The 63,382-nt window shown below is 29.4% G+C and overlaps 4 protein-coding genes across 4 annotated transcripts; 3 read left to right on the top strand and 1 right to left on the bottom strand.

Annotated features, from left to right (window-relative positions):
• Positions 1–10,645: 10,645 nt before the first annotated feature.
• On the top strand, positions 10,646–19,664 carry LOC111029826. The gene is made up of 6 exons (XM_022309026.1): positions 10,646–10,931; positions 13,083–13,479; positions 13,912–13,989; positions 14,083–14,225; positions 15,918–16,033; positions 18,079–19,664. The coding sequence occupies exons 2-6, from the start codon at positions 13,265–13,267 to the stop codon at positions 18,679–18,681; spliced, it is 1,155 nt and encodes a 384-aa protein (XP_022164718.1). The 5' UTR covers positions 10,646–10,931; positions 13,083–13,264; the 3' UTR covers positions 18,682–19,664.
• Positions 19,665–31,564: 11,900 nt separating this feature from the next.
• LOC111029818 lies at positions 31,565–37,595 on the top strand. Its single transcript, XM_022309012.1, has 18 exons — positions 31,565–31,917; positions 32,011–32,307; positions 32,483–32,706; positions 32,806–33,236; positions 33,315–33,349; positions 33,437–33,547; positions 33,629–33,733; positions 33,799–34,077; positions 34,171–34,439; positions 34,510–34,717; positions 34,776–34,902; positions 35,003–35,222; positions 35,287–35,412; positions 35,501–35,629; positions 35,698–35,783; positions 35,871–35,992; positions 36,086–36,162; positions 37,411–37,595. The coding sequence occupies exons 1-18, from the start codon at positions 31,602–31,604 to the stop codon at positions 37,513–37,515; spliced, it is 3,267 nt and encodes a 1,088-aa protein (XP_022164704.1). The 5' UTR covers positions 31,565–31,601; the 3' UTR covers positions 37,516–37,595.
• Positions 37,596–40,520: 2,925 nt separating this feature from the next.
• Positions 40,521–47,874, bottom strand: LOC111029827. The gene is made up of 6 exons (XM_022309027.1): positions 47,491–47,874; positions 42,214–42,326; positions 42,019–42,137; positions 41,394–41,558; positions 41,173–41,298; positions 40,521–41,103 (listed from the first exon to the last, which is right to left on the bottom strand). The coding sequence occupies exons 2-6, from the start codon at positions 42,317–42,319 to the stop codon at positions 40,945–40,947; spliced, it is 675 nt and encodes a 224-aa protein (XP_022164719.1). The 5' UTR covers positions 42,320–42,326; positions 47,491–47,874; the 3' UTR covers positions 40,521–40,944.
• A 334-nt stretch (positions 47,875–48,208) lies between these two features.
• On the top strand, positions 48,209–52,207 carry LOC111029828 (ferritin subunit). Its single transcript, XM_022309028.1, has 6 exons — positions 48,209–48,355; positions 48,706–48,861; positions 48,960–49,078; positions 49,215–49,373; positions 49,453–49,599; positions 51,372–52,207. The coding sequence occupies exons 2-6, from the start codon at positions 48,786–48,788 to the stop codon at positions 51,528–51,530; spliced, it is 660 nt and encodes a 219-aa protein (XP_022164720.1). The 5' UTR covers positions 48,209–48,355; positions 48,706–48,785; the 3' UTR covers positions 51,531–52,207.
• Positions 52,208–63,382: the final 11,175 nt, after the last annotated feature.

The following is a 63,382-nucleotide window of genomic DNA, read 5'->3' as shown; positions in this document are numbered from 1 at the left end:
GAAGCGTCCGACAGTCAAGCTATGCCTACTACCAACTGAAGCTGACTCTATGTTGGTTGAAACCTTAGGATTTCAACGGAGGGAGGATGTCTAAGCCCACGAATAATAATAGGCACTGATTACGCCACGTACCTACTGTGATAGACAGATTTCATTTCGTAATATAAATAATATAAATATTTCGTAGACATATATATGTAAAAATGTATCCGCCGTGAAAACGAACACTGCCGATGTATATGGCTTTCCACTAACAGTTTTAAGCCACAGCGGTTCTGATTGACCCCACTCAGCCCCAAGGCGAGTCAGTAGTTATAAGTCAAACAGAACCTTCACAAATCTGTGTATTTTTTGTATTAACATAGTGTTTAAATAAAGTATAGTTGTTAACCACTTCACTGCATGTTTCAATTATTTATTTGCGTAGACGAATATAACATTTTGGTGGCAGCGGTGGGATCACCTGCTGATTCCAGTACCTTAAAGTAAAAATGCGAGGTCGTCAATAACGTAAACCTATATCTTTAAACCAGAAGTGTTTAGTTAGAAAAATCATGAAAAAATCAAGAAAGAATTCAGGAGCATCAAGAGCATCAGGAAAATTATAAGAGTTATTAGAAAATCCATCGTGAGTAAATTTAATAAATTTAATTCGGAACATCGATAGTGGCATTTCCGTTGCAATAAATTGTCACCATTGTAGAGCGGGTGCCGCGTAAAAGGTGCCGCCCGAAATTTTCTCAAATCAGCGTATTTCAACACCGAGTAGACTAGTGTGGAATAGTATGAACATCATCGAGCGTCCGTGCCGCCGTGTACACAGTGCCGCCCAAAAACTGTTACAGTCGCTGTTACACGTACGCGTATGCTCAAGACGAAATACGACATAAGCGCTGCCGTGAACGTAGTGCTGCCTGAAACGGTAACAGCCGCTGCACACGTACGCCTTGAGTTAGGTGATAGTACAGCGTAAATCGAGTAGAGATAACGGTTCAAAATTTTCAAAATCTTACTGAACACCTAAGTCTTGTTCCACTCAATAGTTTGCCCTTAAAATTCGCTAATCCACATTTGTCAAACTCTGAAAAACCTTTGTTAGACCTATCATCTAATTTCTTTTGTACTCAACTAAAGGACACAGACAATCTTTTTAAAAACGTTGACCTGACTATCAAGGGTGTAGACAAAGTATTGACAAGCGCTAACATCTCCCTTATAACTAACTTACTAGATAAGACTATCATAGGAACATTCATGTCAGTAAGTGGTGAAAATGCTCAATCACCGAACGAAACTCAAATTCTCCAAGGTTATTCACTCTCACAGAGTATGAGGAATGCAGAGCCACATGACAGTCACCAGGAACCAATGGCAGCAGGAATTCAAGGAAATATATGTAATGGTGAGGCACGGTATGCCACAGTTTGTACAAAAGAACCAACTGCAACCATAGGGTTAGAGGCAGCTCCACGGTTGTTACCAAACTCATTCAACGGAGAAAAACAAGAAGACACAGAAGTTTTTTTGGAACAATGTGAGTTTGCAAGTGAAATGGCACGAGCACGAATACTACAAGGTATTATAGTGCGATTGACAGGGAAAGCACGCCAATCAGTTAAATTTCGATATTTTTCCTTGCGGCATGAACTCAGAGAAGCATTACAAAGGGCGTTAGAACTACAAAGAACAACAACCCATTTGTTCTTGGAATTGTATCATAGCCGACAAAAAATGGAGAAGACGTAATAGCTTATTCAACCCCCATCGAACAATTATATAATTTAATCTTAGAACAAGAAACAAGTGGCAAATCAATGGAAGTGTCAAAAACACTAGAGACTAGAGGCTAGGCTAAAGGCCCAGACGACCCAAGTGTTTATTGAAGGGTTGGGGGCATTAAAAGACTTCATAGAAGCCCGTAATGCCATGACTCAGGAAAAAGCTATACAAGCCACTAGAGCAGCGTTTCCCAAACTCTTGTTTGGGCTGGCCCGGAAATTTATATTTTTCACCTTCGTGACCCACCAAAATATTTTACATTTATAATTGTATAAAAAAAAGGCAAAATAAAACACATTTGAACCATCTCTCTCGTCTCTTTGATTTCATCTTCATATTTAATAGTTAAAAATATCAAACGAAAATATTATAAATAACAAATTTAATATGAGAATTTCATTAAATTCTGCGACCTGGTATTAAATTTAATTAAATTTCATTAAATTCTTCTCTAGTGACTAGAGAAGAAGAAAGAGTCAGAAGATTTTATACTGAATCAAAGAAACTCTTCACTAGAGCCTGGAGGGAAAGCACTTCCCCAATAGGCAAGTTAGCATGCTTCAAGAGTGGAAAAATTGGACATGTAGCTAAGGACTGTCGTAGTTCTAAAAATCAGAAATCTTCAAAAACACCTAACAGATCATCTGAAAGTAGTAGTAGAACAATGATAATGCGATTATTGTAAGAAACCTGGACGCAAGCTAATAGAATGTAGAAAGCTGACGCTTTTATTATGCGAAACCGAAGAAAACAGAGAATCGACCAGAGACCACCGGCGGTCAGTGGTTGACGTCCGGTTGGTGAAATTCGAATAGCACTACGCCTTAGGCTGTATTCTGTCCCAAGGACCTATTGGAAAGGATTTACCAATAGCTTTCGCATCACGAACACTAAACAAGGCTGAAGTTAATTACAATACTACGGAAAAGGAACTGACTATTATTGTATGGGGAATAAAAGTATTTAGGTCGTACCTGTTCGGACAACACTTTAACATAATAACGGACCATCGTGCATTAGTTTGATTATTCAACGTTACAGATCCGGAATCACGTTTAACTCGATAGCGTTTGAAATTAGAAGAGTACCAGTAAACTGTTCATTTCAAACCCGGAGTAAATAACACAAACGTAGATGCACTAAGCCGTATACATGTTGTTTCTACTAGGGGACATACTAAGTCATCAAACTTATCAGAAACTCAGGAACCATCAGGCTTTCCAGAAACTCAAGAACCATCAGACTTTCCCTAACCTCAAAAACCCTCCAGATCCTCAAGAAAATCAAACACATCTAGAAAAAATAGAGGCTTCAGATACCTATCCAGGATTTCTGAAAGCCGAAACAGCACAGCTAGGACCAATGCCGAAGGTCTCTGAGCTGTAAGGAGACATATTTCAAATTGAGTTAAAAACTTTGTTTGCACATTGCGTGTCAGTTGATATTAAAAAGAATGAGGAAATAGCATTGGAATTCTGTCGCAAATATTGACGACTCGACGAACTCCGACTCCAAAACCATTCAGTCACGGAGATCTCTTCCATACGGGAAGGAAACTGGTACATCTTCTTTTTGTTGACTAAAGAATTCCATTGGCAAAGACCATCGTATGAAAATCGATTTAAAAGTCTTCAGAATCTCAAGGTATGTTGCAAAGAACTACAAGTTACCTAACTCGCTTGTCCTAATTTAGGCTGCGGCTTAAATAGACGTAAGTGAGAAACGGTAAGAAAGATTATGAGATTCTTCTTCCGTGATTCTCTCCTGTATATTCAAGTATACACCAATACGAGTTAATCGAAGTCAACAAAGAGCACATCATCAAAGAGTTTCATGAGAATCCTCTTGGAGGATATCAAGGAAACACCCGTACTTACAACAGAATATCGCAACAGTACCAATGGCAATGCATGAGAGCTTAGATCATGCAGAACATCCGAAAATGTCTGACTTGCCAAATAAATAAGGCACCCAATATCAGATAACCAATGGTTATTACGACCACAGTATCAAAACTTTTTGAAAAGGTATTCATGGATATAGTTGGACCACTACTTCAATCTTATAGTGGGAATTCATATATCTTGACTCTGTTAGATGATTTCTCTAAGTTTGAGTGGACTTCACTTATGAAGGGCCATGAAGCCAACATTGTGTCACAATATTTTGTTACGCAATTCGTATGCCTGCATGGGCAACTACAATCACTAGTTACAGACTGCGGAATAGAATTCTTCAGCAAAGTTGTCAAAGAAGTTTGCAAACTTCTCAAAATCTCACAGACTTCTACTACACCATATCATCTGCAGACCAACGGAGGTTTAGAGCGTAGTCATAGAACTCTAGGTGAATATTTTAGGAACTACATTAATAAAAACCCGAAGAATTCAGACACTTATATCTCGTGTGCCATGTAGTCCAACAACTCTTGAGTACATTCATCCACGGATTTCCAGCCTCACGAAGTAGTTTACGGATACCCTCTTGATGTACCAAGTTCTCTAACAGGCTCTCCAGTACATCAGTATAATTACCAAGATTATCAATTTGAGATGAAAAGACAGATGCAGGAAACTCATCAAATGGTAACCAAACAACACATAGAATTGAAACTAAAATCCAAAAACCACTATGACCAGAAGATCACTTCTTTAATAGTTAGCGTAGGCGATAAAGTTCTCGTTCAATAGAAAGCCAATAAAGGCAAATTAGCACCTAAATGGTTAGGACCATATCCTGTAATAGATGTCCATACGGATTCTCCCAATGTCACTATTCTCTAACATAATAAGCAGACATGATTACACAAGAACTTGTTAAAATTATATAACGAGTAACACCTAGTATGTTTCAGGGTGTTAACCATAATCATAGTCGGAAAAACAGAAACCATAGACAAGCATGTACGCGTAACGTTACTAAGAAATACTACTGGTCTTTACTTTGAATCAATAAGTCCAATCCGAATTTCTTATTCAAATTGGGACTTTGTGGCATATTTCAATCTCACGAATTATGATATTAAATTTCAGAACCCTAGGAATTACTTCCAATTCATTAGCGACATATACACACCATGAAAAAGAGATTCTAAATAATGCATGTATCACATTCTTACAAAACACCTTCCTTATTGTCCATTAAATTGAATTAAATTATAATTCTGTAATGAAAATGTTAGCACCCAGTAGGAAAACTTCAGAAAATCTATCTAGACAAACTCGTGGCCTAATTGAAGCAGTAGGTAGGCTAACAAACGTCTTTTTTGGCGTTTGTTCTGATGAAGACGCTGAATTCTTCAACTCAAAAATCCAAAATATAAAAGAATTCAATCAAAAATCATTACATCTGGCACAAGAGCAATTACGTATAGTACTATCAGTTATACAAGATGTGAACTTCACACTTCCCAATTTAGTAGCAGATTCGATGAAAACGCAATCAAATATCCAAAAACTCTCATTAAAATTCATACGAATGCTAAACGCAATCGATATTTTAAACACGAAAAATCTATTCGATGAGCAAATTACTATATTAGTCATCTTGTTAAATCAGTTTGCGTGGAAAACTCAGAACCTCCAAATAATAGTTAATTTCGATTTAATGGATTTGTGCACACTAGTGTTTATCCACCCTCAGAACTATATCATGAAATAAAGGAAATTCAACATTACAAAACTTACATTACACCCAACGTTGGAACTCTCTGTAGTAGAATAACACTTAGATCTTCCTGAATTCTTTAGAGCATCTACTCTAAGTGTAGTGTATCTGTAACAGACCCTCATGTTTGTAGCAAGGATACCGTTATTGTCAAACATACCATTTAATCTCTATCATATCATCCCCTTGCCAATAACTATTTCGAACGGGAATATAGTTCTAATTAATAAAGATACACAATATTTAGCAGTGAGTTTTGATAACGAATACCATTTTATTCTTACAGAACCTCAATATTATTAATGTAAGTCACTGGTCTCATTTAAATTATATACTGAACTAGAATCAATATTTAAACGCACTAAGAAAGAAAATTTTGATGTATCTTTGTACAACAATCCAGACAGTTAGTTAGACACATGTAACCTGAGGTATTCGAGTTAAGACAACACTATATGGCATACGCTTCAGTATCAAAATTCGTGGCTGTATTTTTGTACTCATCGGGTGATAACAGTAGCATGTCGTCAAGTCCCGTATAAAATAACACTTACTGGAGTAGGTAAAATAAACATTCCGGAGTGTTGCGTGATCTATACAGACCACTCAATACTCACGCCAATCAAGAATATCAAAACAAGAAATCATAAAGATTTCTTACACGAAAGTCCAAGTCTAACCTTACCATTATCCCTTAAGAAAATAACAGAACATCATGAACCTCAGAAAATCAGTAATCATACATTTTAACCAATTAGATCGGGAATCCCAAGAGTTAACCAAACTTCAGGAATTGTACAAGAATACCACAAAAAATATTTTTGTAAAACCGGAACATCATTTGATATTATTATGTATAATTGTCATTACATCAGCTATTATAAGTTTGTACTTAGTTATTAAGTATCGATGCAGTATACCAAAATTATATTCACCGGAAATCGCAGAACCGCATGATGTATAAAAAAAAGTCTCTCGTTGCCTAGGCCTGAAGTTTTTTCTTTATGTAAAACATAGGAGAAAATGGTGACTATTTAGCCCCCCATTTCTCGTTTAAGTCGTGGGGTGTTATAAACCCATTTCATTTCGCAATATAAGTATTTGTAATATAAATATTTCGTAGACATATATATTATATTATATATGTAACCATGTATCCATCGTGGGAACGAGCATGACTAATGTATATGGCGTTCCGCTGCCTGGACAGTTTTGAGCCACAGCGGACCTGCCCGACCGTGCTCTGCGAATCAGTCGTTGTCAGTCTAACAGAACCTCCACAAATCCGTGTATTTTTGGTATTCACATAGTGTTCAAATAAAGTATACTTCTTAACCACCTCACTGCTTATTTCAATTATTTAGTTGTGTAGACGTACCTAACACTACCACTCCTCCGCCGATCAACACAGACGTTTACAAATACGTTTACAACACGTTACAAATATTATCAAGTGTTATCAATGGACTGACTTCTAATAAATTGTTTAGTGCAATGTAGTAGACATACAGGCACTGCAGCATATGTGTCACCAATGCNGATATATTACAGTCTACTGGTACGTTTCAAATTAAACCGGGTAGTATTAACCTATAACTTTCAATTATAAGATTTGTCACGGATTTCAAGTTTCAGGGAAACTCAATGAAAGTTTTTTTCATATAGCCGTTTTATAGCTCCTTGTTGATTTTTAGTGTTTACATTTTTACAAAGTCTCTAAAAAAATACATATTTTTCACTGATAAAATAATCAGTTTATACAATCAAAATGTAATTGTTCATAAAAGTAATGCTCCAAAAACACGCACTCTAATTTGAATTAGTGACATTGCTTATGTGTCTACGTCAGATGATTTTTAATGAAATATATATTGACACCGCACATCATTGATTCTGTAGATATGGCAGGGGTTGGGTGTAGCGTGTACCTAGTTACGCATGACTGATGAGCGAGTTTATATGTATTATAATATATTTACTGTTATCAATATGTTCTATTCATCAAGGAGGTTGTAATGTATTATAACAATAACTTTTGTAGCCGAATCGCATGTATTATTGTTTGTGCTGATGACAGAACTTTTAACTCAGGCTTGGCTAGTAATCATTATTAATGAGGTCTTTGGTTTTTATAATGCACTAATATGGGCCCAAGAACCTCATACCCGAGACATAATGTATGTAACGTCACACATTTTATACAATCAATATATTAAAACGCAAATAACCTTGAATTTTTATAATTATTACGATTAGCAAAAAACTGTCATTATAATAGGTATCAAATACAAATATTGAGGAAAAAAATTTTAATGAGTGTATGCATTTCGAATAATACATTATATAACCAATATAAGATTCAGATGGAAACTGAATAACAATACAAATCAAGTATAGTTTCTTCAAATGGTGTGAGTATACAGCTTCATATTATGCAATAATATTGACTGTGTGAATAATTAAATAAATGTATAATAATAGAAATAGTAGTATAATACAGTGGGTGAGCATTACATAATAATGTGGGGACTCGTGAAATTAACTTGACGCTGGACCCTGCGCCGTTGTCTCTGGACCACCCCATGTCCACACCAAACACGAAAAATCAATACTGTGGCATACATATTTTAGCCAAGTATCAAGATAAGATTTTTAAGCTCATCATAAATTCTGAAAAAAGTTGTTGCACAATTTCTTGGTTGGTGTGATGGATATACGATGTACAATTCACAACTACTCTAAATCAATACGAAGACCAAGGTGGTCCTGGTCTCGAACCGGCGTTAGCAGGTGGAAACTCACCACATTCGATTTTGTCAATATTATCTTCGTACTCAACAAAATATTACTTTTCAATAACATTACATTCATATACATTTTTATGTTTTAAAGAAAAAATAATGGTTATTGAAAATAATTATTCTAAAAGTACATAATATTTAATATTATTATCAAACATAAATACGTCATAATAAGCCCTATATGTCACCTTTGAGTCAGTAGGTATGAAAAAAGATTTAGGTGTCACGCTCAGCCCTAAGCTAAGCTTTCACCTCCACATTGAAGCAACGTGTTCTAAATTTCTAAAGACCTTGGTTTTGTGTCATGCTTAACCAAGGAATTTAAGTTTTCTGCTTCACTGAAGTCTATCTACTGTTCCCTTATTAGATTCCCGATAGAGTATGCCTCAGTACCTAATATGGGACCCCTGTTCGATAATGCAATCCTCCCTTATAGAAAGTATCAAGATAAGATTTTTAAGCTCATCATAAATTCTGAAAATTAATCATCTTCTCTACGACTTCCAACCAGTTACCTTATGTGAATTATATTAGGCTCACTGCCTGTAAATAAATAACTAAAAGAAATAATGTAGGTACCTAGAATCTGGGTACTTAAAAATTAGTTCTAGCTGTGTACAAGTGTAATACACAATATTATATAATAATATATTGGCTTCAAAATTTTCAAATTCTAAAGAAATTTAATTTTATAGTAACAATATTTTATTTTTTATCATTAGACAAGATTAAAATGAATTTTCTTCTCACAAATATAAAATACTGTTAATAACTTGTCTGCACTATTTCCACAGCTAGTCCAAATATATTGACCTATACCTATAATACTGACATATTGGCCTCCCCGCATCCATCGTGGGAACGTGCATGACTAATGTATATNTAGGTCATAGGTCATCGAGGAACAGATACGTTAGCGATTAGACAGCTAGAGTACAAAATAAAATCTTTTTACAAAAATTTTGTTCTGTAAAAACCACTTGATACTTTCCAATGAGAAAAAGGTGTACCTTTATCATCTTGTATCTGGTAATATAAGGTAGTTATAGAGTTATATATACGTTATTGCATTATCGTTGTTTGTATAAAAAGCGAGAATAATAATAATGATTAAGTATATATTATATTATGTATAGGAGTATTGAGTCTCGTTGGAGTCAGCATCCTGAATGCCAATTTCAATGTGGTGGATAACGCACTATTCCCCCGCGGCACTACTTGTTGAAATCGAATAGCGCTGTACATATAATAATATGCAATGACAGGTGCACATTGTTGTATAGATATATTACAGTCTACTGGTACGTTTCAAATTAAACCGGGTAGTATTAACCTATAACTTTCAATTATAAGATTTGTCACGGATTTCAAGTTTCAGGGAAACTCAATGAAAGTTTTTTTCATATAGCCGTTTTATAGCTCCTTGTTGATTTTTAGTGTTTACATTTTTACAAAGTCTCTAAAAAATACATATTTTTCACTGATAAAATAATCAGTTTATACAATCAAAATGTAATTGTTCATAAAAGTAATGCTCCAAAAACACGCACTCTAATTTGAATTAGTGACATTGCTTATGTGTCTACGTCAGATGATTTTTAATGAAATATATATTGACACCGCACATCATTGATTCTGTAGATATGGCAGGGGTTGGGTGTAGCGTGTACCTAGTTACGCATGACTGATGAGCGAGTTTATATGTATTATAATATATTTACTGTTATCAATATGTTCTATTCATCAAGGAGGTTGTAATGTATTATAACAATAACTTTTGTAGCCGAATCGCATGTATTATTGTTTGTGCTGATGACAGAACTTTTAACTCAGGCTTGGCTAGTAATCATTATTAATGAGGTCTTTGGTTTTTATAATGCACTAATTTGGGCCCAAGAACCTCATACCCGAGACATAATGTATGTAACGTCACACATTTTATACAATCAATATATTAAAACGCAAATAACCTTGAATTTTTATAATTATTACGATTAGCAAAAAACTGTCATTTTAATAGGTATCAAATACAAATATTGAGGAAAAAAATTTTAATGAGTGTATGCATTTCGAATAATACATTATATAACCAATATAAGATTCAGATGGAAACTGAATAACAATACAAATCATGTATAGTTTCTTCAAATGGTGTGAGTATACAGCTTCATATTATGCAATAATATTGACTGTGTGAATAATTAAATAAATGTATAATAATAGAAATAGTAGTATAATACAGTGGGTGAGCATTACATAATAATGTGGGGACTCGTGAAATTAACTTGACGCTGGACCCTGCGCCGTTGTCTCTGGACCACCCCATGTCCACACCAAACACGAAAAATCAATACTGTGGCATACATATTTTAGCCAGGGTATCAGAACTTGTATACAGCAGTTGAAAATGAAAACGGGATGTGGTGAACCTGCTCGCTCGTGACGCTTGTTGTACTACTGGTGTTATAAAATCCACTCTCGATTTCACTTTGTCAGTTGTCACCTACTGTGTTGTCGACGTTAAGCTTTTCTTTTTATTTTATTTTATTTTATATATTTTTTTTTTCGTTGCTCACCAATCTTATTTTATTTTTGGGTTGTACATGACCTACACCTGTGCCAGCTGAGATTAATGGAATTCTAATAAAAACCGATCGATAACTGAAGCGCTTGCAATATATGAAGGTAGATATTACTTACTATTATTATTACTGGTTTTATTTACTTAGGATATCGTAGCTCAATAAAATGAGCAGAACAATTCTTCATTTTAATAGTATTACTCTTTATTGAAAAATGAGTTAATTTGTATATTTAAGTTATTTTTAAATTTTTATACACATATATGATAATATATTATATAATATACGGGCTGATTAGCAGTTCATTTTTTAAAATTTTTAAAATAATTTAAGAAAATATTTTCAAATATGTACTTAAATCTTGTATACCACGTATATACAGAGAGTACTGTTATGATACACACTTTTGTATGGATATGTCATAGTTCTTAAAAATTATTTTACGAAAATTCTAAGTATTTGCAATATTTTATCTAAAGTATTCTGGTACTTATTAACCTCAAATAACTGTTACACATTATAAAACGGTCATAGATAAATATTAATCACAGTTCTAATACCTAGGTACCATAATTTTAGATTAAAATTTTTTTTTATCAAACTACTTACTTTTATTAAATAGCTACCCATATTCTTGAAATCATATTATAATACATAGTTTTATTTTAAATGTTAACATAAGAAAATATCAAAAATCGAACAAATAATTCTTATATATAAGCATTTGAAATGGGTAGATCACTCCTCGCAAATTACCAACCACCACAGTTAAATGGGGTGTCCCTTGATGCACTGCCACTTCACTCCACTAATCAGAAGTTCAAATTCAAATGATTTAATATTAATATTTCACATTTTACTAAGAATATTCTTGCTTCAGAATTTAAATTAAAATAATTTAAAAATAATAAGAAATCAATAGCTAACACAAAATGATTTTAAAGAAATTATAATAACTATATACTTTAACTTAAATATACATTATCATTATGTATGTATATTTTTTTATTTTTCAAAGCCTCAAAAATGTATAGATAAGCAACCTGAATCTTGAAGTGGATGTGTATTGTACAATGTTGTTTTTCACACACAAAACAATAAACATATTATTTTAAAATAAATTAATATTTGAAAGACTCCATGTTATACATCTATACAGAAGATATCTAACTAACAAAGTAGTTGTTTTATTATATTATACTTTTTATTATAATTATATACGTTTTATTAATGTAATTCAACAGGTGCATATGTAGCCCCTAACAACTGGAATAGGGTGTGTTTACCATTATTATCAAAATATTTTAAATCTTTTTGAATTTACAATAATTTATATATAGTCAACCTTTCTGAGTTTTTTTTCTTCTATAAATAAGTAAGGATAAAAAGTTAAGTCTCAATAGTATCAAGCTTACAAATTTAATACAATGTTCCACATTAGTTATTAATACAGAAAAAAAATAAAATTTGAGTGAAAATACAACAATTTTGTATGAACGCTTAGAGTCAAGAAAATGTTAAAATTATTTTGAAGCTTAAAGTTCATACAATTTTTTATATTCATACCTAGGATTTCAAAATGCATACAAGGTCCCATACAATTTGTACAAAACAAGGAACATTCATAAAATATTAAATTTGAATAGCTAAATGGCTTTTCAATTTAATACAAGGTTCCTCTTAAGTAGTTCTTACTGAAATCCAAAAATATAAAAATATAATAGCATATTTTTTTTTATAGACACTTGAAGTTTAAATTTCGACGAAATTGGATATTTAATAAAGAAGAACGGTTTTATTTATTTTTTTGCAAATTCAAAAACATTTGTGGGGACTTGAAACTTTTACGTAGACGCCTATATGTTTATATTTTATTACACGTAATGCTATTTTCAAATATTTAGATTAATTTTAGGATTTATAATGCACAGATATATAATATACAATATATGTACCTAGGTATGACTAATAATAAAATGAATCAATATAATATATAATAAAAATTACTTAAAAATGTAGGCTGACAAACCGTCTTCTCTCAGAACCGTTTGTCGTGTGCAATTATGTACCATTAAATTCCTTCTAATTTGACACATCCATTATATTGACCTATTTAATAACAAGGTACACTTTATACTTACTGTGCAGCAGAATGCTACTTATACTTTGCAGCTGTTTGTTTTAACTGCATTGAACAATAGTTTCGCAGTTTGCTTATATTTTTTATATTTAAAATTTAAAATTATATGTTTAGGTAGGGTTAAAGAAAACGGTGGTAAAATGAATGAACCCAAACAAAAACCATTGGACTATGAGAAAACGAATGAACCTAATCAAGAACCACTAGACCATGAGTAAACAAATGAACCTAATCAAGAACCATTGGACCATAAAATAACGAATGAACCTAATCAAGAATCATTGGACCGTGAGATAATGCATGGACCAAACCAAGAACCATTAAGCCCTGAGAAAATGAATGAACTTAATAGAGAACCAATGGACAATGATAAAAATAATGAATCTAATCAAGAACCATTCGACCAAAATAAAAAGAATGAACTTCGTAAAGAAAAATCGAACCATGATAAGAAGAATGAACCTGATCAAGAATCATTAGATCATGATAAAAGTGCAGATGAACTTGGAAGGTAATATTGAAACCATCCCTCTGATATTTTACTTCCTTCTGGAACAGAATCTACTTTTTTAATTAAAATTTAATGATTTCATAATTAAATATAATATGCTATGCATACACTTTAATTTATTTTATTTTAATAATACATTTAATAAATTTCAAAATTCCAAAATACTGGATCTACAGTATCTACAGTTTTTATAAGTTAGGTTAGGGAAGGCATAGGTTATACCTTCTAAAAACTATTCAAGAATGGTCTTGCGTAAGTCTTAAATGCTGAGCCTGGGATGTTCAATTTAGTCATAATTTTTATAGATACACTTGCAAGCATTGTTATAACTTATAACAATAATATACAACAGCTGATTAGCGTAAGAAAATATAATAAAATGTGTATGCAATAAATAATTTAAATATGTGTACTTAATATGTATTGTTTTAGCAATAAAAATTTTGTTAACAAAATGAAAAATGTTGCAAGAAACGTAGCCAAATATTTACAGTCTAATGGAAATCGAGTGTAAGTTACAATAATGACGTCATGTCAAACTACGATTATATTAATAAATATAAATAATACATTTATAGATTTTTTTTTAAACCCAATTATTAGCTTTATCTGGGGAATAGGCGTAATAGATACGGAGAATAATGCTGATGCTAATGCTGGTGCTGGTCAACATGCAACTAATGGTCCAAATGCAAAAGATGAAACGGATTTATTGACTACGATACATATTACTAAAAAACAGATAGGTAAAATCTCTTTACGACGTAACAATTATTTTATGTATATTATAATAAATTGGATCTAAACTTTTTTTTTACAGTTATTTTCTCAATGCTTGGGTCTTCCGTAGTTTATTGAGTAACATATTGGCTGGTTTAAATCATAGCTGTCAAATATTTAATTATAGTTTACAAGAGCCAATACAATTGTACAGTTTTTAAAAATAAAAACAAGTATTTGATAAAAATATTACAAATTTCTTTTTAATACTTATTATAAAATTCAAACGAATCGATCATTTTTAAAATTACAGGCTCTATTCGTTTACATTTTTTTCAATATTAAGACCCAAAATCAATAAGTTTGCATTTTTTTGCTTTGCGCAAATGATAGGAGTGGGTATTACTTCATAACGATGTTAAGAACGGAAGCACTTATCCATGTGTTCAATATTGTTTAGAATTAGTTTATTGTTTTTCATAATTTAATATGTATTATTTCAAAATTAATACTATATTGTATTATATAGTATATATATATGAGTTTTTTTTAGAAGGTTTTAATAGTTGACTCGAAATTTTTTTCAATGACTGATATAGTTTCACAATTAAATTATTTTAAATAGGTATAACATAAATCGAATAGCCTTTTATATTTTTTAGTCAATATGAAAACTATAAAGTTGTAAGGCGTATACAATTTAGTAGTTAATAACATGAATTTATTCAAAACTAATATTTTATTATTAATAATGGTAGTGATTATACAATTTTTATTTTTATTTGTTTATTTATTTATTTATATACTTATTTATGTATTTATTTATTTCCCGACTAAAATTTTTTACAACACAGATGTATAATTTAAAATAAAAGAAGTTAAGAATGTTACTTGCATGGTGTATGCAGTGATAGGGCTCTAGAGTCTAACATTACACTGAAATGTCTTCTTTCTACAAAAAAATTCTAACTTACAACCATAACTAATACGCTACAGTTAGTAGAATAATACGTACATAGACGTCGTATCATATCATCATGGCGTATCATAGCTTATTACCATGTTTATTATGGCCTGAAGAGGCTCATAGATGACCAAGTTAAATGTAGACTAAATTTGATTCTAATTCTATAGTTTATTTTAACAAAAACTGTTCAGCAAAAAAATAATGTAAATCTAGATGAACCCTTCGCCTCGCGAGTCTGAATAATTTTAGATAAAACCCTAACTGAACTAAAATCGTAGGAAAACCACTGTGTTACGTCATTATATTAGATTATTAGTAAAGTAATAGTTAAAGAAAATCTAAGAACTATTTACAAGGCTTAACCGAACTTATAGATTTTAAAATTTTTCGTCTTCCTATGGCAGTAGTTTCCAACCTCGAGTCACGGAGGTTTTTATATAGTTTCGTCATAGTGCATAATTCATGTTATTCAGCATAATTTTTGATAATATAAAAAAAATGTCCCTAATTAATCGAATGACAAAAAAATATCTAGATAAAATCGTTATGAATAATATTAGAAATAATCGTTATAGGTACCTACTCGTAATTTCTATTTTTTATTATTTAATACCATAAAGTTATGAAGCGTTGAATTTTAAATGTTATTGTCCCGCCCATAAAAGGTTGGATCCAAAGTCCAATGTGAAACTAAAACTTTGAAAAAAACTGTTTATTTTATAAACTTTATTGATATCATTTTTATTTTTAGATAAGCGACTCCAATGTACCGTTTGCTTGGACGAATATGAACTTGGCGAGGAAGCGATGAAATTGACTTGTGACCATATATTTCATGAGAGATGCATCACTCATTGGATTATAATGGTAATTGTTTTTTTTTAATATTAGGTAGTTGATATTTTGTTGTAAATAATGTGGACAGAAAGGATTTTTCATTGGCAAGATAGTACATTAGTACATTGTAGTCATTGTCCTTATAATATTTTATTAATAATAAACAAATAAAATAGTTATTCAGTAAGCTCAATTCACTTTTCATTTCAATAATGAATAACTAATAAACGATAAGTAAGTACAATCACACAAAATATATTTAGCTACAATAATCTACATTCATATATTATTCTTAACCCTAAAGTGTAACCTGTTCAATCAATTGTCTGCAGTGATCTTTTTCGACTTTTTCATATAAAATTATTTTTTATACTGTTACGGCGTGAACACCATATAAGCCTATAGTACCTGTAATGTTATCGCTATACCTACATTTAATCATCTGTAATATTATGTGATCGACGATCGACGATCGTCCTGCGGATGTTCAGTCGTCGCTGTCGTCGAGTTGTCGATGGCGCGCTCGCGATATATAAATATATAATATATATATAATAAATACAGACCACTATAAAAAATTTTGTTTTTTTTTTTGATAATATTCATTTTATAAATCAACAAATACCTGATGCTACTAATTTGCAGGTTTACAGTTTTCGGTCAAATCGAATTAATAAGGATGTAATATTAAATATAAAAATTAATTTTAAGGCACTTTCATAACTTATACGTCTCTGCAAAAGCGTTACCTCTTTGTGTAAATATATTATATTAAGAAAAAGTAAACACCTTTTCACTGCTGAATTAATTTTTTACTGATGTACTGTGGTGGGATAAAATTATATTTTTCAATATTCTTAAAGCTAATTGAAAATAGTAGATATAGCTACATATCACATTTGGGTTTTGTACAAGTATATAAATATTTAAAATACCAATAACTGAAAGTTATAATGTAAAATAACAAAAACTACATTTTTCTAATTAAAAATTGAAAAATGTCTTCGGAAAAAAACTCAGTAGTTATAAGAAAAATAAAAAATTGTTACTCAATTATTTGTACATCAACTTTGTTTACTTTTATTTTGGTTTGAATTGATTTTATAATGATTTGTGTGTTTTAAAAAAAAAAATTTTGTGTGTGGAGTCTGAAGATACTTTTTCTAGTGGAAACAATTATTTCTCTGATCATCAACTTTGAAGTAGGTTTCTGGTAACTAATTGGATCTGTAGTTTGTACTTTTAGATAATCAAAATTGAAGGTAATCAGTTGGTATTTTTTTAAATAATCTAGGGAAAAAATTACGAACATTAAATAATTAATATTATTCACTAAATAATAGTAACCTTGATTACTGTAACGAGTAGATTGTCTTAGCTCAAAACAGGTTTTCGTTGAATACAATGATTTATCTTTGAATTAACATTTAACACATCTATTACAGAGCCTACTCAATGACAAAGTACACTCAACACAGAAGGTACAGATCTACAATAAGTAGCTGCTACTGTACAGCATAGCGTTACCTACTAAACAGCTTTTTCATGCAATTTTTTATTCGAAATGTTAATTTTTTTTTCCAACCGTAATTTACATCAAATATATGATAACACATGATTGTTTGTACAACTACTTATATTTTTTATTATGAAATTTTTCACTTCATGCAAATCCGACCGTTTTTTCTCAATATTAAATACATAATTGGTCGTATTAAGTGCAAGCCAGTACCACCGCAAAAAAATAACCGAGTACGTACGCCATTCAACCTCTAGTTAATGATTTTCGCACGCAATTCGGAAACACCGATTCTATAATATTATCACTGCTTTAATAGGTATATAATATAGTTTAATGGACATTTACGTAAATACTACACCTATATGAACTGTTTATAGGTACCTAGCCACAGAACCGTGCTGAGGGGGGGGGGGGGCAAAAATGTGTGCTTAAACATTATGTATGTTTAATAGGGGGTGACCTAATGAAAATTTGCCCGGCATCGGTAGTTGTCATAAACGCAATCAGTTATAAATTATTGCTTTTGAATTTGATGATATGATTTTTGTTGCAGCACGGTACGTGCCCGGTCTGCCGCAGATACTTCTGTCCGGGCGAGCTCCATCTACCGCGGGAACGAGTCAGTCTGTTTCGGTCCATCGTACGGCGTGTGTGCCGCACAATTCGCTCACCCTTGTTCTACTTTTTTCCGAGTTTCGCCTATGCTCAAGCTGTGAACGACAGACGCCGGGCGACTCCAATGTACAGACTCATACGCGCGGAACGAGTGACGTCGCCGCAGGAACCCGCCCAGAGCGCTTCCACCGAAATGATCGACGACTACATATTTTGCCACGTCATGTTCGTCTTGCAGAACGCGAACAACGAACAGCATCCCGGCTCGCCCAACACCATAGCGGCGAACATGCGCAGGCGCTTTAGCCGCTTGCACCGCGAGGCCAACGCCAACCCTGCTGCAGGCCAGACCCCACCCCCCCAACGACCGGAATTTATTGCAGGCGAAAACCCGCCACCTCAACGACCGGAATTTCAAGCAGGCGGAAACCCGCCAGCCCAGCGACCGGAATTTCGTGAGGGCGGAAACCCGCCCCCCGAACGACCGGAATTTCATTTTCCTTCCGACGTCCTCTCGTCGGAGTACTTAGGTCATTACTAGCCCGGGAATAAACCGTAGTTAGTTCTCGCCGATCAATGGCAGAGCTTAGCGATGTAGTGAAGTGTAGTCGAAAATCCCTAGTCGTCGACGTTACAATATGACGTATGTAGTGCACGCGCAAGTGATAGAAATATTACATAGTACTATATGTATTCAGTGCATATGAGGTTAGTGATGATCAAAAATCATCTATAGTATTATATTATTATATCTATAATATTATTATAAAACACAATAAAAAGAAACATTATCACATTTCTTCCTCGGTTTTTCAGGGCAAGCGCAAAAACTAGCGGCAGGTAGATACCTATAGGTAGTAATTGGGTATCGGGCAATCGATTACACCAAAAAACCAATAACCATTAAATTAATTACATCTTTACCTATTTAAATCACTTAATCATATTCACAAATTCACAATTCTTGTATTATGTTAAATACACTTGAAGAGTATTTTAATAAACTACTAAAGTTATATTAAAATTTTTTCATTTTTATATTTTTCCAAAAGTACCTCCGTGCAATCACTATCATTAGGGCCCAGATGTTTTTTCTTTAAGTACCTACGCAAATTCCCTAAGAATGTGTACTCATGCTAATGACCTAAACAATTAAAAATGCTCATAGAACTGTTAATTTATTGGTTTTAAAATTTAAAATTACGATTTGTAAACATACGAAATAATAGCTAGTAATTGTTTTCTCAATTACTATGAAAAAAAGTGATAAATGCCTTAAAACTTCAAAAAAATACGTAAAACTAAATATCCGCAAAAAATTCAAAATTCAAAACTAAAATTAGTTATAAAGTCATCATATGTTTTGAATCATATTTTAGGCTGGGAAAGCATCGCCCATTGTGGTCCAAAAACAAAATGCAAAAATTATCAACAACTTTCCTTCTAAGTACATACATTTAAGTATAATATTATTATGCTATTCAATATTATAATCCTGAGGAAATGGCATTATTAATATTTATTTTAACATTTATGCATTTTTACTAAGTAAAATAATATTATATTCAACAAAGTTTATTTTATTGTATGTCAAGTGTATTAATTAAATACTGAAATACTAATAATTACCTTAAATATATACTTTTATATTTAAAAAAAGAGAGAAACATTTTCTAAAATGAAACTCTGTCAAAAGAGAAAATATTGAAACTATTGTCTTTTATAATTTATTATATCAATATATATCATATATATAATACCTACAGTTTTTTTTTTAAACAATACCAATTAGCACACCCATTACTAAATAAATTATTTTACTCCTGCTATTCATAAATATCTAATATTATCGAAACCGATCCTTATTATTTAGTAGGTAAATTATAGACGAGTGTATGAAAATCGGTAACTGTACACTGGATTTTAAAAACAAAGTTTATGAATAGTTATGAAGAAATAGATGAGGCTTAAGAAGATTCGATCCCATCTGTGTTTTCTACCAAAATAGTCCAATCTTTATGCCAAGTGCACCAACTCTACCCTAGTTAAAACTTTTAAAAATATATTTGAATTTGTCATAAGCTTTACTTGACTAGTGACTAGCTGTCCAGGTATTGAAACTAAACAACTAAACACTTCAAAATTATATTTTTAAATGTTGAATATTAAGAAAATTAATTTTTAAATGTAAGAACTTTTCAAATTTAAATATGTTTTCAGACATTTTAACGGATAAATAGGTTAATTACTATCAACTTATTGATACTTTCGGCAAAAAAAATAATCAAAATAATTTATATTGTGTAGTGAATTGTTACTGAAAAGTGAAGACTATGAGTATACGGTGTACGGAAGTGCTCCATAGGCTCAACTAGACCAATATTTTTGGATGTGCACAAATTGTAATGTATTCTCAGATCCCCAAACCTATACTGCATCCTACCATAAATAAAGAAAAATGTGATTACCTTGTGTTCAAAGTTATTAAGTCAATATTATATTATATTATATTATTATGATTATTGTGACACAAATTATCAAGTACCGGTGGTCACCACTCACTTGTCACCTGTTCTATAAAACATTAATAAACTAAAGATTATTTCATAATGTTATGTTATAGCTGAGAACATAATAGTGAAGTACCGATTAAATTCCTCAATATACAGTATAGGTAATAGGCATAGCAAAACAACTTTAGTATTATTTACTTCAAAATAATCAAAATATAATAGAAAGACTTTTATTTGTTGGAAGTGCACTGGCCACTTGTTGCGCCAATGAAGTGCTCCGATATTAATTAGCCTCATTCAGCATAAAATTATGATCATTGATCAATTACTAGTTACTAATAATAATTTACTATTTGCTCATTCTCTTGAACTGAGTAGATAATATTTCCCACACTGAACCCTCTAAAATCGATTGGTATCAAATCCCAATAAACAGGAATACAATGTTAAAGCCTATAGTTACATAGATTTATGAACAAAATTATTAAAATTTGAAATGTATATATGAGGATGAGTTCCAGCTGGTACAATTATTAAAGATCAATATTTAATATTTAAGGCTGTAAGAAAATCTCCTATACACAGTTTTAGGATAATTGATAATTAATGAACTATCAACGTATACAATAAGTACTATAATAGTCTGTACTTTTATAATAATTGTTAAATTAAACTAAACTGAAAAATGTAAGACCTGCACACAGTGCAATATTAAGGTGAATTATGTCAGTTTCTGTAACTGAAAAAAAATTGATTAGGTTATACATAAACAGGGCAACAATTTATTTTTTAAACGAGATGTTCCCATCGGGGAACTGTGTTAATGAAAATTAACATCTTGTGAGTATGTATGTAACTACAGACTAAAGATAATAATCAGCGATCACTTTTGAAATGACTTCACTTTTTTCACTCAGAATCACCTGTGGAATACTTGAAATGAGTGTTGCAATTGCCTCAACATTTTCATACAAATGTTTTAGTAGACTTCAAATAATAATTCAACACGAAAATAGATTTTAATTTGTTAAGTCTACTTTAAATAAACTTTCCCACATTTTAGATTTTTTGATTTTTACTTCTTCAATAACTGAATAAATTGTTTAATATTTTTTATAGAATTCTTATCACTTCACTGGATCAAATCAATCTCTCCGTTGAAATGAAAACACGTCTAAATCAATAAATTCCATCTGTAAGACTCCAATGACAGACAACATTACCGCTTCTAATCCTTTAAACATTTAAAGCTTCATTTCATTATATTAATTTTTATTTATTATTAATAGTATAGAAGCTTTCAGCGTTGATTAGATATTATAAATATCATAACAATTACAGTATAATAACAAATTACAATAACTATGTGGTACCTAGTAATAATAATGACGATATCAAGGCAAGTAAATGGCAGTAGGTCAACAATATATATTAAATAGGTGTCATGTATTATTACATATTTAGTGAATATTGTCAAATAAAAAGTAAAAACCAATCAATTATCTATTCTACAATATGGAAAATAAAAGGAGCCACAGCAATATTCAACTTTTACCTAGGCATAATTTGAATTATTGATTCGTAGAATAAATATAGCTTAAAATTAGTTAAAATGTTTTGATTATTTCAGTATGCATTAAAAATAATTAACCACATAATGGCAAAAATGTTCGACTTATTTTGAAAATAACACCTACTTAACTTAGGACCGATGAACTGTATTATAGTCATCGTTACTTATGTTCTAAAAACTATCAGCGATATAGTGGAAAAATAATATTGATATATAAAATCAAGTTAGATACCAATAAGATATTATGATATTTATATTATTGTTATAAAATAGTTAAAGAATACTTAGCTGCAAGGAACAAGGTGAGAGGCTAGCGAAAGCTAAAGTAAGAGGCAATCCAACTATCCGAGGGTAGTCGCTCCAAACGACTAAGCATTCTCCGGGAAAACATGACATACGACAAGGGGCTGAGAATAGGAGCAACTAGGAAAAGAGCTATATCTATTTGTGTATATTGGGAGATGATTGAGCGTTATGAGAAATGTAATTTATGTGTTATATGTATTTGTATGTTATATTTTGTGTTTATTTAAATTTATTCGCCAATAAACGATGACAGCAGAGGAGTAGAAATGTTAAAACAGAGCCTCCTCTACTGTCAGTTAAACAGGAAACAAAATGAAGATCTTTAACTTACAATATTGTTCCGGATCGATTTTTTCGTTGTAGAGCCAACTTCGCACACGTCTGCCGATTACCATTTACCCCTCGACATCACTACCGTGAACAGCGGAGCGCCGACCGTGACCTTGCAAACCGGTAATGCTGTTACCGCCAAGGCCGACACCGCGAGTCGCGTGTGACCCAGTTTCGCTATTACTCGAATTCTCGGGAATTGTATCAATGACCACAGCAGCAGCCGGCTCTATTTACAATGCCGAAATTTCTTTCGCACTTATCGTTCAACGCTCGTGGTTTTCTCGTTTCTATTTTTATTCACACTACTTCACAAGCTGCGGCCGATCACAAGCACGGACATGGCTCAACTAGCGCTGTACCTGAACATTGTGTGCCCTGGATGTGCCCCATGACGGATGAAACGTCATCAGTTGACACCGACAGAGCTAAAGCGCGAGTGCCTGGAGCCGGGAAAATCACATAAGAAGGAAATGAGGCAGCAACACATTTTACGGAACACCGGTTTGGTGCCTGTGAACTCACAATTTTACCACACACAGCCGTCGAACACCCCCCCCCCCCAGTTACCTGATAGTGAGCATGCTAGTCGAGTAATCGCGATTAGCAATCAAAAAGTTCGATTTGAATGAAGGCCTAACAAAATGTTTGAGTACATTTTTTGAGTCAGACATAAGTACAAAAATACAGATTAATCAAGTATGTCATTTTCTAATTTATAGTAATTAGTCAGTACAACTACAACAGTGCTATATTATACATCAATAAATAAAATAATTAAGTACAATAATCACAGCAAATTATTAATATCAATAGTTTAATACTAAAAACTATTTAAATGTTTTTATAAATATCTTATTAAAGTAAAATATTGTAATTATAGGTACTTAAATTACAAATTAACTTTCTTTGCATTATTTTATTCGAATATACTAATCTCAAGGGGAGGTTCTGTTTTTATTGGAGCTTTATTATCCATTGTGCTTGTATGAAAAAACTTAACTTCTTTAAACTTTAAACAGTTTTCGACTTCCAAACGATCAGTGGGCTCTATTAATAATTTATCGTTTTATTCGGGGTAATGAATGTAAAAGTAGTGTACTAACCATGTTTTAGTTATCTATATATGATAATTTATTATTTTAAATTACTGTATACAGAGTGATTTTTTAAGCATGCTCACGGTCATTTTTACCTTTAATAATACATTCATTCAAATTCTGCATTTTAGAATTTTTAAATATACCTAAAGAGTGGAATAAAGACCATATATTCAAATTGCTTATACTTTTGTACTACTTAAGCGATAACAAATTCTAATTTTAATATGAGACCCATCTTTTTCATAGCAATTAATTTATATTTATTTTTATATTTATTTTTTTCCCATTACATAAACATATATATAACATACCTACACACCATTATAATTTGACCTGTACGCAAAATTACACAACTCAAAAATTACTCCTTCGAATTTTGGTGTATCCAAATCGAAATTCTCAAATGAAATATCTGCTGAATTAAAAGTGAAAAAGCCTCCTTCTTCCCATTTGAAAAAAAGAAGTTAGTATTGTTACAGAATCAAACTTAAATGGTACAATACTTGTCAAATATTCGAAAATATGGTGTCCAAATGTAATTAAAAATTCCGAAAATCAGAATTTGAATATGCATAATTCAAGTATACAAATGGGGTGATGAATAATTTTTAAAAAATCCCTCTGTATAATAATATGTTTGTAGATTAAAATAATGTAAACGTTTCTGCCCGTTACTTTACGATATAAACGTACAGCGTTATTAGTTTATTACACATCGAGTATTAATACCCTATGGACTATGGACATTCTCAGGTGCAGTATAATTGTTAATAACTTTATAAATCTAAAAAAAATATGCTGATTGCGAAACCCTTATTTTACTTTTTTTATGTATACAAATTATAAATACATATAAACAATGCAATTTCATACTTATCTATTCTTATAAAATATAAGTTTGCCATTGTCCATAAGAATTTATCATTTAAGATTTTGGTTCTGTGCCAAACGAGAAAAAATGTCATGATTATTTTTATATGTGTAACAACCAAACGTCCAAACGTCATTCAGCAGACATGAAAGTATACCTTCCTATTAAATTACTCGTATATTTAATTATACATTCAAAGAAATGTATTATTAATTACTCGGTCATCAAAATTACTTATATATATTGAAAACCGTTACTGTTTTTGAACCTCCCGAAAAGTAGACAAACATTTGTGTGAAAACAATAACCGAGATAAGCTTTTTGAGTACAAAGAAACTCTAGAAATAAAAATAAATATTTGATTTGGTTGAACTGTTGTTAATTTGTGAGATCTAAAATAGATACTCGAAATTTTCATCAAATATTTTTAATTACGTTTTCTGTACATGATTACATTTGAAAGATATTTTGACTCTTTTTGAGCAATTCATATAGATATTTGAAATTTTCTATTTTTTTTTTCTTTAAATGCCGATGCAAAATTGTTCACTCAGTCAACACTTTTGAAAATGTAATACAAGGTTCCTCGAAAGTTTTTGTTAGTGAAAATTTTAAAAAAAGTTGATCGTGTAACCAATACAATATTTTATGTTTATTTTTTAACTTTGAATTTTTAAGAAAATCGTGAAAATCGTGAATATATTCAAATTATTTTCTTTCTATACTTATCTAAGATTTGAAAATATAATATAAGATTCCTCATATATTTTCTACCAATAGACAATAACAATAAAACATTACCAGAAATCCACATTAATTTTTTATGAGCGTTTGAAGTTCACATTTTTACTACTGGGATTTCAAGCGTAAATTAATGATTTCACATCAAACGATTTCCTTATTTGGTTGTAATTCAAAAACGAATAATCGTAGAATTTTTAGAAAGAGTTTATTTTATAATTTCGATGTAAAAATGACACTCAGTGTCACATTTTGACATTTTACTCCACGGTGCAAAAAAAATTGCCACCCCTCTAAATAAGAGGCCTGCTCAAGAGAAATATGGAAGATATATCAGCATGGTAAACAGGGAAATAAACTAAAGGCTAAAGAGATTAAAATGATTTTAATATTAAATTGTATATTTGAACCCACTAATTGATTGATAATACAATTCTAATACAAATTCAATTTTGATTTATATCAAGTTTTAATACATACCTGGCTAAAGGTGGCTTAAGGTTTTACTTTTACATATTTTCAACTATTTATTTTCTATATTATGTTGATCTTAATAGTGAAAAGTTAAGAGCTCTAATAAGTACATAGCCACATAGGTGGGTATGTATATTATATAACTTTAAAGTATAATTTATAATATTTTATAGTGTATATTTACTTTCAACTGTTTACGTTGATTCACGAAGCATGTCTTATATTTCTGCATTTGTAAATAACATTCGGTTGTTTTTTTGTCTTTTGACAAAGACACAAAGTTATCTTACGGTTTTTTTATCCAATTACTTTTTTTCCGGTCATAATTAAAGTAATATAAAACAAATATGCATAATGATTAATAAATAATCAACAGAGAAGTGAAAGAAATAATATCAATCACATTGGAATTATTCACAATAATGTGTACAAATTGTGCAGTGTACAAACATACTAAACCTAAGGTTAGAAACAAATCACAACAAATTTGGGGAAAGGATAAAGGAACTATAATTCGGTATATCAATAATTCTCGATCGCTGATAGCTATATACATGTTACGGGCAAAGTGGAAAATTCGGACAATGTATACAATGTCCGGGCATTGTATACAGTGACCGAGCATTGTATACAATGTACAATGTCCGAGGTATATTGGGCAATGTAAATTGTGAAGTATTTATACAAATAACCTGCATACTATTATTATACCTAATCAATGATATTATATACTAATTTAATTATACTCGTTTATATGGTTATTTATATAAGAGTATATTACAATTTTTTTTTAATTAATTAAATTTTAAATGTATTTAAAGGTAATGAAATAAAATATTATGTGCATAATGTTCAGCTATATGATATTATACATGAAGTTCATTTGTCAATTGGACATGGAGAATGGAGATAGAAATAGAATGGAACACGAGATTAATAAAAAGTACAAAAATATAACTAGAGATGTAATAATGTTATACTTAAATAATTGCGAATCGTGTAAAAATAAGGGAAGTACAGCTAAAAAAAGGTTGGTTGTAAAACCAATCATATCTTCTTAAATGAATTCTCGCTGTCAAATTGACTTAATCGATATGCAAGCACAATCAGATGGCGATTATAAGTTCATATTAGTTTATCAGGATCATCTAACAAAATATATTATGCAGATTATTTGTATAAATACTTCACAATTTACATTGCCCAGTATACCTCGGACATTGTATACAATGCCCGGGCATTGTATACGTTGTCCGAATTGTCCACTTTGCCCGTAACATGCACATTAGTTCTTTAAATTTCGGACAGCATAATACATTATGTAGTATATTATTATATTATATAATAATGTTATTGAAAAACGAGTAATTTCAATTTTAAAAGTTAAAAAAATTCAAAGTGAACAAATTTTAGAACACAAAATTTTGCCCCCCCCCCTCCCAACAAAATACTAGCACCCAGTAGCCAGTGTCCCTTCGTAAATGAGGCTTGCGGCACTATGTAAAGTTACAAGTATTTATAAAATAAAAATACATAGTTATACCTCCTTCTTATCATACGTAATATTATGCATGGTATTTAAAATTGTATTTAAATAATACTGAATGAAATGTTAATTTAAAAATACTTAAAAGTCATTGATTTGAATCTGATAATTTTAAATTCTGAGGTGAACGATGAATTTATTGATTTTACAATGATGTGTGTTTTTTATATTTGTTTGTCTGTCATCACGGTTTGGGGAAGTAAAAGTGCTTCGATTCTCTTTAACAGCAAATTTAAAATAATTTTAATTCAACTAACCGGCTACCGTAATGATAATACGTATAATAACAATATACAATATCTTAAACTGACATACCATCTCAGCTCAGAATCTTCTTTCGTATACATTGATATCATTTCATTGAATTCAAATTTAATACCATCCATCACAGCGACCTTCTAGACACCTAATGTATAGCAGAGCGACATCCACTTGCAAACTTATTTAATTTTGAATCCAATTTCAATCCACCCCGTAATATTATAAAGTGATCGAAGCAGTGAAGCACTAGTAGTTTTCATACGTTATAGACCAATAAGCGGATGGTAACTACACACTACTTCGGAATGTCCGATCTTAATTTTTAATACACGTATGAATTCTTTGAAAAAATATGTTGGCTTTTTTATGAAGTCGATTTTCTATTTTGGAGGATCTTAAAATTTAGATATTTTTTTCAAAAATCCCATGAAATAATTGCATTACCTACATTTGTTTTTATTTTTGCACATCTGTTTCCGAATATGTTTTACGTGGATTATATTATACTATTGACTATATCAACCACAAGCATAACTATTACTTAAGAAGATGAATAACGAATCACTCACTACAGTGGAATATGATTACATTGTTTTCGCCTTTTCCGACCACGTTTGAATTGATTGTCGACAACAGTTTTCCGCCGTTTGATAAATTTGCTGTCTTGACCATAATAACACACCGTGTATGTACCTGCGTGTGGCTAAAACTCGGGTCCGCTATCATCAAGTCGTAAACAAACACAGTTGTTGAAGTCATCGTCTTCGTTATAACATAGTTTAATATTTTTAATTTAATTTATCATCGTAAGCGTATCCATGGTGAGTTTTATCAAATGTTTTCTCGGTCTAATTACATTATGTTTTAACTTTAATTTTTTTATAATACGAGCGTAAATTAAAATCCAATAATTTACGCAAGCAGCATATTTGAATAAATTATTTTTTTTTAATCTTGAAGAATATGAAGAGGATTTTTAAATTGATTGTGAATATACAGTAAGTCCCTACAATATCTAAGCCTAATGATAATTTTTAATTGAGTTAAGTTAAGTTGATAGAAAGTATTTTAAAAAGTTTAAAATTAATAGGTAGTTGTTCAATTTTTTTAACTCAATTAAGTTAATAGTTATATGGAAACTTATAATTAACTTATTAATTTATGTTAAGTTATGACTATTATTTTTTTTTTTATTAAATAAATAGCTAGTTATATGGTTTAAAATAATAAAAATAAATGTTTATGGGATATTCATCATCAGTAATAATTGAATTGTACTAATTATAATTTGATTATTTATAAATGAACATAACCTTGGATTTGATCAAAGTACTTTGTTATTTATTTAAGTTTTAATCAATGAAAACTTATGAAAACTTAATTTAAAAAAGTTAGTTTAAAAGGTTAAAATTATTTTTATTTTAGCTTTTAACTAGTTTATGGCCAGGCTCGATCTTTACGTAATCTTGTAATTTAGAACTCTTTTTAATAAATTAATCAATTTACAATCAATTATACAATCTACACTATGTCCAGCGAGAGAAAAAACCAAATCTACACATCCCCATGCGACACCCTGCCATCGAGACCGGTTCCACTATGGTGGATAGTCGAGCAGGGATTCTGTAAAGTAGGTACCGACTTTCATTGAGCCACCGCATATTTTCTCGGTGTACCGAGTACCTATAAATTATAGACTATAATATTTAACACTCTATGTCTGAACTAAACCAATAACATTTTAATCAGTCTGAATATGTTTTAACTAACTAGATTATTTAATTTTTTAAAAGAATATTGGACCTAGGTTTGGCAGTTTTTAATTTTTCTGATACTAAACTTTGAATAAACTAGTTAGAATCCTGTTTTTTACTAAAAGAATGTTTGAATTTCTATTTATTTGACCAATAATTAGTAGGTACATTTCATTAATTACCCACCAGTAGGCGTAGAGGTAATATAATAATGGAATACAAGTTACAACTATAATAAAAAAAAAAATTGAGATCATGAAAAAATGAGTGCTGACCCCAGTGGCAAATTTCCGTTAGATTATCAAACACAATTGGAGTACATTTTAAAAAATTTTATTTTTTATTAGAAATAAACTATGTATATGGTTTATACATTGAAGAAATAACATTGAAGTGAAATGTTGAATAAGAAGTCACCCACTGACAACACTTAGCTTTATTAAATTTTAAAATTATAAGGTTTATACAAACATAATATAGATACCTAGTTATTTAATAGTTTGAGTACATACGTATCTATTATTTTATGATCTTCTAATTTTCCAATTTAAGCTTCTATTTATATAAGCATACTGGCTGATCCCGGGCACTTCGTTGCCCGTTGAAAATGCCAAATCTATATATGATACTCGCTTATTATAATACGAGCAGTATATTATCAGGTAGGATATTATATCATATTATATTATTATTATCGTATCCCACGCTAGGCGAATACTCTATATCAGGGGTCGGCAAGTAATTTCTTTTGAAGTCCTAATGATTAAAATAATAAGTCAATGTGGTCCAGTGAAAAAAATCTTTTTCAAATCTTTATGTTTTAAAAATAGCAGTTTAAAAATAATAATGCCGTTTTAAATTTCCACTTTGAATAATAGCGACAGTTGAATTGTAAATTAAACAGACTGGAATGGCTCCAACCCTTTCAGGCAATACAAAACAATATTGTTCTGTTCACTCGTTCATGAACTTCCTAGAGTCTATATGAATAATATTTTTTATTTTAACTGTGGATACGCCGACGAGCGACTATAAATGCAACTCAGCAATCTTAGTAGGCAATGTGTGAAAATTCGATTAGTTATTTTTTATTAGTTATTTTTTACCAATAATTAATATAACACATTCGCTTAGATATTCAGAAAAAATTAATTGTTTTTTTTTTTTTGCTAAACTAAATAATTATAATAATAAATTATTTATTATTCCATGTCGATACCGACCTGCCTGGAAGCATCTGCGGTTGTCGAGTTTGATTGTTTTTTATTTTCAGCCAGCGACTATTTCTTACTAAAAAAGGTATAGGTATACAATTTACACGTTTATTTTAGTTAATAATAACTCAATATTTATTAGACCTTTATGTCTTAAACCTTCTCTATGTTGTTAAAAAAATACGGCCTTTGGTTTATAGGGCTTTATTTGGTTCATTAAGGTAGCGCCGGTTATTAGCTAGGCTGCCGCTGCGAATGAAGTCTAGTCAGGCTTATGGATATGACTTATTTAATTTGCAATATATTCTAAAGAATTCTAGAGAATATTTTCTTCTAAAATGATTTCAACTATGGCTTATTTTTAATGTCACTCTATAAATAACAGAGTAAGTGTTTGTAATTTGTACACTTCAAAGTTCAAAGTGTCTTAATATTGTCCCAACTTCCAAATACATCATTTAGGTAATTACTATAAACATGCTATGATCTAACTACTGGCCTTATCTATCTAAAACACATCTAACCTCACTCTTCTCTCTTGGTCAAATGCATGTTTTCAAATAAAAGTATTATGTAATCATACTTATTGTGGTGTTGAATTAATTGCATAAAATTGTTATATAATTTTGTGCCCAAATATACTTTTATAATGCTTTCATTCTAATTTTTTTTAAATATGTTTTTATGCTTATAGACAAATCTGACAGTTATTTTATAACAATATACAAGTTAATATAAAATAAACAATAAATCATATTCAATATTAACCAAAGAGATGGTCATTAATTCTGAACACGGAACTGTACCAGAAAAAAGTATAAGCCCTGTAGGCAAAGTGCATATAAATTTAATAAAAAGATCTCGACCACATGATATCCACCAAGCACATAATACATTTTCATCAGATGGGATTAAAGAACGAGGGTATCCAAAGGATCATTTGCAAACTGATTGTTCCAACTTAAATCAAACAATGGATCGTAAGACAGAAAAACTGCTCAAATTAAATCCCTATTTAATTTTGGATACTGATCCTACATTGGACAATTTAAACTATTCAAATGTATTATCCAGATATCCTCATTCAGTTGGTAAGTACAATAAGTAATTTCTAATTAGTTTATTAAAAAATTCCTGTTTAAAATCAAAATATATATCATTTCTTAATAATCTGCCAAATGTAGGAACTGTGCCAGAAAACTGTTTTTGTCCTGTATGCAATGTACATAATATGAATAGACCAAAAATTTCTCAACCACTTGATACGCACCAAGAGCATAATGAACTTTCATCAGATGGGATTAAGGAACGTTGGTGTCCTATGGATCGTTTACAAACTCTTCATACCAACTTTCAACAAACAAGGGATCAGAGTTCAGAAAAACTGCTAAAATTAAATCCCTATCCAATTTTGGATACTGATCCTACATTGCACAATTTAAACTACTCAAATGCATCATCCAAATCTCCTCATACATTTGGTGAGTAATATAATAAATTTCTAATAAGTTTATTTAAAAATTCTTATTTTAAATCCAAAATGATACTTTTAGTTAGTTATTTGTAATATATTGCAATCTACAAACAGAAGATTTTATTTTTTTAATCATTAAAATATTAGACAATATCTACATAGTAAAATGCCCATTATTTAAGGAAATAAAAATAAAGATTATTCAAGAAAACCAATGTATGAACATGAACTGATTGATAGACACAATAAAGTTTTCCAATACCATAATAATTTAAGACAAAGAGAAGAAAATGAGAAACGTGTAGATCAAGAAGAATTCAAAAATATCGATCAAATTAACTATACATCAATTAAAAAGTATGATATGCACATAAGACAACCCAATCCTGTTCATCATCAGCGAAAGGTAAATATTTCAGTAAAAATTTATTTTTTATTTTTGTATACCTATATATTATGAACTACCTATACATAATATTATATAATATCAAATATTATGCTTTAGATGTTACAAACAACTACTCTTAAGCCTGTTATTTCTACAAATTATATGCAAAAAAAAGGGTGCTCGTCTTCGACTGTATTAAGTAATTTGAATAATACAAGTCCAAATAATAAAGATCTCATGGATATTCTAAATCAGAAAACGCTTGTCAACCATGTACGATTAGCTACACTCATGCCTGTAGAATCAAAAGACACATTTAAATCAATGAAAAATATTAAGGATACTCTAAAGGTAAAAGAATCAATGATAATTACTAAAGAAGACAAACAAATTATCAAACAAACAAACCCGAAGCCAGAATTAATACTTAATAATGATACCTATGAAAAACAAAAGCCAAAATTATGTGAGGAAAATAGTAAAACATTAACCCCTAAACCAAGAAAGCGAACTGATAATACAAATAACGCATCCGTATTTCCTGTTAAGTAAGAATACAGTTAATTAAGCAATTTAGTATTTAAGTCTTAAGTCTTAAATCCAATTATTAAATTATTTTATTTCAGTTCTTTAAAAACACACATGGATTTAACATCTGAAAGTAAATATTAATTAAAACTCGCTACAATACACCATATATTTGTTAATATTAATTTATTTATTTGTATACCTAATGTTTCTATAATAGATGCTCGAAAAAGCTTAGAATCTCCAAAAGTCCAAACCCTTAACAAGAGGATAGAACAAAATTGCATCACTGATGAACCAAATAAATTAGTTTTTGGGCATTTATTTTCAGGTAATATAAGTTTCAAATAATATTCTATATTCCTGTATGCCTGATTAAAAATGATAACTTTCAATACAAAAAAATGTACAGGTGCTCAAAAACAAAAAGATAATTTTGAATTTCATTCAGCCTTAAGACGTAGTTTATTTTCTTATGTGCCACCTTACATACGATTTTCTTCGCATGATATTAAAGGTAATCTTCATTTTTATTTAGTACTTAGTTGAAAACTATTCATTTTTCAATGATTTTAATTACAGGTGAATCTTTTCCATTATCTTTGCAAAAGTTATTAAAGTGGAAACTAAGTTCTATTACTCCAATTGTGGTACGTCGAACTATTCAAAATAGTGGTTTCAAACTCGTTAGAAGTGAACACTGTTTAGTTCAAAATACAACAGATCCTTCAGTCATAAGTAATCAATCCAATCAAACTGCCATTTCCTTACAAAATCACTGTGGTGTTACACCTCCTATTGTTGACGCTTTTTGTGGTGTAGCTCCTCCACCTAATGAATTAATGATGTTACCTCGATCCCGTAAGTATAAATACTTTTTCCCTTTTGAATTAATACCTAAATGTTAATAGGTAGTAATAACTAATATTTGTTTTTATTACTATTATTTTTAAGAATCAAATGATTGGGTGGGAACTTGGGGTAAGCATATGAAATCATTATGTTTCAAAACACTTTGGGAACAGCAAAAACTGAACCATTTTCCGGGTACTTTTCAAATTGGTCGTAAAGATAGGTTGTGGAAAAACTTGCAAAGATTAATGTTAAAATATGGCAAAGAACATTTTGGGTTTATACCCACATCGTATATATTACCTCAAGAAGCTAGAATTTTAAGGCAAGTTTGGGAGAAAAATGATGAAGATAAATGGATTATTAAACCGGTATTATTTTTTTAATTGATCGTTTAAATTATGATTACACTAATATCAAGAATTTTTGTTTTATTCACAGCCAGCATCTGCTAGAGGATCTGGAATTCGTGTTATATCAAAATGGGCTCAAATACCAAAGAAAATACCTTTAGTTGTACAAAGATACATAGATAATCCATATTTAATCAACGACACCAAATTTGATTTAAGACTCTATATACTTATCACTTCAATCAATCCACTGCGGCTGTATCTTTATGATAATGGGCTTGTACGATTTGCTTCAGGTATAATAATTTTTGTTATACCATTAATACTTTTATTTATTTATTTTTAATATTTCAGTTAAGTATTCATCTGATCTTACCACTATATGTGATAGATATATGCATTTGACAAACTACAGTATTAATAGACTTAGTAGTCAGTATACTGAAAATGAAGATGCTGATGCATGTCAAGGTCACAAATGGTAAATATATTGTTTCAAGTGAATTTGTTTTAGATTTAATGTTAGGATCTAAATTTAAAATAATATACCTAATGGTTATTAATTAATTGCAATAACTAAGGACATTACGTTCATTGTGGACGTATATGGAGAAAGAACGCAAAATCGATGTTAAAAAATTATGGAAGAGTTTGGAAGATCTAGTCGTAAAAACTGTCATTAGTGGTGAATCACCTATGAGTCAAATGTGTAGTTCAAATCTGAGTAATAGATATAACGCATACGAGTTATTTGGAATAGATGTTTTGTTCGATGAATATCTTAAACCTTGGATATTAGAGGTAATTAAAATTCCAAGTTTATACCATTGGATAATTGATTAATAAAACAAGTACAATGTTATAGGTCAATATATCTCCATCATTACATTCATCTTCTCCACTTGACTTGGCTGTCAAAGGACCATTAGTCAAAGATCTCATGAATATGGCTGGTTATCATATCCCAAACAAAATGTCTCGTAGTACACATGTGAGTTATAATATATTATACAAATATTAATTTAATTTAATGACTAATTTTCAACAAATATTTTTATCAAAATTAAATTTTTGTGTAGAATACTTTACTCAAGGTGTTAGGAGTCAAATCAACACTATGTTATGACAAGAGATTATATACATTCAATTTATCTACTAAAGAAAAAGAAAAACAAGAATATTATACAAACATTGAATCCAGAGCAGAAGTACAATTATTGGTTACAATATTATAATTTATAAATATAAATTAATTTTAAACTTTTTTTTATTTTAGTATATTGATAGCATATTAGATGATCTATTACCAGATGATATTCGACATCTTATTATGTACGAAGATGAACTTACACAAATTGGCTCGTATGTATTTCAATAGTAAATTTTTTTTCACTTTTATAGCTTAATATGAAAGACAAAAACGTACTACTCAGATTTTTATGATTTTAGATTTCAAAAAGTATTTCCAACCACTACATCTTTTAAGTATCATAAATACTTTGATAGCTCCAGATATTATAATATGCTTCTTGATGCATGGGAATGTAAATATAGTAACAACAGAGAAGAAGGTAAGAATTGTGATTAAAAACATTTAAATAAATTGGATATATTAATTTATTTCAAAAGTATATAAATAACACAAAAGTAATTTTATTTTCAAGGAATTGCTGTGCTGGACAAGTTATGCCAGTTAAAAATTCACCTAGAAGTGCCAGATGTTGATGAAGAACAATTAAAAGTAATATATTCATTTATCAAGATATAAATATATAAATATAATTATTTGTATGAGAAAAATAATTTAACACTTTCATGAGTCATGCAATTTACTTTTAAAGTATATATTTATATTTTTTTTAATTCATCAAAAAATAAGAATTGTTCAGTTTACCTGCTTATAAACTAAACATGCAACAAGTAACCACATTTATTATTTTTTTTATAAATTTAAAGTTCATTAATTAATATTGTATTAATTTATCATATGAAGATATTTTTTAGAGTTTTAATTTCACAAATCATACTAAGTTTGCAAGTTTTATTTTCATGAAACTATTTATATTAAAGGCATTATATTGTGAAAACCCCAAAAATCATAAGTCTTTTACTGGTTATTTAAATTGAAGGTAGTATATACCTAGGTATTGTAACGATATTTGAATGACAACATTTACCTTTTTTTTAAGCTTCTGAATTTACCAGGTTATCAACAACTAGGTTAAAATGTGCAAATATTATATTTTATACACTTTTAATTTTTAACTAATAAATGATTATATTATTATGTGATAAGTATTGTATACCAACTTAAAATTTAAAAATACATATTTGTATTATTGTTATAGATTTGATAAGTTAAAAAAAATAACTAACACTACTCAAAGATCATCACATTTTGTGAATTGCGTAATGTACTTAAAAGGATGTAGTAACCACGAGTGTTACTGCCTTACTAGATCATAATATTCTGAAATGTATGTCCAGCAGTTCCAATTTTTTGTTGATGGCTTAAAGATTAGAGTGAATTGAGCTATTATCAAACTTAAGTGTAAGAACATTAACTATGTTAACTCATTAATTTTTAATTGAATTTTGAGTATGTAAAATATTAATATTTAAAAACCATAATTCACTTAAAAATAAAAATATTGTAAGAAACCAACAATAGAACATAGATAATGTTCTTACATTTAAGTTTTATATTAAGTCAATTCACTATTATATTTAAGCCAACAGGCAACAACTCAAAATTGGAACTGCTGAATTCCGGTACCTATATTATGCCTATTAGTAAGACGAAAATAATACAAGGAGATACTAAGTAATCTTAAGAAACAAAATGGTTCCTTACATTTTGAATTAAATTTACTTATAAGTTACTGTTATACAAAGTTTATCATGCCATCTCCCTTTTTGTACGAATCGTCTTGGTTAATATTTTGTTTGAATATTAGTTATTTGTATGTACTTTCTTTTTTTTTATTAGACTTGTGACATCCAACAAAATACGCAAACGGAAGTTAAGAAAATGTTAGAAAAATCAGCCGGTGATAAATTAGTAAGTGACCATCAACAAGCGGTCATCAGGTAATCTGATCATGTACATTTGAATATTACGTTCACAAATATAATTGATGTCATACAATTTTATCCAATTGTTTATTCTGTTAGGATTATTTTATTTATTTATATTAATATTAAAATGTATTAATATAAATCCATATGTAATAATAATATTACTCTTAATAATATTCATATTTTAGGCTTTTGCGAAGTTCTAGACTTTTTATAAGTTGGTATTATTAAGCTGGAGTATCCAGTTATCACTAATGCACATGTAGATAAAATACCTATTTTGCAAATGCCATTTATTTGGTGGTTGCCGGTGTCGGCCTAGGTCGCAATTTTATCCTGGGGCCTCTATTATTTTCTTTATATATTATGTACTATATGCCCCTAGGGTAGCGTGTTACTGTATATATCCTCCACCTCCCACCCACCACCATCCGAAATATTAACTAGTTATATTTTGTAAGCCTACTAATGGTATACCAGTTCAATGAATGCTTTTGTAATAGATAAAAATTAAAATACGATTGAAATAGAAATCTTGTGACCCTGTATGTGACGCTTTTTCGTTCCCACTTCTGAAAGCCCTATGTTTATAAAAATCTCACGGCCTCGACCGCGTTTGCTGCCTCGCGGCCCTGGCCAGGCCGACACTGGTGGTTACTCAACAATTAATATTGCTTTCAAATGTTTTTCAGTAATGAGAATATTAATTTAAAACTAGAAATTATTTTACAAGCTTTTATCTGTTTATCTGTTATATTTTATGAATGAGAAATTTATTCTTCCTATAGGTAGGTACCAAGGTACCTACCTCACAACACTCATCATATACTAGGTATAGGTAGGTACTTTTTTTTTAAACATTCAGCTTAACAAACCATCATTCCATATAAAAATAATATCCTAATTATTTTGTATTTACAAATATGCCTAATACATTTTTTTTTACTACAAGAACATGTTCACAGATTTTATTCATGTTTTATAGCGTTTGTAGGTATGAACTTAGGAAAAAATATCCGAGGAAGTAATAATAATACCCAAATTAAAAAATACTCGACAAAATAATGATTATAAACATTGTAAGATGCCGTTCTGGTAACTGGTAAGAGCGAAAAATATACAACGCTCAAGAGACGGCGTTGTGCGCGTCGTAATAGCGGGAGGGGCACATTATTATTTCACGAACGGTCGTTCAGAACGTTTCGCCGCGTAAATTGTGACCCATTTACCTATTTCTTATGTAATAGTGTAATACTATGTACTAGCACGCAGTGCTCTGACTCATAGCTCCTACTTATTAATCAAAACCCCTGTTAACTTAAATATTTTAATTTTTAACCATACAATAAACCATGTAAATTATAAATCATACACCAAAACTGGATTTATATTTCTAACCCTCATCAACATTTCCTTGGTCTCTAACATTTTAATAATAGTTATTAATATAATTATCTGTGTAATCAACGACCCCGACTCCTGAGTACACAGACCAACACGGTTATTTTGATTACCTATTTAATTACTTTTTTTATACTTTCAATGTGTAGTACACTGTACACTAATACAGTAGTACCTATCAGGTTATAATAATATATAACTATTATATAATATATTATACATATTTTTCATTAATTGCAATTTAAAATGTAGTTATATTACATACACAGGGATTGGTAATAGATGGATCACCTCCAAAGCCAATTGCTAAGTTGAAGGAGAGATACTAAACCATAGGCTAAAGACTAAATTAGTCATCTTAACTAAAAATAAAGAAACTTAAGTATTGTCTAAATCAAATATAGTACTATAATATTAATCTTTAACACAGCTAACACAGTTATAAGAATGACTGAATAAATAATAATTTTACAGTACACTTATTAAAGAAGTTTATTTTTTTCATGGCTCACATCCGATAAATGTTGATTTAGAAGCACTTAGCCATGAATATGTAATGAATTAATAAGTAAAACACTTACTAAAATAATAATGCCCATTACCAGAGACAATACAAGTTGCGAGAGGTATTAAACAATAAATCTTCTTTCAGAAAGAAATTTTTAATATACTTTTTAGATTATTTATGTCTATTAATAAAATTATTTTGCACTCAAGTGTAGTAATAAATATACTGTTATAAAACATATGTTATTTTTTTTCTTTTTAAATTTTGATTTATCTATAGGTTTTTCTACATGATTTTAATTGATCATTAAATTTTATGTTTTTTTTAATTGTTGGGAATATGAGTTAAAATCATGGTTATACCATAGTATTACAACATTTAATGTGTTAAATAAATAAGAAAATAACTTAAGTGTATGATCTAGATTCTAGGGTCATACACATGAATATGATAATATTTTATACAGTAGTACAACTATGGTCATATCCGCATATGTTGTCCCGTACGACATAACAAAATCTTGTTCACCATTTTCAATAGTGTGCTGTTAGTATTGACATTAGAGTGAATTGAATTATTTTCAAACTTTTAGGTAAAAACATTTTGTGGTTTTTTGTCATTGGTTTTTAACTTTTCAAGAAACAAAAAAAACCTTTAGAGCAATCTGGTTTCTCAACGGAAAAAAAAATTAGATACCTACAAGTTATATTTTATCATTTCTTTTAAAGGGAGTAGGGCTGGATTTATCTTGTTCTCGCAAACATATACTCTTAAAATTGAAAACGGTAAAAACCCCATTTTCAACAAAAATGGAGTTTTCTTGTTGTTGCAAGGAACCCTTCAGTCTGTTTTCAAAACAAAAAATAGCTTTTATTAAAACACATTTCTACAAACCATAGAAAATAGCTGCTAAACAAAACTTTTTTGAGTATTCAACCTATCCAACCATGTAATTTGTCGAAAAAAAACATATACCAATAAAGCAAAATATTACATGTAACTGTTTTGGTCAATAACTCTGCAATTTTATGTTCTTAATAAATTTCAAATTTGATTGTTAATAAATAATATGTTAATTGTGTTGAATTTTAGTTTTATCTACAAAAAATATAAAGGATACAAAATATTACTTTATTTAAATAAACAAAATGTCACATAATGTAAATACTACAAAAGTTTCAAACAATAAAATAAAATATGTCAAATGGATTTTGTTTTGAATCTCGAAAGTTTCATTAGACTTGTAGTATTTATTAATTTATTGTTTGTAATATTTTAAAGTGAATTACACATGAATAACCAAAATAATAAGAATAAGTTGTTTCAATAAATGATAATAATAAATTGAACTGTCAAAAATGACAACTCACGTATGTTTATGATTTAATAAATAATTACATTATAAATATTTTCCTTAATTACTAGAATTATATTTTATTTTATTTGTTTTGTTTTGTTCTAAATAATATTGGGATTAAAAGTATAATGATAGAGTTTTGTAGAATAATAAATGGCATACAGTCATATGTAATTATCTTATAATGATTTCTGCAAGTATTCATCAAAGAGATAAAGGGACAAGCTTGGATCGGGTTGGTTGGCAATCAAATGCTTCAAGTCATTGGTGTGACCAGACAATTTTCTTATTATGTCAGAATGTTGATGTACGAAGTTATTCTCCAAGTATGATGCAACCTATGATAAAATAACAAACACAAATTAAATTATTATTCAAAAAATTAATTTAAAAATGATAATTCTCACCTCGGGATCATGTTCCTTTCTGCGTGTGACTTCAGCATGAATGAAATGTGCTTCTTCAGCCAAACCTTTTTGCATATCCAAAGCTCTTGCCATACTTCCCAATTCGTACATTTCAAAATCAATTTGCTATTGGAATAGAAAATATTATATTAACTCAATATTTATAAATAATATTATATATTAATATATTGTATTCTCAAAAAAGTAAAACCACTAAATACTTTTTCATTCTTCTCTTCTTTACGTGCGCGGAAGTTCATGTGTCCTCCTCGTTTACCAATAAACTTCACAAGATCAATTGCTTGTTCCCACGTATTGTCAGACAATTGTCTGTAAAGCTTTTCAAAACCACCACGGTTCTTTTCAAAGTTACCAAAATGAGAAGACTACAAGAAACAAATACATAACGAAATATATGATTTAGTAAAATTATTAGTATAAACTATACCAATAAAATAATATACTTATAATATTTTATTTATAAGAAACAATTACAGAGTGAGATTATAGTTGATATAATAGATAGAAATAATATATGGAATCAAACACTCTATAATCACAAACAAAGTTATATAATATACTCTGTCTCAAAAGAAAACAATCTCTTCTTTTTGCATCGTGAATATGAAAATGGAGAATTGAGAACCACTTAATTGCAATAACACCGGGTAGTCACTTGTTGGTGGGAAAAGCGCAGCACTGACAAAAATTGTTTAGCCAACTAATTATTCTCTTTTGAGAAAAGAGTATAGATACCTAGATTTAAATTTTTTGTACAATATTAAGCAAATAACAATTAAGTTAATTGTAAAATAATTGTTAATGTAAGACAATAATGTTATTTACCATTAGCAAGAATTGAAAACTACGCAAAATATGTGTGTTGGCATAACCCTGTACATTTACTAATAATTCATCACCCTTGAAAGCTCCATATCTTGAATTACAGTTTTGAACTTCTCCTCCTGTGATAAGCATACAACATTAAATATGAAAAATAAAAAATTGTTGCTTATAAAAATAAAAAAAAATGAAACAAACCAACTGGGCTGCATGCACCAACAACATCATTATAACAATATTCACCAGCAACATATCCTACACAGAGGATAGTTGTCACACAAATTGCAAACAATTTAGTGCTCATCTTGATACTGAAAATTGTGTATACAAAAAAATAATTCAATTAAACTATGGTATTATATTAGTATTAAATTTGTCTTAACTTATTGGGGCACAAATCTAAATAACCTAAAATGAAGTAAAATGCCTTTAAAAATAAATGATATAACAAAGTAAGAATATTCCACACCTTAAAAAAATGACTCATTAATTGTTTTAACATAATGTTAAATACAAAATATTTGTTTATTAAAATTCATATGATTTAGAGTTATTCTGATGGATCAAAATTATATTTAAAATTACGTATCTGGCTTTCCATGACATATTCTATAGGTAGTATTACATATATTATATTTCTAATGAAATGATGTTTGTAAGAACATTGTACTAGTACCCCTAGAATTTTGTAAGTTAATTAGAAAAATATATTCAAAAAGGCATTTTTTAAATGATTAAGAATTTAAAGAATTTTAAATATAAAAAAAATTAATGGATTAATAAAAAATTATTGCCATTTGTGTATCATGATAACAGAATTAAATCTCCTCCCATAATTCTCAAGAAAAAACAAAACCAAGGTGAAACTTTAATTTTGAGGGATGAAGATATTTTAGAAATTTTTAACACCAACAAAATTGACTTTGATGGTTTAAAGGCAGAATTAAAACTATTTGGGAAATTGTACTCATAGTTTAATCTTATTGAACATTTTGAAGCCCATTTAAATTTGTATTTGTAAAAGACTCGATTGGCTCATTTAGCAATATATACTGTACTTATATTAAGATTGTTTTATCTATACTAATGGGTTTTACTTTGAGTGAATGTTTGTTTACATATCTTTGTCGCCTCAAAACATTTACAAGAAAGACATGACTATTTTACATAATGAAGACGAATACATCAATTGATAATTGATATAAACATTTAAATTTAAAATATACTAGAATGTTGAAAGGTTATTTTATGCAAAACTTCTTAATACTACCTATTATTAATATAATATTATAATTATTAATCATATTTGATTGTTTGGTATTAAATTTAAGTTGATGTACCTACATAATAATTAAACTATTGTTATACATTTAAAATGTTGAAAATGAAGCAAGGACTTTATGCAGTAAGAAATCATCAAAAATATGTACTTATGCATCAACAAATTAAAAACATGCCGTGATTATGCTGTAAAAAAAAAATTACAAGCTAAAAACGGGTTAAAAATTCAATTTATTTATTTTAGGTACTTTATTCTATTTTCTACGAAGTTTATGTATATAAAAAAAACAAGAACACAGACAATACTGATCACATTCTTTATTAAAATTTAATATAATTGTTGACCTTGATTCATGAAAAAATATTTACCAAAGTTTTGATAAACTCTCAAAATATACACAAAAATTTTAAATATGCTCTCATACCTATCAAAAATATGTCCTTTAGACCCAAATACACAAACTAAAAAGTTGGAATAGGTATTTGATTACATTGATATGACCATCAATTACATTTTTTTCTATTGTATCATTTAACGGTAAATGCTACAATAAAAATTTAGCTTAAATAATATTATGTTATACATTAAACAGAATAAGTATAATATCTAGTATCTCAATACACGTATATCAACATAAAATAAAGTTTGACCACACTCCCTCCCCCATAAAAATTGGCCAAGTTATGTCCATAATTTGATACATAGAACCTATTCATTTTTTTTCCTTTTAGTTGAATAGTTAAACATTTAGTATTTATCAAATATTATAAATTTTTTTTTAAATATACAAAACATGTACTCAAATGTGTCATGAAAAACGTCAAAAAATTCTAAAAACAGCTCTTAAAATAAAACTTACTGAAATTCAATAAATAATTAATTATTAAGTTCATTGATGCATGCAATTAATTAAGAATTTTGGGTTTAATTAAGTTTAGTTTAAGTTCACATAAAAAGACTTGAGATACGACTGCAAAAGACTATTTTGAGAGTTGAATAACTAGTAGTTATATTATACTAAATTCATGAAAAGTACTATAGATTATAGAAGATTAGTAGATTATATTAGCTGCCAGTATCTATTATCCACACTAGTACTACATAGTTGCTGTATATAGTTACAATTATATTCTATTTGCATTTAGTTTTAATTAATTCTCCTTTTTTCAAATGCAAAAATTAAATTGATTTAAATTTCTATAAATAAATAATCATTAATTTGATATTATTCTAAGATAAAAAAAAACCTTTAACTAACAATTTGTAAAAACTTTTTTCATTAGTAATAACGATAATGATGGGACAGAGTTCCTGAATGGACTAAGGTGGCTGTTAAAATGCACACTCTCAATGATTCAAACTTGGATTCGAGTGGTATCTTTCTGAGCTAGCAACTGGGGAAAGGACTGGTGACATCCATCCCCTAAAATTAGGCATGACAGAAACCTAAATGACATCCAAATAAAAATTCTGCTAAAAACTAAGCCAAATAAGACCAAACTAGATCTTACAATCAGTAATAACTTATAAAAAAATATATTTGAAAATATTAACTTACAACAGCAACTATAAGCTTAAATTAAATGGTTGGTTATTTTAATGGTAATCATAGAGGATTATCAATTTAACGTATTATATTTCTCTAATTGTTCCTATTATAATTAATGACTTCTGAGTAACATATAAATTTATACCATTTTATTATAACAAATTAAAGTGATAACGTGAATAGCAATATTGTTCTTTTCTGTTGGTTTAACAATTTTAAGTGTGGAATAAAGTAATAGACTACAATTTTCAATATAAAAAATATGGTCACCTAACTTATACCTAAACTTTATACTTACCTACATTAATGAAATGCAATTTATTTTACAGCTTCTATTTAAATTTTAAATTATTTATGTAGTTAACAATTATAATGTAAGTACACTTGAACCAAGGCTTACCCTAAGCTAATCACTATGCACAATTACCACGTACAAATACTTATGATTACGTAAACTATAGATTAAAAAAAAATTACTATGGCCATATGCCCCATTACTTATCATTATGCAAGTCATGAGTAGACGAGTAGACATTAGAGTACTAGACAATAATATTGTCCACTTGAGTATTTATCATAAATACATTACATCTTATTGTCATTAATCTACTTACACCAGAATTTCATACATTTTTTAAGTTTTAAATATTATAGTTATCAGTATTAAGATTATATTTAATTTATAACATGTGAATAGGTACTACTTAAAGTATATGTAATGCATTATTTAAGGCATGAAAATAAAATTAATTAATAAAATATAAAGGTACAACTATAAAATCTATAGTACACACCTATATAAAAATATAGAAGGCACTAAAACAGCATTTTTAATATTTTAGTTTATATACTACATACTATTATAGTACGACAAAACTGAACTTGATAATTTTAATATATATCATTCAGATTTAGTTTTAAGATGAAAAATACTATAATAGAAATTAAAAAAGTATTACATTATGAGGTCTGATAGTCAAAATATTTTAAAACGAGTTTTATTAATTAATCTAGGTAAGTATTAATCTGTGTACCTATTGTACCTACAAAACCTATTAATTCCTACAATTTTTTTTTTAAGTTAACAAAACTATCTTAACAATAGGTACAAAATGTAGATTTTTAGAAATATATTATTGATTGCATATTGAATCAATGTTATAACACAGATAATACACATCATAATCCTTAAAATGAAAGAGCTTTAGTTAAATAATGATTTGCAATTAAGTAACTATGTTTTCTCTACTATGATATTTTATTGAAATGAAAAATTAAATCTTAGTACCTACCTACCTAACAAGTAAACTATTTAATTAAAAATACATCAGTAAACTATTCTTAATTTAACGGGGGACGGAGTGGCCGAGCTGACTAAAGTGTTGGTTGCAACTTACACCGTTGCTGGTTCAAACCTCGGTAACGGCCAGCATTTTTCTTCGGGCAGACACCTATCTGGAGAGGGGCCGCCATCCCCCCCCCAATGGGCATGGCAGAAACCTACGTGTGCCCAATCAAAATTCTGCCAAATAGGCATCTGACTAGGCCATCAGGCCCAGTCCCGGACATAGTGCCATACGCAAAAAAAAATTAATATAATGTCACTAGTGCATTAATTAATGATTACAGGTTGCAACAGACAGATTTTATAGTCTTTATGGTGCCACTGTGGTGTTGGTAAATTTTGTTTGGCTACATTTTACCTCAACCACTACAGTGTGTGGGACTTATCTTGTTAAAATAAACAAAATGTCAATGATTGGCCATCAGTTTTAATTATCACGTAGAAATTTTAATTTTGTATCACACACTATTATTTCATAAATGACTCTTAAAATGTTTAAAATAAATATCCTATTTAAAAATGTTGCCATATAAAATGATATGTTGTTGACAGTTGGTTTCTTTTACCTCATATTTTTATCTTATGTACTATTACCTATTAAAATATATAAAGTGGCTTCTTATTTGATTTACCAATTTAAAATAATTTATTAACTTATAAATATGACTCACAACTAGGTCCGTACTAACAAAAATTTTGCAAAATACAAAAATCATAATTTTTTTTATTATATCAAAATTGTAATAAGTACTTAGGATTGTATGAATATCATTTATAAGTATAAACAGAGAAATAGAATAACAATTTAGTTTATGTATTAATACCTAGTTAATAGTTACATAAGATAAAAGTAACAGACAAAAGAAACCAACAGGCAACGATATAGATATAATTTTATAAACACACCAACATAATTATACCTAGTTATAATAATAATATAACACACAGTAAATACAACAATAATTGTACATAAATAACCAAAATGATTTCATTTTATTGTGAAATATAGAAATGCGACACGATAAACAGTACCTATAATAAAATTATAATATTATGTTTACATCTGTCTAATTGTATCATAATAATTTTGTTGTTTTTAATTTTCCTCTCTGATAACTACTATAGGGTGTAGAGCAGGTAGATTTAGTAGTTGTATCGAAGAGCGTCGAAGTGACACGGAAGCGAGGGATAAACGAAAATAGAAATGATGATAGTAGGTAATAATAATAATAATAATAATATGGTGAAAAAAAGGTCGCCTCGATCATAAAATAATTTCGAAAAAAAAATCATACTCACTCTGTGCGTTAGTAATGGCCGACGGACGCGGAAACAATAATGCAGACAAGTGCGGTCGACGGAATAGACTGGTACTGGTCGGCGGAACGAAAACGCACTCAAAGCGATTCGAGCGGTGACGTTGAGAGCGGAGAAGGAAATCGAGACGACACGCCGGGGGGTCTGGTGCACAATAGCAGGGGAGTACAAAGAGCGTTACGGTGAATGGCACACAAAAGACGGCAGTCAACAATAATCGGCGCCGTCAAATTAGATAAAACGCAGAACGGACAGAAAATAACGATTTATCATAATATATATATATATGTATGTATAAATAATTGTGTTACTTCAAATATCGACAGTGCAATACCATAAATGTAATAATGTGTACACGACGATAAATAACTATTTCAGCCGAGTTGTGTCCTGCGCAGGCCAGCTGAATCGCTGATTAACAAGACAAACAGAATACGACGAAAAAAAATATATGTTTTAGGGAAGGAATACGACGCAGAAGCCCGCGGTTCGGTCTTCGGTATGCCCACGGGTGGCGGGTCGGTGGTGGTACGTTCGGCGGGGTCGGTGGGCGGTGACGGTGGCCGTGGCGTTCGAAGGACGGGCTGGTTCGGGGCGGTGTGCCCCCCCCCCGGGTGGAAGGTCGACCGCTGTGGAGGGTACGATCGGCTTCGGCGGCGGTGGCCGAGCGTCGACTCCTGATAACGAGTGCCGACCGATTACGATATTATATGTTCTCCGCCGTCGTAGACATTGTGTGTCAACCTTCCATTGTGAGTTTGTAACTCGGTATTATTCGCCTACAGCACCGACGCTCGAATACCCGTCGACAGGATTTTTCTTTCTTTGGACCGTTTTTGAGCGCCAGGTACGACTTTCATCGTTTTCCACACGCAATAAATAATATTGTATCGTAACGTTTCGGTACGATTTACCCGATGTTGTTGTTATTATTTTATTTTTCCTTTCCGCATCTCTTCGCCCCGCCCCCTCCCTCCCGCCAAGCTGATACGTTATTATTTTCTTTGAACACAATAATAATATGATATATTAATAATATATATATATATACGATTTATAATTAATATGTTTGCCCGTCATTGTCGTAGACTTATTCCGCGGTCAGCTATCGCCGACGTCCCGTCTCGTCCGTTGCGCACAGTTATAATATTATTACTATCCGTTGTTGTTGTCGCTACATTCGTTTTTCCGTTTCAGTTTCAGTCTCTGTTTTGAGCCTTCGACGAAGTCGTCGTTGCACACACATCTCCGCGTATCCGTGTCCGCACGCCAGAATCATGTTCAAACTCTCGCTGCTCTGTGTGGCAGCCGTTCTCTTTGTGGCCAGCCAAGAGGCACAAGGAAAAATGACCTGTAAGTATTGTTGTCATTACCTATTCATAATGTTTTTTAAGTGCTGCAAATCGCTAGCTCTGTGTGTGGCAAATGTGTTTTAATGTTTTCATTTTTAGGTAAACTGCCTCAGGTCCAAATTCCAGACGATTGGATCACCATGGTTGACCCATGCACGAAAAAAATGAAAGAGCAGGTCCAGGAAGAACTTACTGCAGCAATGACATATTTTGCAATGGTAATTAGAAATAATTAGATTATTTTTCTAAATCTGTTGGTTTATGCGACTATAATATTAATCATGTTTAACCAGTGAGAACTCAAAATACAATAATTGGTACTACATTAATAGGTCTTATATTGTGTATTTTTAGGGAGCACATTTTTCTAAAGACACAGTGAATCGTCCAGGATTCGCAAAAATCTTCTTTGATAGTGCCAGCGAAGAACGTGACCATGCTATTAAAATTATTGGATATCTGTTGATGAGAGGAGGTTTGACCAAAGATATCAGTCAATTAATTCGTGACCCTGTATGTAAATATATCTATAACCCATGTTATGTAACTTAAATTGGTTAATGTACTAAATATATACTTTTTTTATTTATAGCAACCTTTGTCTGAAGCATGGGCTGATGGTCTAAGTGCATTGAAAGATGCTTTAAAATTGGAAGCTCATGTCACTCGTAAGATAAGAGATATTGCCACCACATGTGAGGAACCTGGACGTGATGGACAAGATTTCAACGACTATCATGTGAGTAGTATTCTATTTTATCAATGTTACGTGACATATTATTAATTTAAAAAATAAAATAATGAATGAATGGGCATTTAATAAGAGCTTTTATCAAATTAATACTTCAACATTTATTCTTTGTTGATTTGTCACTATGGCTTTATCAATTTGAGTGTTTCTGAGATCACTTATGTCTTAATGGGATGTTATAACTATTTAATATAAATAGTTTAATGTATATATGTATGTATAGAGTACTTGGAATATTAATTAATATGTTATCATTATATTAATAATTAACTTATTATGATAGGTAGTTCTCAACCATATAAATTATTTATTATCTATTATACAATACTGTTTTAAGTATTACATCAACAAAGAAGGTATAAAATACTTATCACAAAAAAAATATCAAATTTAAGACTTAATAAAAATAGTTTTAACTATTTGTATGCACTTTTTAAGTACTGCTAACACAAAGATACAATTTTTATCTCTAAATTATCCCCGTATAATAAATCAACATAATTTTAATTTTAGATTATAAATTAATACTTACATAATACAATATTATAAAACTATTGTTTACTTAGATTTTCTTTATGTAAGAAAACTCCATGCTTCATTTTCCTATACTTTTGTAAGTTATTGGAAAATTACTGAGATGATATGTACCTTAAACATTTTATTTCATAACTGTTCATGATTGTGTGCGTATGTAATAGACATGAGATGCTATACTTTTTAAAATTTTTTGACTTATGGCTAGGCCAGTTATGTGGGAAAGCAAAAATATTACTACAATATTTAATTTACCTCTTAAATTATCAAGACTAATATTCTAAACTTTTATCTCTCATTAATAAAAACTAAAATGATATTATTACCATTTATATGGTTTCTTTTTTTTCTGTTCGTTATAACTTATTTATTTTCCATCATGGTATAAGCTTGTTATTTCAGAGTCATACATTTTGTAAAAAAATACCTTATACAATTTCTATCTTATTGTCACTGAATATATTAACACAATTAACTACCAGGCAATTATTGATTTTACACAACTTTTATTTGACAATGTTTTTATATAGATACTTAATTTATTTACATTAAATTAGTCACATTTTGTACATGTATTTTTTATGTTTTCTTTATTTCCTTAAGCAAACATTATTTGCCTTAGTTAATTTACATCATGTTGTGTCATATTATGTTCTCCATTTTAGTAGGTAAAATCAATATTTAAACATTACATTTTTAGGAAAATATAACAACCATAATAATTGGTTCAATATTTTATACTAATAAATCATGTATACAAATAAGCAACTAGGCATGCTCTTCTTTGATGTGTGGGGGTTAAGCCATGTGTGAAAACAGTTCGGTCACCCATGTCCTGATGCTACAAGACAAATGTAGTATGCTTTTTTTATTTATTATTAAAACATGTATCTATTACATTCATTATCAACTAACTTAACGTCTTAAATTATGTTCCAATCTAAATGTCTACTATTATATTTTTTTTTCAAATGTCATTAGTTAGGTATGCTTTAGTTGTCTTAGTAAGCCATAGTATACATAAGCTCTCTATATATCTAATATCTATTATAAAAGTGAAAGGTTTTAATTTAAATAATAGTAATTTTAATATTACTTATAAAAATTAATATGTTCTGTACAGCTGTAGCTATTGGACTAAGCAAACAATGTTATGTCAAATAACAACACTTTTTTTACCTATTTAAAAAGCTTTAATTAAATGGGTTTTGTTTAATTATTTTCAGTTAGTTGATTGGTTAACTGGCGATTTCTTGACTGAACAATATGAAGGTCAGCGTGACTTAGCTGGTAAAATATCCAACCTTGGTAAGATGTTGGAAGCTCACGGAGCTCTTGGGGAGTTCCTCTTTGACAAGAAACTTTTGACTGGAGCTTCAATTTAATTTACACATTTTTATGAACAAAATAATGAACTACCCGAACATTACCCAAACATTTTTTTTTTTAAATGTAATTATGTAAAATGATTACTACTCATAGATAAACTTATTCGTAAAATTAACCAGCTATCATATTTTAGCATAGTAATTGGTAAAATACAATTTTATTATATTTTTCACAAACATAAATTAAAAATATATATTTATTGCTACATTGTATTACATGATTTTCTTTTTTTAATATTATTTAATTAGTGTAAAATTAAATTACTATTTAATATTGTTGGCCATAATATCTACTTTTAATCCAAACATATGATATTACTTTATTTATAACTTTATAAGTAATTATTGCACTCTGAAACTTAAAATCAATCATAATAAAGCCAATTGGATTTTTTATTATATTTTATTTGTTAATGGCAGTGCTTGAATTAAGAAAAATATTAGGAGAGGGATGCATATGTGTACCTGAGTATTTAAGTGTCTAATTGATTATATGATATAATTAGAATGGGTACACTTATATATTTTTTAAAAAGAAAGAAGGCTTTGTCCCCTCTTACTTCGAGCACTGGTTCACAATGACACATTAAAAGAAAAATTCCCTAAAGACATATTTCTTCACCAAATATAAACACCCATTTCTATTTGTGTTGAATCTTCTTCCAAAAAAAAAATACTCCATATCAGTCTTAACTGTGTCATTTGTTAATAAATTATTATTACTTATAGTAATAATATCTAACTTAATTTTATTATTATATTTAAATGAAATTACAAAATTTTAGGAACTTATTTATAAACTAAATTTTGTACAATTTATTTTTAATAATAATAGTCATCAAGTATCAATATAGGTGTATTGTGCAATTAAACTACTTGTGATGTATGAACTTTTTATTTAAAAATATATTACTTATTTATTATATTTGTGTTGTTTTAATTTTTTTATTTACTACTTACATATAATTACCTCTATACCTCTACCAATTATACATAATATTATAAAGTTTATGATATATTTATGGTTGTAACTTGTATTTGACTATCGGTCATGTTTACTTGTTCTAACACTTTAATCTATGATTGTGTGATGTTTGATCATATGGTCATACCACTTGTAGTTTGCTACCTATTTTAAAAATTTGGATGACACATCAACTATAATATTACATAAAGAATTGTTCTATTGTGTTTGTTATTTAAAAAGAAGTAATAGTTTGCTTGAAAAATCTATCTAATTTATTAATTTATTAAGAAAATGAACATAAGTTATCTATATTTTTGAATTATGAAAAGAATGCCTTAATGGATTCAGATAAATGTTTAGCACTTCATTAAATTAATAAAATAGATAGAAATGAATCGATTTGCAGCCAGCACAAAATGATGTTGGAAACAGAAAAAATACAAATATCATAGAGGTGTTTTTAAAAAATGCCAAGGATTTGATACTCTTTTAGCTCATAATTCATAACACTTTAATGACAATAATTATAAATACATCTGTAATCATCATATCGACTACGTAAATAAGATGTACCATTATACATAATTTTACTATTTTTTGTAATTTGTACATTCAACTGTCCAAAATGGTGTAATATAGTACTATATAATAATGTGTTTTTTAATCTATAACCTATAACTATGTGTAAAAATATTAAATGATTTGTGATAATAGTATAATGGGACTAAATAAGATTTGCGATCAAATTATTATATGTATGTAGGTAGCTATTCTCGTATTTAAATAGCAAATCGACGAACAAAAGTCCATGCTAGTATACCTACTGTATAATCGTCAATCAGCACTACTACGATTATGTATTCGTACAGATTAAATTAAGCTAATTTAATCTATACTTCTATTCTTCGATCTTCAAAAGTCGCATCAATTTTTATTTATTAGTTATTACCTATACGGCTATACGGTATACCTACTGAGATTGTATTCGCATTGTTATTGCGCGTCCAATGCAGTTGCAGTAGTTGGTTAATTGCTATATTAGTAATTTGAATAATTCATACATTTAGGCAGTGCTCGAATTAGCTGATAAGTAAAAGAAGGGAGATTTTTAACACTTGAAAAAAATTAACCTCCATTATAATACTCGAACTCGGCTTAACTTAGTAGTGGTTGGGGGGAGGCCGGGAGGACGCCCATATTATAAGTAAGCCAGTAACGACTACTCGAGAGTGATTAAAATAAATCATTTTTGAACAATAGAAATGTATTGACATAAAAAATAATTTTTATTTTTATATGTGCCTATTAAATTTAATTATTTTTAATAACAATTGAACTATATAACTACCATAGGTACATGTAATTGTATAGAATACGTGAAGTCTTAATTCATGAACACAATTTTGCGAAATAAAAATTACAAAACTTGATATTAAAAATAATATTTTGTCTATAAAAACAACGCGTACTGATCCAATAAAAATAACTAGGTAATAGGGGTCAAAATATAAGAAAATTGAAAAATGTTGTTCCTTGTGTTCCCTCTATCACGAGCACTTCTGGTACGTAAGTGATAGTTATAATGTTGGTATTATTATATTATCTATGACGCAAATTTACAGATTTCCTATTCCATACTTGTAACGTAATTAATAGGGCAATATAAATAAATAAAACTGAACTCAAAAAAGAGAGCCAATTTTTGTAATAATATGAAACGTTATGTCTGATAACTTAGTTATTTCTATGGAAGACGGAGAGCACTACTGCAGCTGTTTTTGGGAATTCGTAAGCGCGTTTGTCGATACTCGATACCTATTTATATTTTAATCCAAGTCGACGATACCTATAATGGTTGTATTATAAAATGTTCATTATAGGTGTTGTTGGGTATTAGGTAATAATAAGGTTCGGTAAGTAGGTACCCACTTAAGACATAGCACATGGCCCGATGGCCGGTAAGCCGTTGCTTATTATTATGCTAGTTTCTAGAGGGGAAAAAATCCACTGTACCTAGTTACCTATACATAAGTTCCTACACAAAAAAATTACACCTATACGGCTATACGATAACATCTAATGCATTACTTTCTGTGAACATTCTAGACAATTCGTTAGGAATTATCTACCCTTTGATACAAAATAGTATAGGTAACCCTTTTTTTTTTTAATTCACTAGGTACTCGTTGATTGTTGAAAATTGAATTAAAGACGTTTTTTATATACCTTCCTTACACATTTTACCCAAGCTGCCTACATTTAAATAGTTTTTCCAAAGTTTAAATAAAATGTGAAGGACATTTGTTTTAGTATCGAATGATGTATTTTCATTTAGCAATATATTTTAGATATAAAATATTATAACAAACCCAGCTATTTAAATGTACGCTTACGTTAATTGTCGAGATACAATAATTTTTACCTATGTTCAAATCTCAATAAAGGAAAAAAGCTAATTTAAAGTTTAGTTATTTTTTGTGGTAACTTATTTATTGGGGATTTGTAAATACAATGTCTCGTGTGGGAACTTATACATTTGCCCAATATAATATATGTAGACATATTAGGGTTGTATATTTAATATTATGGCGTTTTTATGAAATATAAATTAATATGACCTTTATAACTGGCCTTCGGGTCGAAATATAGCTTAAATTAATTAAGTTCGAAAATGCATGTAACTGTATTTTATATTATTTAGTTTTTAAGCTAATTTCTTAAACTGTATAGTTACCTACCTATGTTTTAGTTTGAAGTTATAACAATTTCTCATTCAGAGATGACAAATGTAACAAGTTTATTTCGTTAACTTTGAGAACACAACTTGTGTTTAGGGTCAGGTTAGGTCCTGAAGTTTATAATTTTCGCTTTCCTGAGCACATGTACGGAATTTGGTAAACTATATTTAACGTTGATATGAAATAATGAGCACCATTGTCCGTTGGAGTCTTTTGCCATTAAGCAACTGTGTGATACTTTTGTATGGCGAATTCTGAGTGTTGTGATATTTACCTACCTATAATTAGTTCAAAATGTCTAGACAACTCAAGAGGATAAATAACTTATGCTTTATAATTGATGATCTACTATTTTATTGCTGTTAATTTATTATAGTGATTAGTTATATTTATTAATTTTTATAAAACTCGGTTTAAGATTATAATCTTATTAAATAGATAGAACCTATTAGAATTATTTGTAAACGAAAAAACATCAAAATATCAGTTTCGGCCATAAGATTTTCAAAAGGTTTTAGTCCAAAATCGGTTCAGTACAGCTTCAGTGGCCACTTCAACGGCACAAGTAAGTGTTCTGCAGTTTGTTTGTTAAAACAAAAATTGTATAGAATGCGGTAAAATACTCTTCACTGCAAACGACTGGGTCATTTTGAAATATAACTAGAAAAATTTACTTCATTAAATTATACTGTTGTCTGTTGTTAAAGGTGACTCATTGTTCATACCTACTGTTATTCAATAATTATTTTTATACTTGAGACAAATTAAAGATGTATTATTACACAAACAATTGACTTACAGATCAATTGATTTTTTCAAAATGTGTAATAGGTAGGTATCTATATACTACCTATTACCTATATAGGTACTACCTATATCTATGATTTTGATTTCATGTAATTTCTAAAACATTTTACTTTGAAAGATTTTTGTAAACATTTTATAGAACGTATAATATTTGTCGAAGAACAAATATTTTTAAAAATAATGTAGTATTAGGTAGGTAGAATTGTTCTGTTTGTTTCCAGGAAAAACAGTGTGAAGTGAAGATGTGAAAGCATTAATTCGTTTCCAAAACAAGTATTTCCAAAACAGATTTTAAAATTAAAAAAAACTTCCTAGGTATACATATATATATATTTTTTTAAATACCTATTCGTTTTGTTGACAAGGAATTTTAATATTACAAGCCCAACCATGTATTATAATATGTATAATATAAAATACCTACCTACTATAAGCGCTTGTATAGTTGCATATAGGCACACGGGTTAAGCCTAACGTGAGTTTCTTGGAAGCATATAATATTACTTTTAAATAGGAACCAGTTTTTCCTTTTATATATAATGGGTTTTATATTTAAGGCATCTAGTAATATGTAAAAATGCGAGACAAAGACCTCGAAGACCATGAACAGCAATGATCATCTTATCAACGCATCGTGAGTCTCTCAAGCCGGTATTTCGAAAGATTTAAGTATTATTATTTTTTTAATTTTATGCACTCTTGTGCCTTTAAGATAGGTACATCCAAAAAAATACTGGTTTTCATATGCACCGGCTCCAGATGCGACAGCTCATACCTATATAGAATCATCTATACATACCTATACTATACTTACAACTACCTGGAAATAGGTAAATAATATATATATATATATACATTATACATATATTATTAATTATTATAGCGCATAACTGGGTGCGGCATACCGTACTGTAGATTTCGAAAGAATTCTGAGTCGTTTAGAAGGTATACACTGAAATATGTTTCCCCCAAACACATGCATTAGGATGTATTTTTTTCGAGTGATCTGTTGTATGTGTATCTATGTACGAATCAAAAACGTACACCTATTAATAGTAACTGTTGTGATTGTATTGATCTTACATAATTTTGTTCTGAATCAGGGGTGAAATACAGAGGCCTTTTTTAGAAATAGGTAACTTAAACATATAATAATAAAATAAATACAATATACATATCGGTAATCTCTGACATTAATTTTCGCATTCCCTTGCACGCCTCACGAAATCATACTTACTTTTTAATAATTTAATGTACAAGATGCTTCGTTACCTAAATTTTACTAATTTTAACTTTTAACATAAATGTATAGTTCGGTCGTCAAACTTAGTAGTAACTTAAAAATTATTCCTTAACTGTTCTTATTTATGCATTATGCTGATGTACCTACTTATATAATATATATATATATGAAGTATTAGCTGTTTCATTTAAGTTGTTACCTAGTGTAATTTAAAAAACTGTTTGCTAAGTGTTAATAAATATATACCTAATATATAAGATTATAAAGAATTGTATATAGGTATATAGGTAAATTATACTATATGTCTATATATATTAGATATTAGATACACTCAAGGTCACAACTCACAAGATATAGACAAATGGACAATATATTATATAATAATGGTCGATATAAAAATATTACTAACTTGTTAAAATCCACACGATGATAGTAAAACGAGATTTACTCCTGCAGGATTCACTCTAGTTGATCCCCTTTTTTTCTCTTCAATAGAGAGAATTTCCAAAAAAAGTTTTAGAATTTTTAAATATACTTATTTACTTAAACACCATATTTTCAAATTCTTGAGATTTTTGGAACTTCTAAATGAGTATCTTGTGGCGATACAAGCTTTTATTTTTCAAATGAGAATCCCCCTTTTTGCTGTAAATTATTCAGCTCATAATTTTTCTGAAAATTTTGATGTGTCAGAATTAAAATTTCTAATGAGTAGTCTTCGAGTTGTTTAACTATATGTACTAAGAATAATAGGTCCATGATAATAGGTTAGGAAGATGGTAGCTATGGTGTTTTTAAAATGTTAGTAATTAATATAAATCCATTAACATACATAATTTTTGAAAATGGCCCAATTATAATAAATATTAAATAGGTACTAGATCCGTGAATATTACATATTGTGATATGTTTAGTGAGATGATCTGCACACAAATTAGATTCAAGAGGTCTAAGAATTATCACTAATTCAAATAGCTACGAAATTTTATTTTGCTTATTTTAGACTTTTAATTAGTGCACTCAGAAAGGTATGTTACTTAGATACCTACAAATAATTGTTTTTTTTTTTATGTTTCATATTTTAATAGATATTTAGAGGGAAATTATGGGTTTGACGTAATTTTTTGACATTTTTTGTGCATATTATATCTATCTATTTTTGAGTGCATAAAACGTGCATTGCAAATGAATTCAATTTGGTTTTTTCACGAATACACGTTCTAATAGTCTATATAATTTAATGTTTATTATACTAACAAATAATAAAAACAAATATAAATGTTAATCTTTTAAGTTCTCTGTCGTTGATTTAATGTCAATTGTCCTGTTTTTATAAGTTTCGCAGCCGAATAATTATATTATGTTATTATACGTCTATGCAATATGCATTAATATATAAGGTCTCTGTGACCAATCTTAAAGTAAAATCCTGTACCGGCAGCACAGGACTAAAATATGATAATAAACCTATAGTTAATAAATAAATAACCGAATTCTCAAAACTGCTGCGGGTGGGCTTGTTTCCTGTCCGCGTAAAATAAGTCAATGAGTTCTAGGAAAACATTTTGAACTGGTTTTGAACTACCCAAACAAAAACAAAAAAAATTATGTAAATAACGACGACCGGTAAAAGACTTTTCTAGAAAATTATGGATGCAAATTAACATAATCATACATACGAGTTTGAATACTGTAGCGTGTTATAAATTACATTGCGTATAATATTATAAAATGTGTTTCGTAATAATCGGGACAAGTGAATTTTTAGAAATGAGATTTTCGATTCCATGAACTGCATGTATCGATAGCGGCATGGAATCCATTTGGTGAGGCGGAAACATGCAGGGCGTGCCTCATCAGTCACCACGCTATATGTGAATGTGTGTGAGTATGGTCACTGACTTGTTTCTCAATAATATTTTTGAAATACGGTCGGAAATATTTATTTATGAACTCGGAATCCTATATTTTTTTAAAAATTCTCGTTTTTGTGTTTCTCAAAAATCTGAGGCTCCAGCAAATTTAAAGAAATAATATATTTAACTTATCTAATCTAACCTAACTATTTTTTATTAAGTAATATTATATTAGTTCATATTATTCATGTTGAACATAACATTAAATTACGAAAAACATTATCAAATATTCAAATAGTCTTTCGGCAGGAAAAGCGAGTAGAATAAAATATAGAAATATTAAGGTCGAACTGTCGAAGTCACAAAATATAGTGGATAGGTATACCCTGTACAGATGAGCTTGTAGACTAGACCAACACAGTAGCTGAGTGGAGTCATTATTTTGATCAATTTTTGCTTAATCCCAGATTTTAAACCTATATAGACCTATTATTAACATTCTAAAGTTTTAGTTGTATTAGTTTGGTGAAAACATTTTTTTTAGCATTAAATCTATAATAAGGTACCTATTAACTTACACATAATTATTTAATTGAGTAGGTACCTACTTTCTATTATTTATACATTTCGATTTTTGTTAATGGATTGTTATAAAACTTTGTCTGTTTACAGCATCACAAAGACTATTATCTTATGTTAATTGTATTTTAAATGTTTATTTTTATTTAATTATCTATACCTCGTATTGACTTAGTTATTTTTTCATAGACCATAGTACACAGTACACCATATCCATAAGTGAGATTAAATATTAATTATTATCATTGACATCATTGATTGCGTTTCTAAATAATAACAATGTAAGTTAAAATATATATATATATATATATATAATTATAACTTATCATTTTGCGATAATGCCTATGTTTTGATATTTTAAGATTTTGCGATCCCAACTCCCAAGAAATTACGCCACCGACACTATTTATTATTTAGTATTTACGCATCAAGACTACATGAACCCAATATAATGTTAAATAATATACTGCAGGTTGAATGTACATCACGTAAGCGTTATTTTTCTAGTACGATTACTGATTACATAGGTTTAACTATAATATAGTGATTAGGAGTATCAAGCATATACCTAACTACTTATAGGTATATTATAAATTATAATATTATATTATATGGGTAAACAGTTTATAGTTTCGAATAGGTACATAATATGTATAATACTTGTATATCTACGTATGATACTTATTTGTTAACCATAACAATACAATTTGTTGTAAAAAAGTTGAACATTGATTGATAATAAAAATATTATAGGTATTATAAATATTATAATAATCATACTGCAGTTTATCTGCTCAGTGCATACTACTAATAATATCAGTATAACTGTATAAGTATCAACTATTTAGTACCTATACATAGTAACAACAGTCTAGTAGGTACTCTGGTGAGTAGGTACATTTTTATTAATGCCTATAAATCATAAAAATGTTTTCCACTGCAAATCTAGATGTCTGTTTGTAAAAAATGTGTAATACGCAGTTATAATATTATTATTTGTTTATATAATTATAATACTATGCAAGTATCTATTATGTTCTGAAGTACAGCCATTGCGCAGCTCTGAAATCTCAATCTTTGGCACGACTACACAATGTCATATTGTTATTGTACAGTATTTTTTTTCCTCGCTTATAGACACGAGCAGCTACCGTCAGATGTCAATAACGCAATGCGGTGTAACTGTTGGCATTTATAAATACAGATGTATTATTTGCTCAACAACATTATTGTTTATGGGCCGATATAGCCGTATATAGGTACCTATACTGAACATTGTGTTTTATATTATAAAATAAATGCCTGCTATGTACGCAGTGGCTGATTAATAGATTACTCATTAGTCATTAGTGCATGGGCGTTGACGTCAAAAAATCACACGTCTGATGGACGTTCGATTGACAATAAACAATTTAAATTAATCTAATACATTTCTAGGAACTAATAAAACTATAGTTAAAAAAAAAAATCAATAACCCAACGATAAAAACTGTCTTATACAATGCTTATAAGACAGCTTTATAAGCCACTATATTATACATATACCAGAATTATTGTTAAAAGCAATAACAACTCGAACTATAAAGTATGGGTAACTAGGTTATTGGTAGTTATGTAATACGTATGTAAAATTCTACTGTTTTGGAGCTGAATTACAAAAAAATGATAACCATTATTCTTTGTGTTAATATGCAACTTTGTCCAAATTTGAACTTAAAATGTCTGTAAAAAATAACTGTATTCATAATTTTTTTACATTTATTAGTTATAGAAAAAACTGCTTAAGTGGAACCTTGTTTTAAATTTTCAATTCTAATCTATAAAAATTGAACATTTTATACATTTTTAACAACAAAATCATTTTTGATTTTCAACTTGATAAATATTGTCAAAATTTGAACTTTAAATGCTTATAAAAAAATATCATGCTTATGTACTTTACTTGTAAGGAATCTTGTATTAAATTTTTAAATCTTAGATATAAATAGAAAATTTTTTATGAATTTCTAACTAAATATAATTTGCTAATTTTCGTGATTTTTACGAATTTTGTCAAAATTCTAAGTTTAAACACTCGTAAAAAAATATTGTGGACTTACACGCTACTTTTTTTTAAAATTTCTATTAATAACAGCTTAAAAAGAACCTTGTATTAAATTTTCAAGTTTTTTGACCGAGCGAAAATTTTTTTATCGACTTGAGTTAAAAAAAAACAATTAATAATCGAAAATTTAATATGCCTATAAATAGTTCAACTCAAATCAAAATATTTTGTAAATTTTATAGTGTATAGAAAATGCTCACACAAATATTCAGTGAAAATTGCATATAGATACGGTCATTTTTGCCAAAGTTCACTAAAAACCAAAATTGATTTTTTCGAAAAATGATTTTGCGTAAAAATTCCTGTTTTTCCTAAATTGTTTGTTTGTTTTTCCTGTTGCTTTTAAAAACCATTGAGAATTTCAAATTTTGACTTCCCAAATGCACCAACTAGATTCACTTTCCAACCAGAAACGGTGCTATTTAAGAAAATCGAAGCACTTTTACTGCAAGAAATCTTGATGACAGAGACAAAGAAAAAAAATAAGTATAAAAACATACATCATTGTACATTTATACAATAAAATTCCGCTCAGAATCTAAAAGGGACAAATAGATTTAGGTAACTCTAAGAAAACCTCCCAATTTATTTTAGTAATTTTTATATTTTACATCAAAAGTTACAATAATTGTTCATTAGTTAAATATTTTAAGGGCCTCCATGCTGGATTGAAAATTGGTGCTGTCATGCACACCTTACACAACACTGACTGTTTCTTCACATTTTTTAAGGAAAACAAATTCACTCTGAAAAGATACAGTTGGACAAGAACCTCATACTTAGCATTAAAAGAAAAAAAAATGTTACAACTTATACAAATTAAAACAAGAGAAGTCATGCGGTGGCCGTATAATTAATAAAAAAAAACGCCATAAAGTTCGCCATCAATTTTTTGATCAACATTATTATTATAGTACCTATTATAGCATATTAAAATATGTAAGTTGTTACGTTATTTATTTCTAATAATATTGTGAAAATAATATGAAAATAAACGTACTACCTAAATACTATACGTAGATACAAAATATATACAATTGCGTCTGTCAGACTAATAAGGATTTGTTGGATATAGGGTTTGGCTGTACGGGTACATAATTATTAATAAATTACACTGTGCGCACACAAGTATATACACAACTATGACTAGAAAAATTGATTTAGTCAAGAATACGACATAATATCTCATGCTTATTGCTGATCAGCTTATCGCTGAAAATAATATTGGGTCGGTAACCGATGTTCGTTCCACGAAAACTATTATATTTTATAACTTTGCAGGGTATTTTAATTTAAATCTGTTTTGTACAATATTGTTTTGTATTCGATTCGTAAATTGATTTTAGATTCTGAGCGGAGGAACTGATATTTTACAATGATTGCATGATCTGTGTTTGTTTTTTATGTGTCTGTACACACGAAAAGTAGTCGAAAAAATCAAAACGCTAAGATTTTCAAATTTAAGTGTAGTTTCTGAAAGCAAATTAGATCGTATTGTAGTTTTGTAATTTTAAGAGGTTAAAATTAAAAAATTTTAGTAATGTGTGTAACACAC

Source organism: Myzus persicae, unplaced genomic scaffold (genome assembly GCF_001856785.1).
Source record: "Myzus persicae strain clone G006 unplaced genomic scaffold, MPER_G0061.0, whole genome shotgun sequence".
Classification (NCBI taxonomy): domain Eukaryota; kingdom Metazoa; phylum Arthropoda; class Insecta; order Hemiptera; family Aphididae; genus Myzus; species Myzus persicae.
The sequence above is the reverse complement of the archived record's forward strand: the minus strand, read 5'-3'. Positions and strand labels throughout refer to the sequence as shown.

What these genes read in the sequence shown, in the direction of transcription:
- LOC111029827 (XM_022309027.1), bottom strand. Translation starts at nt 42,319, where the DNA reads ATGAGCACTAAATTGTTTGCAATTTGTGTGACAACTATCCTCTGTGTA. An exon ending in TGGTGCATGCAGCCCAGTTG is followed by an intron (nt 42,138 to 42,213) that starts GTTTGTTTCATT and finishes TGCTTATCACAG; the next exon opens with GAGGAGAAGTTCAAAACTGT. An exon ending in GAAAGGAACATGATCCCGAG is followed by an intron (nt 41,104 to 41,172) that starts GTGAGAATTATC and finishes ATTTTATCATAG; the next exon opens with GTTGCATCATACTTGGAGAA.
- LOC111029826 (XM_022309026.1), top strand. Translation starts at nt 13,265, where the DNA reads ATGCATGGACCAAACCAAGAACCATTAAGCCCTGAGAAAATGAATGAA. An exon ending in AGTGCAGATGAACTTGGAAG is followed by an intron (nt 13,480 to 13,911) that starts GTAATATTGAAA and finishes GTATTGTTTTAG; the next exon opens with CAATAAAAATTTTGTTAACA. An exon ending in CAGTCTAATGGAAATCGAGT is followed by an intron (nt 13,990 to 14,082) that starts GTAAGTTACAAT and finishes CCCAATTATTAG; the next exon opens with CTTTATCTGGGGAATAGGCG.
- LOC111029828 (XM_022309028.1), top strand. Translation starts at nt 48,786, where the DNA reads ATGTTCAAACTCTCGCTGCTCTGTGTGGCAGCCGTTCTCTTTGTGGCC. An exon ending in GGCACAAGGAAAAATGACCT is followed by an intron (nt 48,862 to 48,959) that starts GTAAGTATTGTT and finishes TTTCATTTTTAG; the next exon opens with GTAAACTGCCTCAGGTCCAA. An exon ending in AAGATTTCAACGACTATCAT is followed by an intron (nt 49,600 to 51,371) that starts GTGAGTAGTATT and finishes AATTATTTTCAG; the next exon opens with TTAGTTGATTGGTTAACTGG.
- LOC111029818 (XM_022309012.1), top strand. Translation starts at nt 31,602, where the DNA reads ATGGTCATTAATTCTGAACACGGAACTGTACCAGAAAAAAGTATAAGC. An exon ending in ATAAATGGATTATTAAACCG is followed by an intron (nt 34,440 to 34,509) that starts GTATTATTTTTT and finishes TTTTATTCACAG; the next exon opens with CCAGCATCTGCTAGAGGATC. An exon ending in ACATTGAATCCAGAGCAGAA is followed by an intron (nt 35,630 to 35,697) that starts GTACAATTATTG and finishes TTTTTATTTTAG; the next exon opens with TATATTGATAGCATATTAGA.